Below are 72,089 nucleotides of genomic sequence, written 5' to 3'. Positions count from 1 at the left end.
TCTCTTAACTCCACACAAAAAATACTTCAAATAGTAAATACTCTCTCTTAACCTAATCTGCAGGTGATCTCTCTCTTAACTCCACACAAAAAATACTTCAAATGCAAGGAAAGAAAAAGGTGGTTCACTACATTCCCTCGTAAGGAATAGAAAAAAGGTGGGTGTCATTCAATGGCTAAAGAGGCATAATCATAAAGGAGAATTGTTCAGGTTGATGGGCTTATCACCAAGCCCAGCATGACTTGAAGTCAGGTGAAGATTTAAATCATAACTGACCTCAAATCTTCAAAGGCTAAACCCAAGCTGCCGAGATAATTAGGTTGGCCAGTTTGAGCCTGCACAGTTTGCAGCCTAATCTGCAGGTGATCTCTCTCTTAACTCCACATAAAAAATACTTCAAATAGTAAATACAGCTATATATCAAATATTTCATTGATCCAATGAAGTTCACAACACGAAATAGTATTATCTCTAAACATTGGCATTTTGTTAATATATTAATAAATAAATAAAAAGCAAAAAAATTCAGCAAATGCAACAAATAGAATGTTGTGACACTACTAGTATTCAGGTGGGTAAGCTGGATTTGCATAAGTACTCTCTTCACTTCATAGAAATTGCAATTCTGAACTCCTATACCTTCGAAAGGTTAACTGCACACAACATAAAGATCAACACAAGAAATAAGGACATTACCTTCCAAGGAACCAGGTTAACAAGTTCCACATACTTCCCACCCCTTAATGCTGCTAGGTCAACACGGCAGGGGTTGTAGTCAACCCGAAGAAGAACGGGCCATATATCAAACTTCTGAAACCAAATTCAGTAATATTAGTATATGAAGTTTGACCTACGATACAATTCCTTGAGGGGGAGTGTGAGAGTACCAACTAGGAAAAAAAAATTTGACCTACTACTAAGTGCTCAAGCAAAGAGCTGAAACACAGATTATTTAACAAAATGACATGTCAAGTTTAAGCCAAGCAAAGAGCTGAAACACAGATTATTTAACAAAATGGCATGTCAAGTTTAAGCCAAGCAAAGAGCTGAAACATAGATTAGTTAACAAAATGGCATGTCTATTTTATTCCAAGGATTGAAGTAGAATTATACATTTATCTAGTTAAGCTCAACTAGGCAAGAACATAGACAATGGAGAAGGAAACACAGACAACTCACCAATTAATGGCTCACTGACAAAAGCACATGAATGTCTGTTTGTAGTAGAATTGGAAAGATGCAGGAAGATACAGTTTTTAGTAAAAATGAAGTTAAACCACCAAGGGCTTTAGCTCAAGTGGTGTCTCCTCTTCCTTCCGAAGGGAAGATTGAGGGTTGAAGTCCAACAGGTCAAATAGTGTGTGGCTTACTTACCAAAAAATAATAATAATGAATTTAAACTACTTGCCTGAAAATATGGAAGCAATGCCTCCTCGGTAATTGTATGGCTCCCAAAATTACTATTGTTTCGTAACATCATTGATTCACCTGAATCCTGAGAAGGACATGGAGACTGATCAACTGATGAACACTTTCCCCCAAAGAAATTGATGAGAAAATCAAGTTGAGACTGATGAAGATGCAAACGCATAGGAAGGAATGCAATGCGTAACCTGAAAGGGGAAAAAGTTCAAATATTTAGAACTCAAAAAAGCACTTCAATTTTTGCCTGTCCTTCATTTAAATATGGACCGCTCCTGCCATTTCTTTTTGTAAAAAATCAAGCAAAGAGGAGATAGAATATAGATTAAAGATCTAAGCAGGATGGGAAAAGATAAACTGTAATTTCCACCTCGCGGTTGAACGATTCACGTGCATCAGTGCATAAAATGATTATTTTAATTTTGTGGTGAAAAATGGCAATTTAACACACTCATGGCAGACTCCTAAATGTATTACAGGAAATAATTGGAAAGAATAATTTAGAAAACATAATTTTTCAAGAGTGCATTGTCAAACATATTTATAGAATCCAAAATTTTGATTAGTGCGACACAACTCCCAAACTTCTATTCTTCCCATTACGAAAACAATAAAAAACAGAAATATACTATTATGCATTATTGCATATTCTGTTAAAAAATTGTACATTAACTAATGTTCTTTTAGTTTGACACCTGTGCAGTCTCCCTGACAAGGCTTTACAGAAACAAAATGTTCGTATCAGTCAGGCACAGATCCCCCAAAATTCATAACTCTAAGGAGCAACCACAGTTTAATTTATTTAAACAAATGAATAAATTTTTAAACAAATTAGTTATATGGGCTACTAGATAATGCCCAAAGAAAAGGAGAAACAGAAGAAATAAAATAAAGCAGCAGCCATAGGACCATACCGGTACTCCTCAAGAGGGGTTTGAGGATCTGGTCTGACAGCTTCTAAGTCCAGTTTGAATGCTTTTGATGAGGATTCTCTAGGATGATCTTTTGACTGATAATATCCCAGCACCTACCAAACAAAAGAGTACAAGTGTTCAGAATTTCAGACTTCCAAACAAGAATAAGACAAGAAAAATAGAACTCATAAAGTGTCCCATCTTCAACATTACCAGTTTCCATGGAGCATCATTGCTGTTGTCATTAAGATGAATATCCTGAACCGTGAGAGAATGCCTAGATATACAAATTTCACCATCAGGGTAAATGTCGCACTGGAAGTCAATTCCAGACAATGCAAGCTCTAGGCATGCAGTTTTATCCCTTCCACAAGTAATTCCAGAATGCTGGACATTCTTCTTAAGGTCACACCAGTCAGAACCAGCATACATTCTCCATACAACATTGATGTTCCCAAGAAGTACACGCCCCTTAGCTTTCCTGTAATCTTCAGGTCTAGTACACTTGGTAGGAGTCTTGCCTTCTATAAATCGTTGCTGACCAGTTCGCTCATTGATTTCTGAAACATGGTTGTCTACAATTCTAAATGAGCTGTCCCCATACCATCCATTTCCTCGTACGACAACTCTATTCCCCGCATTCCTGGACTTGCATTTAAGAATCTCATGCGATGATTGGTTGTCAGGAGATAGTTCTGGCAAAGGGTGTTGTAACTCAGATAAGAAATAGCCTTCTATAAACTCTGGAAAACTTTTTTGTAAAAATGAGGTTTGCTTACTTTCCAATCCAATAACAGGCACTGCCCCAGTAAAAGAAAAATTATGCAAGAAGCTTTCAGAGTCTCCGGTACTTAAGTTACTTGCCTCTTTAAGAACAGCATCATCAAGCGATCTATGAAGTTGTGCCTCGTGGATGTCAGATTGGGTATCCAAATTTCCGTCCAAGTGAAATGCATCATCATGTATTTCATCCATCAAGTTGATTGCACCAGGTTTACTCTCTGTATCTACGCTTGATGTATGCACTTGAGAAGTGGATGGGATAGAATTTCTGTCAAAGAACCTGGTTTCATTACTCTCTTGTGCCTGCTGAACATTATTCCACCTAGTCTGCAAGTGCACAACTGATTCCTCTATATCAGGGGCAAAAAGCCGTTGGAGTTGAGCAGCCAGACGAATCAGACCAGAAGTGGTGTCATGGCAAGTGTCAAGAAAGATGTGGCATCCAGAACATTGTACTTCCCAGAGAAGGTCATTCTTACAGTTGAACCTCAGTAGTGCTTCAACATGCGCCTCTCGAGCAACTTTAACATAGCCAAGCCTAGTAAGATATTCTACACTATAGGTGCCGCCAACAATCTCAGCTGTAGACACTGGACAAAGGAGTAGCCCCAAATCTTGCACTCTAATTTTGTAGTCACTTTCAATAGAATCCGCATCCGTCGTATTAGAAAGTTTCAAGGACGATGCTGCTAAGAGACATGTAACACATTTTTCACCTATTTCTTCATAGACATTATCAGGGCTAGACTTGGAATCAAATAATTCACCAGCCACCAAATTCCTCAGGTAGGGCTCGTAACTCAAACCAATATCTACCAAGCTAAGAATAAAAGAAGATCCACAAGGTATGCTTTTTGCAGAATCCTCTTTCTTCAAACTGCTGTCACCTGCTTGTTCAATTTCAGGAGAGGGCATACTGAAAAAGGAGGGAATGCTATCCAACCAATCTAAGCGACCACCTATAGCAACGATAGTGCAGCATCTGACAGTTATGGATGTATAACTATGAGAACTCTCTGGATCACACAGGTACACAATATCAGAACCAGAACACCTGGAAGATAATATATTTGAACCTTCTCCATCACCACGTCCCATAGTAGAGTTGCTACACGATATCAGAAGCAGCTCTTCATTTGGAAATTCAGTAATGGAACCCCACAAATTGCCTTCACCATGGGTCACCCAAAGAAAATCGGCACCCCTGATTCCTCCGATATTTGACACAGACAACAATTCAAACTTATAAACTTCTACTCTTAAACTATTCCAAGAGCCAGGAAGTTCATTGTACATTGAGCCTTTTGTACTCTCTGGTTTTTCCAGGCTAACTGAAATTTCTAAAAGATCACATTCCACAAGAATTGATGTTTGAGATGCAGAAAATTCATCTGTAACTCCGACAGGGTCACTGCGTACACATGACAACCCATCCATCACCTCATGCAAAAGATGATGTAAAGCTTTATACTGAGAACTGCACAGAGTGACGCTTACAGGAGATAAATGGACACGCAGGAAAAATTTAGAGCTCAAAATCATCTCTTGTCGTGAAAGATTATTGATGTCTTCCATATCTTCAACGGTAGTTACAGACGCAAACTCATAATCTTTTCCTATGAATTTATTTCTGCCCTTCGAATCCTCTGATGTAGCTAGAAGTTTGGCTTTCTTTGCTATCCAAGGACCAGTCACGGCACCTTCCTGCCAAACCATACTAAGAACAGAAGGACAGCTTGTTCTGTCAGTGACAGACAGAATCTTTTGAGCAAAACATGTCTGCCTCTGCATGACACAGGAGTTCCTTCCGTCATTCTCTAAGGAAGCAGAGGTTATTAAGTACATGTCAAGGTCTCCCACATTCAGATGCAAGGAACAAGAGGTTGTTGAAGAATACCTCTTCTTAGAACTTCCAAAAGGAACCAGATTCAATGGCGAAGAAACTTCAAGAGCAACAAACTGATCCCAGGAAGAGTAGCTTCTAAAATCTCCAACATTCTCAAAAGGGAAACATAATATAACCCTTGCATTGAGGAGAAAAATATTACCTCTCAGACTTTCTTTTTGTGACAAGTTCATCTGATGAGAGGAAGAGGTACTTTTCACATCCCCGTGGTATGAAGGATTATAATTACCATTGAAGGCCTCGGATGGAATATCTTTCTTTGTGCTAATCATTTCAAAGGAATTTCCAACTTCCTTCAAAAGATCCAATACCATATTTATCAAATGGAAGTTCACCCAGAAAACAAACGGCGGCAACTTTAACGAAAAAGACGTTGGCCCCATGAAACTGCCATCAGAAGAACTTGAATTTATAGTAAATTGGCACTGACTAACACCTGAAGTTCTAAGCAACATAACCTTGACTACATCATCCCTATAAATACTTAGAGAATCTGCTCTGCTAGTGTATCTATCCCTGAAAGAATTTGCACCAACTGATCCACTTGGTTTTCCCAAATCAGCATCTTCTGCAGATGAGGAAAATGGAGGGAGAGCACCTTGGACGGCAGCTTGCATTTGTTGGATTGAAACAATCCGACTTTCGATATCATCATTGCAACCAGGCATACCAAAATTCATGACAGCATTCCCGTTGCTGAAGTGATCAGTGAGCTCAATATGCTCTACCGTCACTTCAAAATTAATTTCTCGAGGACAAACCTGTTGACCTCATCAAATGCTGAAGTTAGCGAAGAGGAAAACTGGACAAGACTGAGTAATAGAAACAACAGGAAAGAAAGGAAAATGGAAAAATAAATGAAGAAAAAATAATAAAAGTTATAACCTTCAAGACAAAAAACATGTCTTGGAATTCTGAACGCAGATAATGAACTTCTGAACCAATATTCATCTGATCACCATTCAGATCACAATGCTTTTGGTCTTCATCAAAAAAGGAGAAAAGAACAGAAATTCCAGCAACAGTTGCCTTAAGATTGGTTTCAACATGCTGCTGTACTGCACCCAAGAGGAAGGAAAAGAAAATTATAGTTGCACAGCAATATGACATTACTTTTTTGTTGGTCCAATCTTGACAATAGGCTGCTATACAAGCTTACTAAGAAAGTAGAACATTAAACAATCATATGAAAAATGGAGCCTAACTGAAGCAAAATAAGCAACAGGCAGTAATTAACTTTCATAAGAACCAAAAGTATCAGGCTGTAAAAAAACTTCCACCGGAACCACAACATAACTCCCATCTGTATTTCATGTATGAGAACTAACATAAACTAATTTAAAAGCACAATCAGATATACTGTTAGCAAAAGATTCATTTACAACAAGAGCAACTAGTCCACCCAAGAACAGGTTCCAAAAGAGACTCAAAATCATATTTTCAAGCTTATGGTTTTTACTGTATAGGCTCATTTCAAAACAGGGCTCCATTATAAAGCTAAGATAAAACTTCAGGAGAGCACCTCAAGGCACTCTTTTTTTATGTTGAAAGAAGCCTTACTGCTCACAATTTAAATAGTACCAATCATATGGATTAGCTTCATGCCTTTAGGCTTATGGTTATAATCCAGATCTAACACGTGCACCTATTTTGCATGTACTCAGGTGTGGGGAACCTTCAAATTTCAAAAACTTAGGACACAAGTTCGCAGCAAAAGAGTCCAAGCGCCAAAAAAAAGTGGATGTGGATGCTTAATTGAAAATACACCCAAAGGGCAAGGATGGAAAAGCAACATGATCAAAATGATACGGGAGTTGTGAAAGCTTCTATTGAAGATACATAAAAGTAAAAATTAAAGGGTTTATGTGCAAAAACAACAAAGAAATAACAGTGTTAGGTTTAATACAATCGCAGCATCATTCTCATCTTTGAACCAGAGTCATGTGAGAAAACCATGAGTGGTGTTTGACGGCTACCACCACATCTGGAAAGCTATTCCGATGAGGTTTCCAGCTCCAAGAATGACAGATGAAAAAATGAGTAGGACTGCACCCTACCGATCTCCCAAACCAGTATCCAGTGTTGTTGAGTGCCAACAGGAGTACCCTATAGTGAACTATCGAGTCCACGTAACACGTGCATCGAACCACCTAATCAAAACAGGGCTACTCCAAAAAGGTCTCTCTCTCTATCTCTCTCTAAATGAGTTAGTTCTAACAGTTGAGACCTTTATCTTCTCAAAATGAGTTATAAAGGTCTCAGGCCTTTTTTGGTAAAGGCAATGCTTTTATTGGCAGAAGATAAGAATCCATGAAAAGACGTAACCATGTCCAAATGAATTAGTTCTAACAGTTGAGACCTTTATCTATCAGTCTCAGCGTGAAGTGAGAAATTATGTTCACTACTGATGGTTTCAAAAGTCAAATCCAGATTCTTTTGTGTGGATTGGGAGAAATGCAGGATTCTTGGAAGCTTAATAGTGTTAAGAATTATCACCCAACTGACAACTTTGGGAAAAACCAAATGGTGCCAAAATCTTCTTTGACTGCTTGGGTCCTTTCGGCACTTGTGTGTTCATGTCTAAGTGATGCGACCTTGAAACTAGATGAGCCTCAAAAAAATTGTTGAATGGGCTAGAATTCAATACAATTGTTACATCATTTGTAGAACTTACAGAAGCACTATCTCCAAACAATTTCAACCATCCAATGAAAAGAATATTAGATAGTTTTGAATCGTATGACAAGAAAAATGAATACCATTAAGATGGGTGGCATCTCTTTCCTTTCAAATGGAAGGTTGAAGGTTGAGCCCTTAATGGGACAAAATGGGTACACGTGTGTGACTTACCTACCCAAAAAATAAAAAATAAATAATGAACTGTGTGTCTGGCTACCTTAAAATTCAGCATCTTCTCCACATAAATTCTAAAGGCTGACAAGAACAAGGACCTAGGTTGTCTGAGAATAGCCACATTTGTGCAAAATAACGCCAAAGGTTAGGACTATCTCTGGTGTAGTCCAGAATAATGCCATTATTATTTTGACAAGTGCCATTCGTACGAATTCTAATGTTAAATTATGCATTCAATTTTCTTTCCTTTGCAACTTCACTATTTTCACATCTCTTAATGAGCATAATAAGTGATTTACAACTATATGGGAACAAATATGTGTTATTGATTTAAATTCTACCCGTTTAACAAGAATCAAATTATGTATATATATATAGATTTTCAAAAAAGTAAGATTGAAAGTATGATTTAGTTGTCTCGCTACACATTATCAGAAGCTACATTATTTCATTAATTTTCATCGTACAAGTGATGGACAACAAAGAGAAAATGCCACAATAATATAGTAATATAAAAAAGCATGTTAAACAACACTAATATGAGAACTTCCTAATTTTCCAGAATATACATGTGATAAAGCATGTACCAGAGGGAATATGCAAAGATCCAGAAGCAAGGCTGGTTGCAGCAGTTATTGCACTGAAAACAGAACACGTCCAGTTCCACATCCCACTCTGTCCTAAAGCCGACTGGGAACTTCTCATTCCATCAAAACATTCGAAAAACTGATGTATGCTGCAGGGCACAATATATTATAGTTATTAGCATAACTCAAAGTTAAAATATATGAGTTGCATTAAACTTTAGATATTATAAAGAAAAATCAATTACAAATCTGGAATGTTTCTGATATCAACAGATGTAGATGCCATCATACCAATGAAAATTTTATGAACTTTGAAGGGCTAAACTTTCAAAAATGAATTATTTATACCTTGGGGAAAAAAAAAAAAAAAACACTACAGGATCAATGAAGTTCTGATAAGATACCATAAAAAAACAAATTCAAATGTGATTCTAAATTTATTCATTACACTTTAAAAGAAAAAAAAAATGAAGATCTGGAGCACAAAAGAAAAGTTATGGTTCCATTTAATTAGAGCATCATCAACCTCAAGAGACGCTGATGGGGGTCCCATAAAAATTTCTCTTTAGAACAACTAAATAAGAACTTTCAGACAAGAAGAAAGAAACACAACCTGGCCCCAAAATCTGGTTCTGCTTCACTTTTGTCTTTCTGATTTTTACTGTGAGACGATGGCACCCAATCTGATATAAGATGGGACCCTGGTAACATAGCATTTGTTACTGTTTCTTTCCCCGTTGGAGAAGAGAAGTCAGCAAAGAAACTTTCGTTGTTTGGTAGCACCTTATCAGTAGCAACCACACAAGAGCCTGAGATTGATGAATGGCAATGAGATGCTGCACTAAAATAAACAGACTCCGAATTCTGATGCACATTATCCTTGCTATTCTTACGCAAACCATTAAAAATTTCAAAAAGATATAAGAACCATTTTATGGAGCAAGGTTGAATTCTTAATACTAAAGGATCTATGTAAGCATCTGCATCCACTTTGCGGATATCTAAAGAACCATTCTTCCAAGGTATACTTAATTTCAGCGTCCCTGAAATTCCACCTTTCTCCCCAGTAACAATAGGAGTCATAGCACTTGATGGACGGCATCCTGAAAACCATTCATCAAAAGCTGCTCCAGAAGCAGATGGAAGGAGTACTTGATTGTTAACACTGTCCATTTGAAGAAATTCAAGTGTTGCTCCATGAAATTTTATGAAGTTTGTTAATCGACTGAATCCAAGAAAGTTATCAACAGTAACATCAGCATTTGAGTTAGCATCTTCAGAAATGCATGTTCCACATTCTGCTTCAGTAATTCGAAGAACCAAGGTTTTGCAAAACTCTGTCTGCTTTTCCTCTCCTAAACAGGGGTCAAAAGCGACAATCACCTTTGTAACTTTTACATGAAAGCTTGAAAGCAACCATTTCACCATCTTAGCAATGGTTTTAACTCCTTCGTGAACATCCACAGAAGCGGATGTCACAGCATTATCCACCATTTCATGCTTTAGTTCTCCCAAATCATGGTTGACAGAGTTGTTATTATCTTGAACCGGTATACAAGTTTCAGATCCAAATTGAGAATTATTACCCCCAAAGGGAGTAAGCACAAGCTCAAGTTCATCAATCTCAATCTGACAACCTTTTCCCTTCCACGGCATTGTGACTAATAAAGAGCCAATTGACCCTTCTTTCACAATCATTGCTGCTGCAGCACCAAACTGAAAAAAAGAAAAAAGAAAAAGGCAGGCAAAATTATATTATTAGTACATGAAAACCTGTGCGAGCATGTGTACATATACACACACACACACACATATATATATATTTAGAGGGAGAGAGATATTTCATTTATAGAAGGCTACTGAAGTCTTATCAATGATAACAGCCTCTTCCCTTGAATGGTGTCCCCTGTTATTCCCAAGCTGGAGTTGTGCATGCCATACTTATGAAAAGTTTAAAAAGGGATACAAATTAAAATATACTCTCTCTTTTTTTTTTCTTTTCTTTTTTTATAAGTAAGAAAATACACTCCCAATTCGACACACCCATTCACTATGCCCCAATAGAGACTTAAATCCTCGACCTCTCTTATAAGTATAAATACATACACATATAACTTAAAAGGTATGCCGTAAACCCACAATTAATAGATGATCATTTCTTATTATCTCATCTCATGTTAATTTTGGTCGTTTGTCTTTTACCTTCTATGCAAACTAATCTTTCTTCTCTCACCGGGGCATCTATAGGCCTGTGTTAAATATATCCATACCAGCTATGGCTATTGGACTCAGATAACACTCAGCCTTTTGGCCCTCGTTCCTGTGAATGCAATAAAGCCCTTTAACCAACTACCTAAGACTACAAGATACTATGAGGGACTCATTCATCATCTTATAAAGAATTCCTCTATCTAGAAAATGGGAACGCTATCTCGGCCGAGTCTAGCGCCTCTTGCCGGTCGAATGGACGACGTCTTATGTGAAGGGGTTCTCTTAATACAGCCCAAGAATTCAAGCAGGTCTCTCTTTTAGTTACTCCTATCATCAACCTCAACATTTGCATTTCTGCTACACGAATTTGTTGTTTTTTTTTTTTAATGCCTAACACTTTGCTCTGTATAAGATAGCCGGTCTAATGATTGTCATATACACTTTCCCTTTCAATTTATTTGGTATTCATTTTGTCTACCCTATGTCAATTCTACTACTTATCCCCTTATTAATCTCTCCGTCCTTTGATATAATTGATCCTAAGTATCTAAAATGATGATTTTGAGTGAGGGTCCTGGTCTTGAATTGTTATCAATATATTATGATTTTCTACATCATTACTAAATTTGCATTACATATTGTTACGATAGACGCAGCGAACCAAGCAACAATTACGATAACACAACAGAAAAATAAGTACACCACACAAAGAACACAGATTTATACGTGGTTCGGTAAAGCCTACGTCTACGTTGGAGATCCGGCGAAAGTCCTCACTATGTGAAAAATCGGAGATTACAAGTTTCAACCCCTCACTCTCTATTCTGTATGAATTTCAGTGTCTCTCTCACAACACACTCAAAACCCTAAACGTCCTTATATATCAGGCTACAAGAGGGCACTAATTAGGGTCCACAACCCATGAGCAAAACGGGTCAAATCTCATCCAACGGGTCGTCGGGTTGAAAGCGGTCTGAAACGTGACCCGGCACCAAATTCGGACCACAACATCACACATATATTCTGTTTTAGTTCAAATAATATTTAAATCTTTTGACTGTAATACATTTCTCTAATTTTCTAATCTTGTTGCTAAGTTTTCTTTGAAATAATCCAATAACACTATGTCATCAGCAAATAACATGCACTGTGGAATATCTCCTTATGGGTCTTTTGTTATTTCATCTAAGATGATTGCGAACTGATATAGACTTAGCGCATATCTTGGTGTAATCCTACTTTTATAACAACATCACCTGCCTTCCCAGTTTTTGTATCCATTTACAAATCCTGAAGAACCATCATCATCATCATCCTTGCCCTTATCCCGTACAAAAGGGGTCAACCACATGAATTCTCTTTTTCCACTCTTTTCTATCATAAGCAATATCTCCAAATAAATTTAACTTTTAAAATCAGTTCGTATCACTTCATTACATGTTATTTTTGGTCGACCTTTTGTTTCTTACCGTCTATGCAAATCAACCTTCATCTCCTTACGAGTACATCTATAGGTTGGCGTTGAATGCCATACCACCTAAGTCTACTCTCTCTTATTTTCTCGCTAATAGGCGCCACACCTAATTTCTCCCTAATTGTTTGATTACTAATTTTATCTTTCCTAGTTATTCCTAACATCCATTTTAACATCCGCATTTCTTTCACATAGATGCATTGTTCGTGTTTCTTTTTTAACGCCCAACATTAAGCTGCATATAAATAGCCGGTCTAATGACAGTCCTATATACTTTCCCTTTTAACGTATTTGCTACTCGTTTATCACGTAAAACCCACTAGTGCTCCTCCACTTTGTCCAACCTATTCCAATTCTACTAATTACATCCTCATCGATCTCTCCATCTTTTTGTACAATCGATCCTAAATTTCAAAAATAATTACTTTGAGTAATGCTTTGGTCTAGAATTTTTATTGCTATATTATCATTTCCTATAGCGCACCTAAATTTACTCCATGTATTCTATTTTAGTTCTACTAAGTTTTAAGCCTTTTGACTCTAGTGACATTCTCCAAGCCTCTAATTTTATTGCTAAGGCTTCCTTAGAACTATCTAATAGCACTACGTCATCCACAAATAACAATCTATTAATGAAATAGGTATTTCTAAAAGGAAGTGATGACAGATTAGCAAATTACTAACTCTATCTGCGGAATTTAAAATATTAGACATCTAAAGAGTCTGTTGATTTTTAATCAAAACTGGAAGCTTCTCGAGCAACCAACTACATTAAAAATGAGTTCTACAACTACAGCATTCACAAACAAAATTCAACAAAAATTTCAGACACACAAAGGTCAAACAACATAGAAACCGTGAATTGAACAAAAATATGTAAAATGGGTGTACCTTTTGGTTGACATAATCGACATTGAGAGCAACATCAGATAGTTGAATCGTACCCGCTGCTAGCTGCACATCGAGCTGGTCAAGATCGATGTCGCCTAGGATAAATTGCCCTAATTTCTTCTTCAGCAAGAATTTGCAAACCCTTTTTATGGCCCACCGGGAGAACATCGCCTCCGCCGATTTGGCGATGTTCCACGGGAACATCTTTACGATTCCTGATTCCTTAAGAGTTAGAATTGTGGTTTTACCTGTGAAATTAGGGTTTCTGGGATGTGTTGGAGAACCAGAACTTGCTTGTGATTGAAGCTCTAATCTCCATCAGCGGACAAAAAGGACAGAGAGAGATGAGAGAGGGAGAGTGATTTGATTGATTACTTAGAAAGAGCCGATGAGAGAAACAAAGAGGACTTTTGAGACTTGTTTGGGCTTACGTGTTCATGCTGTCCCATATTCTATTAACAGTAATTCCAAATTCTAATTAAGCAGTTTTATACGGTACATCTACAATTAAATTGTTAGTATTGTTTAAGAGATAGAGTGATACTATTTAACTCAAAATTCTTTCTTAAATTTAACTTCTCAGATTACACATTATTTTTTATTTTTTTCATGATAAGAAATAGATTCTCACATTGAATCGATCTTTGTAATGACTTGAGCTCACCATTAGGAATGGCAATTAGACGGGTATAATCTATATGGAGTGGATGTGTCTAAATTTTTTATTTCATAATTCATACTCGTGATCTGTTAGAACTTATATGTGTTAGAAGATAAATGTATACGTATCTTGTCTTTTTTATTTTTATCTATATAATAAATAAATTGAACAAATCTATAAATTCTACCCAATATAAATACATTATAAATAATATATATATGTATGTATGTATGTACTTACATCTATAACACATACATCTATATGTTAATAAAATTTTTTGTTTTTTCAAATAAAATAGGGGGGTTTAAAATTATACATGTCCTTATGGTTCTCATATCAATACAATGGGGTGGTACAAATTGTCTTCCCTACCTGCCTCCACTAATTTGAAGGTAAAAAAACTCTACGTAAAATATATATATATAAATAATAATATTTGTTTATGGATTTTAAGTCACTCTAGTTGGTTGGAATAATAATTATTTCCCATTAAAAGATGAGTATTTTAAAAGTTAATTGTAATAGTAGTACGTATTAAATAAACCCTCTGGCTGTTTTCTTGAAAAACTATAATAATGGTGAAGGACAACCATGCTATCACTGCTTGTACGTTTTGTTGTCTTTTTGTGTACCATTGTGCATATAATATTTTGATGTAATGATTGTTGGAAGCATTTTAGAGCCATAGACATGGGTGGCTTAAGATTAGTCAATATGCTATTCTGAATTTTCAATTGGAATATAAATTGCTTTATCTTCTTCTTCTTATTATTATTATTATATACCACATCTTATTATTATTTGGTGAATCATAGATTATATATTTCACGTTGGGCCTCTCTTAATTCAAAAAAAAAAAAAAAAAAAACAAATTCAATCATTCTTCAAATAACAAATTGAGTTCATCTTCTCAGTTCTGATAATTTAGTAATATAAAATAAATTTCAAAGTAAGTGTAATATTGAAAAAAGAAAATTAACAATTGATAATATATTATATAAGGATAGAGTATATAACAATGTTGACTGTCAAAGAAACAACCCTCATTAAGTATTATTACTCCAATTTAAAGGCACTATTAAACTTAGCCAAAGAATAATTGTATATATATATATATATATATTAGTGAGCAAGATTGTAATTTTATAAAGTAAATAAGATTATTTAAACCTTATTAACCTACAAAGACAAAATAGTATAAAAAGATTTATCAAATGATTAGTGATTATAAAGAAAATAAGTTATCAAAACATGGAGCAAAAGGGGAATATAAGAAACAAAGTTCGCGAAGTTCTTTTTTCGTTGTTGTTGTTGTTTTTTTTTTTTTTTTTTCGTCACTTTTAATTCAAAATGTATTATCGCTTAAATGTAGAAAATGGTAAGCACATCTAAAAATAGGATAAAATTTTAAGTGACAGAAACATCATTTACTTAAGGGCAAATTGCAAAAAATCCCCGTAGACTTTCACCCGTTTGCAAAAAACACCACTTATGAATATCTTTAACAATTAACCCCCCTCAACTATCATGAGGGGGTCATTTTAACTAACCTCTGTTTGAGTGATTGTGTGATAAAATTTTCAGACAAAATTACCCTTAAAATCAAAACAATACATTAGTATTACTAAAGTACCCATCACTCATTTTATTATTATTTTTTGTAACCGCATAAAACACTAAAACAATGGCTCTTATTATGAAATGGGGCCTTCGATTTTTTATTTCGAGAGCATTTGAAATATATATAGTAATATGGTAGTTATTTATCAAATGTCAACTTAAATTGATTTTGGTGAAGAAAAAAAAAAAAACTTGTACCATGATTTTTTTTTAAATTTAAAAGTAAAAATTTATAAGATTCTAAAAAATTATGGATATAGCATACAAAAAAAAAAAAAATCCAGTGACGTTCACCCCCCCCCCCCCCCCCCCAAGCATCTTTCACACTTGTTTTTTTTTTTTTTTTTTCTTATAGTCAAAAGATATTTCACTTAAATAACAAATATTTGTTTGGACTATCTTTAATTATTTATTTATTCCGTAGAAAAAGTGTTTATTAACACATAAAATTTGATTTATTTCAAGCTCATAAATCTTAATTCCAGTACTTTTTAATTAAATTGTGATATGCTACTCACACACAGAAAATGAAAAAAGCCATTTTCTCCTAATTATGAGATGATTTTGCCACATAGTTTGATAAATTTCTACTTTTAAATTTAATAAAAAAAATCTTGGTACTGATATTTTTGGATGTCTCATATATATCTCTTTCTTTATATTATTCTATAAAAAATCAATTTAAGTTTTTTTTTTTTTTTCACAAAAATCAATTTAAGTTGACATTTGATAAATAACTACCATATTACTATATACATTCCAAATGTTAGAACATTTCAAAAGAAAAAAATCAAAGGCCACGTTTCAAAATCAAAGGCTTCGTTTTAGTGTTTTATGCAATTAAAAAAATAAATAAATAAATAAAAAGTGAGTGGTGAGTATTTTAGTAATACTAATATATTGTTTTGATTTTAAGGGCAATTTCGTCCCCTTTTTTTTTTATACAATTAAAAAAAAGAAAAAAAAAAAGTGAGTGGTGGGTACTTTAGTAATACTAATGTATTGTTTTGATTTTAAGGGCAATTTCGTTTGAAAATTTTATCACACAATCAATCAAATAGATGTTTCATGTTAAGGGTAATTTTGTCCAAAATTTTTTCTTACACAATCACTCTAACACAGGTTAGTTAAAATGACCCCCTCATTATAGTTGAGAAGGATTAATTGTTAAAGATATCTATAAGGAGGGTTTTTTGCAATTCGTCCTTTACTTAATGTTGAACACTAAAATTTAAAATAGTATTAAAAAAATATTTATTTTTTAATTACACTAAAAAATTTCAACACTTAAAATTCAGTTATTAAAAATTTTATCAAATAACACCTAATGTGAATATAATAAATTTTTTAAATTTTGTTTTGTTTAAACTTATTAATAATAATTGAAAAAACCTTAATAAATAGTAAAGTGAAAAAAACGTGATCATAAACATATTTTAAAGCATAAATAATTGTCTAAATCAGGTGAATGGCCAAATGTCGACTTATCTCATTGGAGATTAACAATGAAAAAATAGATTAAATAATTATTTAAGGAATAAGATACGAGAATAGGTCAAAGTTAGGCATCACTAATCTTTGCTTTTAGTGTAAGAATCCCATATAATAACAAAAATATATAAAACAAAGCCGTGTCCGCGTGTTCTAGCGTAATGTCTATGAAAAACAACAGCCGACTTCAAAAGAGAGCCTAATCACATTTAATCACCCCTTCTTCTTCTTCTTCTTATTTATTTTTATTTTTTTGTCACTTGTCATGAATAACAAGAGCAAAAGTAAATTTAGGAACAAAAGCATTAAAGTGACAAAATTTAAATTACACCGAGTAAAAATAAGAACAAGAGAGCGCACGAAGAGTGAACACAAAAGCGTGCTCAAATATAAAAGCGACTTGAATTATGAAAAGACAAAAAAAAAATAAAAAAAATAAAAAAATTTAAACTTATATTACCTACTCTAAATTAGACTTCATTATACTGAGATATGTGATGCTCAATCATAAAAGAACTTTTAAATAATCAATTGTTAATTTTGCACAGTTATATAAACAAAGAAGCTAAGACACGTTGAGTCCAACATATCCAAGAATATTCTGTATTTATGAACCGTGGTTCAGTCTATTCCAGATGCCGAAAGCAGAACCCTAATAATGCAACGGTTAGAACCTGCAATTTGAATGTGTGGGTCCACAAATTTTTGTCAACATATATTCAAACACATAAAACAGAGGAAATATAAATAGAAAGAAAATAATAAAATAGTCTATTGTAAAAGTTAAAATTTTAATTTGATTAAATTAAGTAAATAATTATAAATACATTAAAAATTATTATAATATTAATTAGATGCAAATTCCAAAAGAGCATATATATATATATATATATATATATATATTCAGTAATTATATATATACAGTAATTATGGGTTCCTAATTTGGTGGAAGTCATTACTAATGCATATGAAAGAGTTTCTAATTCGCTCCCAGAAAACATTAGAGGTTTCACATCACGACCTATTGAACCACACATGCAATGCTAAACATTCACTTAATAATGTACAGTCAGCATATGTGATAAGTGATTAATATAACCAGAGAATGGTACTAACATCATCATTCCGATTCATATTTATCTCTCTTATATGAATAACGCCTGCCACATAAATTCTTTGTATTTAATCTTTTTATTACATGTAATGTTGCTTATTCTATTTAACTTTTTTTTTATGTCACTTTAAATAATTTCATCTCGCATTATTTTTGGTGGACAACTAATTTTCCTCATTTGATTAGCACAGTAGGGGATGAATTGTAAATATAGGTTTAAATGTAAACGCATCAGTAAAGGAAGTGAACCATTTGCATAGGAGACTGGAAAAATGCAAGACATCGTGAAGGGTATTTTGGACCTTAACATTAATTCTTAATACATTTATAATTATTTTGCTGAATTCAATCAAATTAAAAAATAAGGGTTTGCTTGATTTGTAACTATGAAAACAATTTTATCTTCTCAAAAAATCAAAAAACAGAAAATTGTACAAAAAAATTCTACTTCCTTTAGTTTTCTAAAAACTTACCTATAAAAAGACCTGTTTTTTAAAAATAGTTTTTTACGGTTCTTTTAAAACTATTCTTTCTTTTCTAAATTTTTCAGAACTATTTAGAAATTACAAACCAAGCATGTCCTAAACTTTTAAAGTAGAGACATTTTGTTATTTAAGATTTCTAACTCTACTTATGTACGATTTATAAATCAAATAACTTTTAAAGCATCAATTGTAAATTTTGCAAATAGGTAACATAAACAAAGAAGGTAAGACACATTGCTTTCCTAGTTCCTCGTAAGAAAATGTATTGATACACTTGGTACATTTCTTTCCTCAACATGCACACCATCTCCAATTCCGGTAATGGAGTCCAACATATCCAAGAAGATGTTGTATATGAATATATATGAACAGTCATTGATCAAAACAGTCTATTCGAGGATGCCGAAAGCAGAACCCTACTAATCCGGTGGCTAAAACCTGCATTTTGAATGCATGGATCCAACAAAAGCTTCTTTTCTGTAAATTTTGTAAATATATATTCCAACACAGAAAAAGGAGGGAATATAAGAAAGAGAAGATATATATATATCATAATTGGCATTTTTTTGGCATCACGAAATATATCCCAGTTCATCAATTTGGATAATTATATAATTACACAATACATCTTGAAAGGATTACTGTGTAATTAGCCCTCAAATTCCAAAATAGTGAGGATGGATGCCAGAGTGTCATCATCAACTAAGGATTGACACAGAGCAGAGCATATACCCGGGGAAAACGATTCGACACCATAGTTTTTTTTCGGGCATCAAAAGCGAACACACTTGAATCAAGGCCAAAAGCTAGATGCTACTTTTTGCCTGCAAGAACAAAATTACATAAAAGAAGCACTAATTACTTATTAGAAAAAAAATAAAATAAAATAAAATAAAAATGAATTGATTCAAGACAAAATTTTACACACAATATATGTGAAGACAACATTTAAACACATAATTCAGTCAGAAATACCTAATTCTACACATAAAGAAAAGGTTGATACAATTATATTTGGCTACATTAGCGACTAGTTAAACTTTTGGTGGTGCTTGCTTTTATTGCAAAGCACGAAAATTAAGAGTATAATCAGGTTTTTTAGTCATAATGAACCAAGAAAAGAGATACGAATCTTGTCTAACCAAAGTAAAATATTAATTGTGTCATGCAAGTATGCAACCATTCTTTACACTACCAAAAAACAACACACATTTTTTGAATGCAGTCAAAATGGAGCTTAGTTTCAAGACTCCTTAAAACATGTTACTAAGAAATTCAAAAAAATAAAAAAAAATAAAATAAAATCCGAGTTGAATATCCTGTTTCTAGTTAAGCAGAAATGGCAATCTTTATTATTCCAGAACTGATGATAGTTGCATCTAGTCTAACTTCATCTGCAGGTTTATGCAATTCTATAGGCACCATATCACACCAAGAAAGCAACCTTACTCACACGACATTTTTTATTGATACGAGTTCATCGCTTCACTCTTTAGCCCCTTATTCCTATTGCTAAATCAATGCATTTCCTTTTAAAAATCATTTTTTGTGTTGGTGTTTTCTTGTGTGTGAAAGGCCAGGTCGTGTGAAACAGACCAGACAGCTTGCCAAATTATTTACTCATTGTGAAATGTTTAGACCATTAAGTTTACAACATGCTACTAGATTAAGAGGTCAGTGCTTATGTCTACTAGCCAAATCAAGATCCTGGCACTCACAGTTCTTGAGTTCTAGCCGTTGAATTATCATAATAATAAGAACATCATGTATATGATTACAACCTACCAATATCATGTTGAAATTACTGGGATTTTAGCTATGTATAAGTTTGTCACGTCCAAATGTATACTAAATTAGCTTGTGTCCGAATTGTTGGTGGTGATATGGACAGATGCTTTGAATGTTTTACAATGTAAAGGGTGTGGAGAATATATACTTACTTGCTCTGATTCTTTTGGTTGGTTTGGCACTGATGTCGTCAAGGTGTGTAACATCTGAAGCCCCATCACTATCTTCGGCTTGATTCACCCTTATGATGTAAACCTGGAAATTGTTTGAGGTGAGGTAATTAGAAGACTCGATACATGAGAGAAACTATGCAGACGGTCCTTGATGACAAGGTGAACGGCCATTAAATTTTAAGGAACTGAACGACGAATTAAATCTTGAAGGGAGCAAGTTTAGTTTAACGTGAATCATTTATTCATCACAGTAGTGAACTAGTGTCTATAATTTGAACAATATTAAATTCTTTTGATAATGTCCAACTAAAAACAAAATATTTTTGAATTACTTGAAAGCACATCAACAAAAGCTTCAACAGAACAAAAGTGGACCAAGCATGCATAGAGTTAGTCCAAACGATCACCTTAAATTTGTTGGGCCGAATTAATTGGAAAACCAATGCATCCCCATCAACTAATTGATGATCGATAGCAAACCCTCTCCACCCACCGCTAAGTCCTGTTTTCAGACAAAGGTATTTCGTTGCGCTTTCATTTCCATCCTCATCCAACAAAGTGATCATTTCATCACGCTTTGGAAGATGTCTCTTGCAGAACTGTTGAGGAAGACCCTAAGGAAAATAGTGCAACAAATTATCACATATGCATACAATTTCCAACATTACCGAGATGACTATTTTATCCTTGGCAACAATAATCCAACTAACTAAAAGCAGAAAGAACAGCTTAAGTGTCTCTTTAAGTTCTTATTTTTCTCAATGCATGATCAGCTCACAAGAAGGTACTAGAAATTACCAATAAAGTATATCACCTATTACCATCATCTATTGTAAAACTTACCAACCAAAACCCACCAGTCACATGGGATTGAAGCATTGGCTTTACAAAGCTTGGGAAATCAGGTTCCAAACCTGATAGCAGTTCTTCTGCTCTATCTCGAGCATACTCCCTATCTTCATCTGAGGCATATACCCGATTAGACAAATCCCTCCGCTTATAGCCATAAATCCTATGTATGAAAATCATATTGTAAAAGGTACAAGATGAGAAATCAACAGAACATCCAAGACTGCATTGTAGAAAATTCGAAATTGGAAATATTGAGTTATATACACCTTCTAGGCCTCCCCAGAGGTTCAACTGGAACCTGCCAAGATTCAAGAGATTTGAGGGTCAATGATGTATGGTGAGGAACCATTTTAATTGAAGCCACACTCAGTTGAGAGGTGCATTGTACTCGAATAAAGATATAGTAAAATGTTAATATTAATATATAGATAAGCTAACTTCAGACAAACATCAATGGCATACAAATCAAAACCGAAGCAACTCCATTCTTGAATAAAATTATTAGGCATAGTCTAATTTCAAACATAAATTAATTAGATAATAATATAGAAAACCCCAACTCATTAGATTTATCTGTAGCTTTATATCTAAAGGAAGTTCTAATCTGTAAGGAGGACAGAATCAGATTTAATTACATCGCAAAGAACAATTGCAATATGGCCTAATTATTTCAGTTTTCAATTTTCTGATAACTAAAAATAAAAAAACTATAAAATAATCTGCATGGTTGAAAGTTTTCACAAAATGACTGACCGGATAAATAAAATAAAAAGAGACTGTTTTCAGATAACTGTGAGTTATAGTTTTTAAAAAACAGTTTTATGAGTTCTGGAAAACTGTATTAAACCAATGATCACGAAAGTAATACAGTAATGAAACAATACCAATGTGCAGCTATGTAAAGTACCGTAATTTAAATTGACTCGCACACACAGAGGGAAAGGAAAGTTAAGTAGAAAGGAAAATTAAACCGTCTTGATTTCAATCCAAAAGAGAAGAGGGATCATCACATTCTCTTCCTTGAGAGATAATCCCCATATTTTCTTCTTCTCTCTAGAATTCCCAAACAAAGTGTTAATAAATTATAACTAGCTCTGTGCAATTTAACCAAGATAGGAATTTTATTATGCAACAAAAATTAAAGGCACAAAAACATAGAGACAGAGAGATATAAGGAGAGAGCTCACATCCTTGTAATTAGGTGGTGGCTTGTCTGCAACACGATTGGACCTCCTCACTGCAGAGAGGTCCAGTGGCTGCCTAACCCGTGGTTTCACTGGCTTCATCTGTAAACAACGCATCCAAATCAATATACATATATCCATATATATGTGTGTGTCTATATATATATATATATATATGTAGAGAGAGAGAGAGAGAGAGAGATGAGTGAGGAGAACCGGAGAGGGCTTAAGGTTAGTCTTGAGAGAGAGAGCAAGCTTATTAAGATTGAGTTCTTCCATTCTTTTCTTGTTCTCTTCCAATCTCTTCTGACGGCTTTCTTCATATTTTGAATTCGAAATCACCATTTCGCTTTTTGATGATTCTCCCTCTACCCGAACGTACTCGTGAAAAGGGGAGAGAAATGAGGAAGAGGAAGAAGAAGCGTAGAGGACACACAAGTGACAAGACTGTTAAAACCTCTCTCCAAAACCCCTTCTATTCTGTCCCCTCTATTCTGTGTACACTCACTCAATGCAATGCTAGTTTGAGCGCCACTTTGGAGGTTTGAACTTTTGAATTTTCAAATGGTGTCCTTTAGTGGACTACTGTATATTTACTACTATTTTATACTCAGTAGTAATACGATATATATTTATATACTCAAACATAATCTCTCTCATCTAGACCTTCCTAAGAGAAAGAAAGCAAACTAGGGATCCACTACTTGATTCCATATTGCAGTGTCATTCCAGTAACCTGGTGGTGGGTTTCATGACATATACTGATATACACAGTTTTAATCAAGTCTCTAAGTTTTAGGTCTGCAAGGATCAAATTAAGATTTCATTGGTGGTGGATTTAAAATTAAACCAATTGATTTGCGTCGATGCAAATCCATGAGGAAGGCCTTAGCCTGGCTTCTTGAGGCCGAGAAGGTAGTCGGATTTGGGGTTTGTTCCTGAGTTTGATTGATTCCGTCTTGGGTTTGTAGAGACAGAGAGTTACAAATTGGGGGAAGGCACATGGGTTAAAAAATATACTCCTATAATTATTATTATTTTTTTCTTAGTTTAATTAATTTATTATTATATAAAGGTATAATTGATTTTTTACATTTTCTGTGACAGAAAAAGAGAGGTCAAAATAATAAACCTCCCTTTATTTATGTGATATACACTTGAAGTCATTGTAATTTACCCATTATCACCACTCAAAAATGCACCTGGAATGAAAAATATGGGAGCAAGATGTTCTAGTGTGGCAGTCGTTAATTCATCAAAACAAATTTAGCATTTATCATCCTCAATACACTCCTCATTCTCAGCCTCGAAAAGAAAAAAAAAAAAATGACATTACATACCAGAGGAAAGAAAGGGAAAGAAATATAATAGTTTTAACATCCTAAAAGTGTTTGATTAACAAATGAAATTAAATGATAATAATCATGTTTGGAAAAAAAAACTAAAGGAAACCGTTTTAATGAATTTATTATTATACCCATTTATATTTTTAAAAGATAAATTTATAGGTAAAGTTTGTAATTTTTGAGTTTGACAGTCACTGGCAACAAATCATACCTATATTTGATTAATTATTTAACCCAATTAGAGATATTAGCACAAACTATTTATTTTTTCATAGCATTTATTAAAAATTTCTCATATGCACAATGGTATAAATGTAGAGTATGATGATCATCTTATAATATAAATACACTTAATTAGGAAGGCAGTGGTTGTCTTTGTTTGGATCAGTGGTGATGAAGTTTTTCCTGCCCATTATCATCATTTCATTACGATATGATTGCTCTAAAAAAAGCTTGTTCCAAATGTGTCATTTTAGGCCTATTTTTTTCCATGATGTTCAAAAGACCTGAAGACAATATCGAGGGCAGCACAGATGTGTGAAGACAACATATCAAAGGCCTTCAAATGGTCATTCGCCGTCAAGTTACGGTGAATGTGAGCCCAGAACCAGCGGAAATTATAGAAGAAAATAGAGTTTTTACTATGGCTATGTTTGGTAGGGTGGGTTTGAAGGGAGAAAGATTATATTAGTTATAAAGGAAAGGGTTTAATACCTGTTGTGTTTGGTTGATTAATGAAGAAAAAGAAAAAGGAAGGGTAATAAACATGTTTGGGAAAAGAAAGGGAAGGGAGTTATTTTAATAAATAGATTATTATACACTTTTATATTTTTATATATATATATATATATATTGTCTCCTCCTATACCAGGCCATGATAGGCCAAAAAAAAAAAAAATAGGGCAAATCATTTCAGCCTCCCCAATCTCGCCTCCACATATATATATATATTTTTATTTATTTATATAGACTATCTCCTCCTATACCAGGCCATGATGGGCCAAAAAGAAAAAAAAAAAAGGGCAAATCATTTCAGCCTCCCCATTTCTTTTAGTTTATCTATCTGTCTGCAAGAATCAAAAATCAAAACCCATATCTTTCAGTTTCCATCGCCGCTGTTTCAGTTCGGGCTCGCCGTTCACAATCTTTAGCCGCCGGCCCGCCGTATCTCACTCTCTCTGCAGCTGCTAACCTATATGTATATGTAATCTTGAGGGCAAATTAGGCATCACAGATAATAAATCAACCCTCCCCTTCACTTTCCTTCCTTTTCCTCTCATTTTTGGGAGGATAAGCAAAACACTGTTCAGACCTTGTGTTAACCTTCCCTTTCCTTCAAACAATTTTTGCCAAACACAAATTTTTAATCCCCCTCCATCACCTTCCCTTCCCTTTCCTCCCTTTTCCATTGCACCAAACTGACCCTATAAGTCAGATGGTGGATTGCAGTCAACACCACCTCTGCTTTGTTCACTATAGAATTTTCAAGGCTGAAACTTAATTCAATACAGCTCATGGATCATCTCCTCCATCAGAACACTTATTAAGGCTTGTCAAATTGAATGACTGTGAACTATCTCAAAGGCATAATAGATGTCCGGAAGAAGAAAATGAAACAACTATAACTCAATCTCAAGTCATTGTAACCTTTACTAGAGTTTTGAATCATAATAACCAATTTGATTAGTATGCTTTATGTAGATCCTAAAACAAATATGTTAAGGGTAAATTTGGTATTAAAAAATCATATTAGTTTCTCCTTCTTTTTTCTTCCATTTCCTCGATCCCATTTTTAGGAGGAAAACAAAAGTTACTATTTAAACTTTCTCTATCGTTATAAAAACCTCAATTTCCGTTCCTTTCTTTTACATCCAATCATTTATACCAAACACAATTTTTTAATAGCCCTCTATTACATTTCTTTTCTTTTCCTCCCATTTCCATTGTACCAAACTTGGCCTAAGGTTTAAATTTAACAAGCCCTCTTGGTTCGTCAATCGCAATCACTTTGGTTGAAAAATACCCTTTTTCGCCTAAAAATTCTCTTATAATTGCCAAATAGTACGCCACGTCTGAGCTGTAACTATCACTCGGGTCATCCTCTACTTCCTCCGTATCGTAATTGTAATCTAAAAACCCTGACGAGTTCGAGTGACTTCATGGTGGATAAAAACTTGTTTAATTTTTGTTGTTGTTGCTTATGACTTTACCATTTGTGAATGTCAGTCATTGTTCAAACATGTTATTTGATGTGTTTTGTCAAAGCAGAACTATCAATTTCTTTTGTCAATAGTCGGATTTAGTTTTTTATGATTTTTTTATTTCCACTGTGCAGGTGCCATCTGATGCTATTACGTGCAGTGCTACGTTTTCCCCACTTAGTGAAGCTTACTCAAGAATGGACTTGATCGCTGTACATCAAATATTGGAAAACATTGGCTACAGAGATAAAAGAGTGATGACATATGAGGTTTTTTTTGCTAATCAAATAAACTTTTACCATTGCACCAATATACACATTTTGTTTGTAATCTAGCTCAGATTTGCTTTCAACATTGTAGATCTCATTTCAAATACAGGACACATTGAATTCAAAGAAAAAGGGTGATACTGCTTTCCAGGAAAAAGATTTTAAAACTGCAATAGAGTGCTACACACAGGTTATTATCATTTTTAGTTGATTACAACAAGCGCTTTTATATGTATACATCAATGCATGTGTGGTTGTATGTCCACATCTATAGATTTACTTTGGGAACTGATAAAGATTTCATGACATGTTTTCTACTTGATATGGTGGGATACTAAACAGTTAAACAAATAAAGCCTTTACCCAATTGATGGGATAACTGGATCCTTTAAGATGCTTTCATATGTAACCTTAGATCTATTCTTTGACATTAAATGGTTGACTCTTCTTTCACAAATTCAACTTCTTAAGAGTTACTAACAATTTGTTATTTAACTTGTAGTTCATTAATGTTAGAACGCTGGTATCCCTAACGGTTTTTGCTTGTCTTAGTATGTCTTATCTTATGAGCGACATGGCTAAAGAAGCTTTTAATGATGCAATGGTAAATAGAGACATTTCTCCAGCCTGACACATTTCATCTTATCTACAGGCTGCTGCATTTTTTGCTCTCAGAATGGAAAATGAAGCAAGAGTAGTACTTAAGGAGGCCTCAACTTTTAAGGCCAAAAAGAACAACCAATGGACAGTTACCTTTCCACTTTGATTTGACCCTGTTTGTCTGTGTGTTGTTTTGTTTGATATCACTATAAGGAAGGTTAAAACTGCAATATAGTGCTACACGCAGGTTATTATCATTTTTAGTTAGTTACAACAAGTGCTTTTATATGTATGCATCAATGCATGTGTGGTTATATGTCCACACCTACAGATTTAGTTTGGGAACTGATAAAAATTTTCTGACATGTTTTCTACTTGATATGGTGGGATACCAAACACTTAAACAAATAAAGCCTTTTCACAGTTTATGGAATAACTGGACCCTTTAAGATGCTTTCATATGAAACCTTAGATGTATTTTTTGACATCAAATGGTTGACTTTTCTTTCACAGATTCAACTTTTTAAGACTTACTGATAGCTTGTTATTTAACTTGTAGTTCATTGATGTTGGAACACTGGTATCCCCAACGATTTTTGCTCATCGTAGTTGTCTTATCTTATAAGCGATATGGCTAAAGAAGCTTTTAATGACGCAATGCTAGACGGAGACATTTCTCCAGCTTGGCACATTCCATCTTATCTACAAGCTGTTACACTTTTTGCTTTCAGAATGGAAAATGAAGCAAAAGTAGCAGTTAAGGAGGCCTCAACTCTTGCGGCCAAAAATAATAACCAATCGACGGTTACCTTTCCTTTTTGATTTGCCCTTATTTGTTCGTGTGTTGTTTTGTTTGATTTCACTATAGGGAAGGTTAAAACTGCAACAGAGTGCTACACGCAAGTTATTATCATTTTTAATTGGTTACAACAAATGTTTTTATATGTATGCATCAATGCATGTGTGGTTGTATGTCCATATCTACAAATTTAGTTTGGGAATTGATAAAAATTTCATGACATGTTTTCTACCTGATATGGTAGGCTACCAAACACTTAAACAAATAAAGCCTTTTTCCCAGTTGATAGGATAACTAGATCCTTTAAGATGCTTTCATATGTAACCTTAGATGTATTCTTTGACATTAAATGGTTGACTCTTCTTTCACAGATTCAACTTCTTAAGAGTTACTGATAGTTTGTTATTTAACTTGTAATTCATTGAGGTTGGAACGTTGGTATCCCTAACGGTTTTTGCTCATCGTAGTTTGTCTTATCTTATAAGCGACATGGCTAAAGAAGCTTTTAATGATGCAATGCTAAACGAAGACATTTCTCTAGCTTGGCACATTCCATCTAATCTACAGGATGCTATACTTTTTGCTCTCAGAATGGAAAATGAAGCAAGAGTATCACTTAAGAAGGCCTTAGCTCTTGAGGCCAAAAAGAACAACCGATGGACAGTTACCTTTCCTCTTTGATTTCCCCTTGTTTGTCTGTGTGTTGTTTTGTTTAATATCACTATAGGGAAGGTTATGACTAGATAATGCTATATTAACGAGAAATGACGCAAAGAATTGGAAAATATATGTTCTATTCAGAAAAGAACATATCAAAGGCCCTTTAAATGGCCATTGGCCGTCATGTTACGATGAATGTAAGCCCAGAACTAGCTGGTTGGGAAATTATAGAAGAAAATAGAGTTTTTACTATAATCCAGATGGTGGATTGCAGTAAATACCACCTCTCTTTAGGTTTGTTCACTATATAATTTCCGAAACTGAAACTCAATTCAGTACAGCTCATAAATCATCTCCTCAATCAAAACACTTATTAAGGCTCGCCAAATTAAATGACTGTGAACCATCTCAAGGGCATATTGGATATCCGTCAGAAGAAAATGAGGCAACTACAGCTCAGCCTCAAGTCATTTTACCATTTACTGGAGTTTTGACTCATAATAACCAAATTGATTAACAAATATGTTAAGGGTAAATTTGGTATTAAAAAATCATACTAGCTTCTCCTTCCCTTTCTTTCCATTTCCTCCCATTTTTAAGAAGAAAACAAAAGTTATTATTTAAGCCTTCTCTATCTTTCCAAAACCCTCCATTTTCATTCCTTTCCTTTCCTTCCAACCATTTATACCCAACACAATTTTTTAATCACCCTCCATTACCTTTCTTTTATTTTCCTCCCATTTCCATTGTACCAAACTGGGCGAAATGGTTCAACTTTAACAAGCCCTCTTGGTTCGTCAATCGCAACCGCTTTGGTTGAAAAATACCCATTTTCACCCAAAAATTCTCTTCTAATTGCCAAACAGTACGCTGCGTTTGAGCTGTAATTATTACTCGGGTCATCCTCTGCTTTTTCCGTATTGTAATCGTAATCTGAAAACCCCGACGAGTCCGAGTGACTTCATGGTCGATAAAATTTTGTTTAATTTTTACTACTATTGCTTATGACTTTACCATTTGTGAATCTCAGTCATTGTTCAAACATGTTATTGGATGTGTTTTGTAACGACCCAAATCCGGAGGTCCGAATCGTTAACTGGTCCTTACTCGAACCCAAGGTCATCAATGTCAAACCCATCATTTCTAGTGTCAAAACAACATTCTTAAGTCATAAATACTCTTCACGAGGAGTCTATATAGCTTCCCAAAGCGTAAGATGATTCAAACCTAAAGAAGGAATAAAGTGGGTAGGACTGGTGCATTTCAGTCGACTGAAGTGGGGCTTCGGTCGGTCGAAATAACCCCTTGTACCAGTCGATCAAAATACCCAACCGGTCGATTGGTTGTGGCCAAAAGTCTTACAAGGCTACTGGAATATGCTAGTGAATAGTAGCTGGTCGACTGAAACACCCATTTTTCGGTCGGCCGAAATGAGGCTGAAGACTATGGACCTGCTACTGGAAATGCTGAATGGCAAAAATGATGAAGAGAACTTTTAAAAATGCTCTAAACCTGTTCTAAAATTTTTCAAATGATAAAATCACCCACCATAATCATGATCATTAACATTATAATATGTTACAACATCAACAAAACCATTCAAATGAGAAATCATGCCTAATCTTTACAATTTGATCAATTTACATCAAAACAGAGCTAAAGTTCATAATTGGATTTACAAAACCATACTAGTTTGCTTAAAAACATTCCAGAATGAGCTTTTACAAAAGAATGGCTTAGAGATACAAAAGATAACAAAAATGGACTTCTAGCAACCCTCAAGCTTGCGGTGGATTGTCATCCGCTACTTCCTTCTCATGACCTGAAAAATGTTAAATATAAAGGGGTGAGCAAATTGCTCAATAGGTGGTGCCTTAGACACACTTCTTGTAACCTCATGAATCAAAACAAGGAATAAGACAATAAGGAACGGGATCATGCTACGTCAGGAAAATACAACATTTCTTTCAAGCTCAAAATAAACAATGTGGTGCTATGAAATGCAATGTGTGCTATGTCGCTCCCTATTTTCAAAACCATCAATCACTTTTTAAACTGTTAATATAACCCGTCCCTTAGTGACTCCGCGGCGACACGAGAGAAGGATTGGCTACTGTCCCTGACCCTTAGTACCTCCGCGGTGTCATTTAGAACCCAAACAGCTCAACCACGCTAAGGTAATTTCCCTAGTTCCCTCTAGGTTACATTAACTCCACGAACCTTTGGTATCTTCGCAGTGTCCAGGTTTTCTCAAAACTTTTTCCCAAAATTCCTTTTTTCTTTTCAAATTAATTTAATCCCATTTCATTCCCAATGTTTATGCATGGATGCATCATGCCATGTATATAACCATCATTCTTCAACAACTTCAACTTAATTATGCAAGAAAATTATACATGCTCTCACGTAACATTTCTAACAAATTAACAACATAATGAACATAGGAAACTAACACTTAATCATGTTTTCCATCCAAATCAAGTAACACACATAGTTACATACTTCATATACACAATTAAATCATTTAAAAACAAAATCAATACAATCTCGCATATTAAGCAACAAGTAACAAGAATATAACTCACTTAAGCACAAGAATGTATGGATTAGAAACTCCTACCTCTTAGGATGCAAAAACCCCTAAAATGGGTCCCAAAACCGAAATCCCTAGAGAGCAGTAAAGTTGAAATTGCTTATATAGATGTGAAGATCTCGCCGTGCTCTTCGAATTGCCGCAGACGGCTTCCAAAAATTCTAAGTAATGAAGGATGAATCAAGACTTGAAGTTTGTTTAAGAAAATTAAAGAAAAATTGCAAAGAAATGGGTGAAAGAGAGAGCTAGCCGGGGAGAGAGAATGAGAGACCAAATGTGGTCTCTAGGCCACTAAGTATATGAGCGGTAGGTCCTACCACCAACATTTTCAAATTTTGACTTTTATTTTTTCACCACACATGTAAATATGCAACAATTATATACATACCACATACAACACATAATGCACATAAAATAAAATATATGCTATGCAAATGGACCCAACTACAATTCCCATACTTGACAATTCCAGTAGCGGGTCCCACACGGGACCGTCGGGCTCGAAAAATGACCAACCTTACATTTCCAAGAGCCTTGAACTCACTGGAATGCTCCAAACAACTCCCCGACACTCCGGGCACACCCACGGTGTCCGGTACGCAAAACATGAAAAGACTAAAATGCCCTCGCATTAACAAAAAATTTCAAAAAATGAAAAATGGAGAAAAATGGAAACATTACATGTTTTGCCAAAGTAGAACTTCCAATTTCTTTGGTCAATAGTTGGATTTAGTTTTTTATGATTTTTTTATTTCCACTGTGTAGGTGTCATCTGATGCTATTGCGTGAAGTGCTTCGTTCTCCCCACTTAGTAAAGCTTGCTTAAGAATGGACTTAATCGCCGTACATCAAATATTGAAAAACATTGGCTATAAAGATGATGAAGGTGTGATAACAGATGAGGTTTTTTTTGCTAATCACATAAGCTTTTACCATTGCACTAATATACACATTTTGTAGATCTCATTCTAAATGCAGGACACATTGAATTCAAAGAAAAATGATGATACTGTTTTCCATGAAAAAGATATTAAAACTGCAATAGAGTGCTACATGCATGTTATTATCATTTTTTGTTGGTTACAAAAATCACTTTTATATGTATGCATCAATGCATGTGTGGTTATATGTCCACGTCTAAAGATTTATTTTGGGAACTGATAAAAATCTAATGACGTGTTTTCTACTTGATATGGTGGGATACAAAACATTTAAATAAATAAAGCCTTTTCCCAGTTGATGGGATAACTAGATCATTTAAGATGCTTTCATATGAAACCTTTGATGTATTCTTTGACATTAAATGGTTGACTCTTCTTTCACAGATTCAACTTCTTAAGAGTTACTGACAGTTTGTTATTTAACTTATAGTTCATTGATGTTGGAATGTTGGTATCCCAAACGGTTTTTGCTCATCATAGTTTGTCTTATCTTATGAGCGACACGGCTAAAAAAGCTTTTAATGACGCAATGCTAGACGGAGACATTTCTTCAACCTGACACATTCTATCTTATCTACAGGCTGTTGCACTTTTTGCTCTTAGAATGGAAAATGAAGCAAGAGTAGCACCTAAGGATGCCTCAGCTCTTGAGGCCAAAAAGAACAACCAATGGACAGTTACCTTTCCTTTTTGATTTGCTCCTGTTTGTGTGTGTGTTTTTTTTGTTTGATATCACTATAGGAAATGTTTAAACTGCAATAGAGTGCTACACGCAAGTTATTATCATTTTTAGTTGGTTACAACAAACGCTTTTATATGTATGGATCAATGCATGTGTGATTGTATGTCCACGTCTATAGATTTACTTTGCCAACTGATAAAAATTTTATGACATGTTTTCTACCTGATATGGTGGGATACAAACACTTAAACAAATAAAGTCTTTTTCCAGTTGATGGGATAACTGGATCTTTTAAGATGTTTTCATGTGTAACCTTAGATGTATTCTTTGACATTAAATGGTTGACTCTTCTTTCAAAGATTTTACTTCTTAAGAGTTACTGACAATTTGTTATTTAACTTGTAGTTCATTGATGTTGGAACGCTGGTATCCCCAACAATTTTTGCTCATCGAAGTTTGTCATCTTATGAGCGACATGGCTAAAGAAGTTTTAATGAAGCAATGCTAGACAGAGACATTTCTTCAGCCTGGCCCATTCCATCTTATCTACAAGCTGTTGCACTTTTTGCTCTCATAATGGAAAATGAAGCAATAATAGCACTTTGTAACGACCCAAGCCCGAGGGTCTGAATCTATAACCGGGTCTTTACCCGAACCCGAGGTCGTCTAAGGGTATTACCGTCCCATCCAATGTCAATATATCATTAATACGTTATTCTAAGTCTCCTAGCATCCTAATGCATCATCAAATAAGTCAGAAATAATCATAAATGAAGATGGAACAAGTACCAGCAAGAAGCATAAATCGGTCGACCAGAATGACTAATTCGGTCGCCCGAAATGGTTATTTCGGTCGACTGAAATAACTCTACCGGTCTGCCGAATGTGACCTCAAATCAGGGTTGTCTACTAGAATTGACAAAATAGATACCGGTCGACCGAAATGGCTCAGCAAAGTACCCCTGCTGCAGAACTGTTATAAAATAGTTGGAAGATGATGGCCTCACTTGGCCTTAAAAACTAATTCAAACATGTCCCAACATACATTGTAATTAATTTAAAACGCCCCAAAATCATCCTCAAAGACATACTTACAAACGAAACCTTTTTCATTCAATATACATCAACGTGGTTCATTACATAATTTGATATCCATTTACAAAATAATTGAAGTTCTGTCAAATTACAGTCCATGAAACATAGTTATGATCACAAGTTCACTAGTTACAACATTGTACAAGTTATATTAAGGCTTTACAAAAGAACAAGGTTCCATTTACAAAAGATAACAAAATATAGACTTTTAATCCCGTCTAAGCCTGCGGTGGATTGTCGTTCGCCACTTTCTTCCCGTGTCCTGAAGATAGTAAAGAAGGGGTGAACACAACGGCTCAGTAAGAGGTGCCTAAGACACACCTCTTAATGACCCCGTGAGTCTACACAAAGCATAGAGTAAAGATATACGGGATCATGTCATTCGGGAAACACAATAACCACCACAACAACAACAACAACAATGTAGGTCATCCAACCATATGTATACAATACATGCCAATGTAATACAATGACATGGTAATGTCGCTCCCCGTTTTCCAAAACATTTCTGTTTTTCCATTCCAAACCGTTAATGCAATCCGACCCATGGTAACTCCATGGCTTTATGAGAGAAGGGCTGGTTAGCCATTCTCGACCACAAGGAGTCGTTTCTGGCCTAGATAGCTCAACCACGCTATGGTTTCTCCTTGATTCCCTCTAGATCACATTAACGCCATGGACCGCTAGGCAACTCCTAGGTGTCCGGGTTTTCGCAAACCATTTTAAAACATTTCCCCAAAATAATTTTTCATTTCTTTTCAAAATAAATTTTCCTTTTTCTTGCCAAATACAATGCATGAATGCTCCATGCTCTCAATATCATGCCAATAATAAACTTTTATACACTTCATTCAAATTCAACAACATAGCAAGTTTATAACAAACTCACAAGGAAATATATCATGTCTTGACATAATAAAAATTTAGCATTTTAAATATACAAGACAAGCAATAATTTTAATTTAGCATGCTTCATCACATTTAGACAACTAACACATAGAGATTCACTTTGCAAACAAAACATAGAAATTATATGTATACAACATAAGACCCAAAGAATTCCAACACAACCAAAGCATGTTTATATAATAATTTTGAGAAGATAACTCATAAAGCTCAAATAAATGACTATCATAATACCTATACCTCACAATTGAAGAAAATCCCCCAAAGTCCCAAATTTTCAAAAATCTTAAGATGGCCCAAATGCAACTTTGCTCCGATTAATGCGAAACTTTTGTTATGCTCGTCGACTTTGCCTTCAGTGACAAAGTCAAAATCTCAATGGTAAAGCCTAAATCTAAGCTTGAATTGGTGGAGAAAAGAAAAAAAAAATAGAAAACAGAAGAAGAGAGCAATATCGTGACTGAGAGGAGAGGAATAATGGTTCTGTAATGACCATAAGGTCATTGGTAATGACCAAAATAGTGGTGGGTCCCATAGCCTTTAAAATATCTCCTTTAACATTATAATATATATATATATATATATACTAGCAACATTACAACCACATTTGAACATATAGTCATGTAATTAAGCATAAAATAATAATGCATGAAATGCAACAAACCCAAAAAATAATTCCCGTGCGATACAACTCCGGCACGCAAAATGAGACGAAACGAAAATGATCCAAAAAATCGTAAAAATCCCAGAAAATAGAAAATAGGAAAAATCGAAAACATTACACACTTAAAAAGGCCTCAGCTCCTGAGGCAAAAAGAATAACCAATGGACAGTTACCTTTCCTCTTTTGATTTGCCCATGTTTGTTTGTGTGTTGTTTTGTTTGATATCACTACAGGGAAGGTTATAACTGGATAGTGTTGTATCAACGAAAAAAGACATAAAGAATTGGAAAATATATGCTCTATTTTACATTCTAAATGTTACTTAGTTTTGATAATCTTACCTTCTTTGTCGAGGTCTTATTGGCCTAATATCAGACAGTCTATATGTTAGAGAGAGGATATGAAGTTATGAGTATTTGTGAGTTCATTTATGATTACGTATGCCGTGTATATGTTACATTGAAGTGTGTTTTATGTTTTTTCCTGACTGTTGTTGAGTATTTGCCTTGTTAATCTCAGTGAGGATAATGTCTAATAGTTCATATATATATATATATATATATATATATATATATATATATATATATATATGATCTTTTTTTTTAAAAGGGTACATTGTGTGTGTGTGTGTGTATATATATATATGATCTTTTTTTAAAAGGGGACATTGGAGCAATATTATGGGTGTGAGAGTGTTTGCATGAACTTTAAGGTAATAATAATAATGGTAAAGTGCAAAAAACAAAATATTTCAATTATGCCCCTATTTGAAAATAACTCATAGTACAAAAAGTGCAACTAACTCCCTTAAAGTACAAAAAATGTAACAAACTTCCAGATTTTGATCTTTAAATACCTTATGCCTGGCATGTGATCACCCAATTTAATTTAATTTAATTGACCATATAGCCCCTTATAAAACCTAAAAGACCTTACTACTCTTTTTATAACCATTAGACCCAATACCCAACCAAATATGCCATATATCTATGTCCCTTAATCCCTAACTCTATCTTTTTCCTTTGTTCGATCTGATTGAGTAAACCTACTTGATTCTGTCTCTATTTTTCTATCTCTACTGCCTATATAGATACACACACACACACACACATGCACGCACGCAGACACACACAGATATATATATATATCTCGCTTACCCAAAACTTAGAATATACTACACTTCACCGAAAAAGAAACATTGCTCGAAGCAAGACTTTTGTTCAAACCCAAAATACCCAAACCTTCATGGTCAAGCATCCCAAGGAATCTATTGGGTAAAAAGGCAATGCTCATCATATGACTTGGGGAATGACTTTGAAGATATCATAGATAGATCTTGACTTTGCAATTTGGTGTATGACCAAACAAGAGTTTTATATATAGCCGAACATGTAAAACAATCAATTCTCCATAAAAAATCCGAAAATCAAAACATTGAACAAAACATTCCAACTTAACATATCCAGATTGACAATATAGAGAGAATCAAAACAAATAATTTGTTGTCATCTATTAAGTATATCTTACACATATATCATACCCATTAAAGAGATATAGAGAGTAAAGTTAACATTCATATAAGAGTAAACTTGCAAAGCATGAGCTATGATGGCCTTCATGACGCGTTTTAGAAATGTCTGAATCGCCGCAATGAACGTAGGGCCTCCAAATCAACTGTCATCAAAATTAAGAACCGAGTTTGGGTCCGATACTCCCTCTGTGCCATAATAAGTGTTTTGTTTGTGAGTCACGGTTTCTTGAACATAACATTTATTATGGGACGAAGGGAGTATATTTTTGAGTTTTTTTTATTAAAGGGCAAAAATATCTTTATCCTGGGTTTTTTTTGCACTTTATCCTAATAATAATAATCATATATAGTACCAGTTATTTCTTTATATAACTATTGATTTATTTTTGGGCACAGATAAGCAGAATATTAACTGGCCCTCTTTTGACCTGGTATTATCTACCCCTCATCAAACATTCTTTTTAAGCAAATATAAACAAAAACAATAATCATATATACTACCAGTTATTTCTTTATATATATATATATATATATATATATGTATGTATGTATCTTTGACAAAGAATAAGAAGAGAGAAAAAAACAAAATTTTATACCAGAATCCAAATAGTTAACAGATGAATTATAACAAAGGCCATGGCTTTCGATAAGTTGGGCACGTATTCTTACTCCACAACCACTCAAAAATGCATCTGGTATGATAAACATGGGAGCAAGATATTCTAGTAATCACCGCTACACTCGTTAATTCATCAAGACAGATCAAACATTTATTGCCGCCACCACCACTAAACATCTCCTTTTCAGCCTGGAACAACCTCACAGGCTCAACTTCAAGAAGCCCTCTTAGTTCGTGAATCACAACCCCTCTCGTCGGAATATACCCCTTTTTGCCCAAAATTTTTTCTTATAATGGCCAAATAGAACTCCACGTCTATGCTATAACTATCATTCGGGTCATCCTTTACTTCCTCTGTATCGTAATCTATGTGGTGATCTGAAATCGATGATGAGTCGGAGTCGTATCCTTATTAAAGGAGAAAAGAGTCGGAGTCGTATCCCCATTGATGGGGAATAGGAGGTAACGTTTGCGCTATAACTATCATTTGGGTCATCCTCTACTTCCTCTGTATTGTAATCTATGTGGTGAACTAAAATCGATGATGAGTCGGAGTCGTATCCCTATTTAGGGAGAAAAGAGTCGAAGTTGTTTCCCCATTTAGAGAAAAAAGAGTCGGAGTCGTATCCCCATTTAGAGAAAAAAAATCACAAACATCCAACCCACTGAGACACAACAGATCTAAAACATAGTCAAAACAAATCCAGCAACCCCCAGACAACTACCCAAAACCAACACCAAAACACTCAAGGCAACGGCCTTGACAGCAACCCAAATCATCAACTGGTTTCGAAAAATTGTGTAGCAAAAAACTGAGACGGAGACGATTTGGAGTTACACGATTCACCATTTTGAGCACCAGATTTATCAAAGGAGTCTGATTGATGACTTACCACAACACCATAAGATAACTGTTCTTGATGCAAACAGAACTCTGGTGGAACCACCATTGCTTTGCGTTTCTTCCCACTTAGATTACGAGTATCTTGAGAACCACCTAAAGTATTTTGTCATCACTTTCGACCTTTTTGCGCCGGGAAAGATCCCTGACTTTGAGAAGAGGCCGAACTAGCAGATTGTCTCCCTATAGATAACTTTGCTAGCTCCTTACCTTTCAACCAAGCCTTAGTCATTTGATCCCATCGAGTCAAAGGAAAAATCCTTCCCTTAACTTGGGAGCTTATAGGATCATATTATATGGGTCCCTCAATTTGTGCGGATGCCACATGATATTGAGATAAAGAGCCTTGTACCATTCGTCCATCCTGGCCATGGATAGCAGCATCAATCAGAACAAACTCTTCAGCTAGCTCTTTCCCCTTGAACTCTTTCTTAGCCAAACCATGGAGATCCACATTACCAGTAGAACAGTCCTCTCGACCATCACCGGCAACCAACATTATTTGCCAACACACGATAGATAAAGCCACCGTCGCATTATCCAATTTATCCAAATGATTATTTCCTTGACACACATCAAGAGGCCCAAACAGATGGTGAGACTCACGCAGCCACTACGGCAAAACAATGAGGGGAAGAAAAGGACTTAGGTATCATAGTCTTTTCTCCACCATCCGAGTCCCCATCGTCCACATAAAGCCAATTTTTGCCACGACCATTAACAGAAGAGTCAACCTGATCAGTGTCTGGATCTTTGCTAAGAAATCCTTCTACCTTAACCACAACCCATACTCCTTCAAATCCGCATGAGAGAGATTTGTGCCAAACGGGCAACTCTTCTAGTGATGACCAATAATCCCAAAAGCAAAACGGAAGGAAGGAAGTTTCTCATATTACACTTGAGCCCAAAACTTCGAACCCGAAGGGCTTGTTAACAAAATATGACGTTGAAGAGGTTTAGTAATATCCAATTCGATTTTTAAGCGAAGAACCCTACTATCAGCTAGCAATTTCTCTTTGCCTTCAAACATGCCCTTATCTTGTAGCTCCACTTTTAAGCATCGGCCCAAATTATCAGCAATCCGTTGTCCCACTTTTGCGGAAAGAAAATTGGCGTGCACATCAAAAATTTGAAGCCAGAAAGATGAAAGATGAAAAAGGGGAATCAGAGAGAAGCAAACATTCCTCCCATTCCTTAATCATGAGCAGACGACCATTAAACATCCACGTGTAACCATTTATAATTCGTTGGCGAACAGAGCTTTCATTGATGATGCTTTGGAAAAGATTCCCCGCAACCTTAGACACCTTAATGCACTTAGACAGAGTCTCCTATTCGTTCCTTTTTGCCGATAATTTGTTGAACAGTTTGCCAAAGGTATACTTTGCCCCTGCCAAAGTAGTAGTTTTTGAGACCCAGATCTTACCATAACGACACAATTGAACGCTTTGAGCAATATCATCAACCGATAAGAAAATCGACATATGCGACATATGCACTATATCCGAAGGAATATAGTGAAATTGGCTAAAGTAAAACGAAACCAGGAATAACGACATATGCGACATAGCAAATCTAGCATTAAAGACACAGTTCAAACTACAGATAGATCGAAGAAACACTCACCAATAACACCCCCAAGAGCAAGACCTAACACAGAACACTCTGATTGGACAGAGAAACTCTGAAACACAGAGACCCCCTACAATGAGAGGAAACGAAAATTTTGCTAATATTTGTTCCCTATTAAAATATGAGATGAATTTGAGTTATTCATATGATCATAGTCAATCTCCATATTAAAATATTAAAGTGATTTTTAATTAGTTTTATAATAAATTATTTCTAAGCACAATTTTTTTTTTAAAAAAACATAATGAAAATTATAAATAAATTCATAAAAATATAATTCTCTAAACTATTAACATACAGTGAATTAAAATTTTTAAGAAAAAGAAATTGAAATATGAATAAAAGTATTATAATTTGAATATTATATATATAAAAGAACTTAAATTCAGATTATAGTTTATTCTAATTAAATTTGGATTGAAAATTTTCAAACTAAATTCAATCGCAAGTGTAAAAATAATTTGTCCAAAATCCAAATAGATGAAAAGTTAGGCTAAGTTCGGGTTGGGCTGCAGTTCGCCCACCCAATTTGCATCTTAGCTATATCTACTAATATATTTTAGTAGTTTTCTCCTTTTCTTGTTACAATATTTCAAAAATAAAAATGTTCGTGTCTTCAAATGATTGGTTAAACAAAGACATGAGAATTAAGACATACCAGGCGCGCGTTGTTTCCTTATTTTTGCATAATTGGTTTTGTGTTACAGGCTATATAGCACGGACACGAAACACAAATACGTCAACACACAGCTTGGATATGACAATATAAATATGAAATTTTAGTTATATACATGTACTGAGTAATGGTATTATAAAACTTTAATTTATTTCTAATTTTTATACTAAGAGTTATAATGACTTTTATATCATATATACACACACACACACTTATTCCACTTTTATGACATAGTATTTTTATTTTAAATGAACAAATATCATTTAATGTTTTGATTGTAGTCATATGCATATAATGTCAATTTTTCCCAAACAAAAAGTGGAACACTTTAAAATGTGTTAATATTATTTTTCAAGATTGCTGAGTAGGATTGTATTAGAAATGTTTGAAAGTTTCGGTGAAGTGTCTGAAAGTGTATAAAAATAATAAAAATTTATTTTTATTTACAGACGCGTATATGAAATGTCGGACAAGTGTTCGAGGAGTGTTGGTGTCTAACACGAACATGACACGATACGGGTACGATTCCTTCGTAGAAGTGTCCCGTGCTTCATACGTTATAAGTATTCCACATTAGATCTAAATGAGAAAGTAAATGAGTATATATGAGTTAGATGTTAGCCCACCTAATAGTTTAAGGTTTTGGGTCAGATTGTGAAACACTACCTATTATAGTTGATATCAGAGATAGACCCAGTCCATAATCTAGTGTCATAACAAGAGTTCGACCCGAAGGCATTCGGGTCTCCACCGCGGGTAGGCAAGGTGGCCTAACAGTAACAAAAGTGTTGCGAGATCGAGTGGAAGAAAATGTTACAAATGTCCCACATCGAATCTGAATAAAAAAGTGAACGAATATATACATAAATTAAGTTTTAGTTTTGCCCAATAACTTAAACTTTTAGATCTTATGGATAAACACCCACATATTATGCTTGTCCATTCAATGGCTCTTTCCTTTATTTTTTTTCAAAAATAAAATTGTACCTGCTCCTAATTAAATTTCAAGTTTAACCTTCATATTTATATTGGTCCAATTTGATTTTTATATTATTTGACCTAACTTTATCCTCAATTCATTTAGTCCACGTGGGAAGATCTTTCATGTGAATAGGTCGGCCAGAGTCTTCAATTAGTTCTATTACTTGTCATTTGCCTGTGTGACTCTGCCCACTTCAGATTTCAATTGCCTTCCAAGTTCCAACCACAATATCTATATATATATTAAAAAATATTGTTAGAGTGATTAAATAAAATCAATTAGCTAGTCGATTATGGTGACTGGTGACATTGTCGAATGCATTTTTGTAGAGGTTTTTTTGGTTAGTTAAATGCTCACGCACAATAAATGTACTCTTTGGGTTCAAACACATTTAAAGGAGGAATGGTTATTATTCAAGTATTAGCTAATCTAATAATTCCCTGATATTTCGACCACAATATAATAATCTGAATTAATAAAAGGGTATATAAGAAGAGACAGTATAGTATCATAACTGACTTCATTTTTCTTCTCGAAGTAGATAGTTATTATTGATTTTTTTTTTTTAATTTAATTTAATTTATTTATGATCCTTTGGTATTTTAACCATAATATAACAGTCTAAATTAATGATCTAGTGGTATTTCTAAGACGTGCTAACAAGTCAATATTACTCGTGATTGTTTCACCTAAGGCATTGGATGTAATGGGACATCCTTTTCATCAGATGAGATATAAAAATTACATTGTTGTGATTGTTCCTACAATAATTTTTAAATTTATTAAGATTTCATTTGTTTCAATGTAAAATATTTTTCTTTTTTAGATAAAATATTTTTTATTTTTCGATGTTTGACAAAGATATAAGTCAATGTTAAGGTAGAGTGAGACATATAAAATAACTTGTCCATACTTGTCATAATTTAATACTAGTACAATATATTTACAATTGAGGAATGTTAGGTTTGGCGACAACCAACCAATGCACACTCACAGCCTACGTTTGAATTCACCACTCACAACCGTGCTCAGCCCCAAGAAATTGCTCGAGTCACATTGCCTACAAAAACAACACTGTTTGAGATATGGCTGCTATTTGACCCTAATATATATATATATAGAGAGAGAGAGAGAGAACATCTATTAATTTCCTCAAGAACTGTAACTATTACAGACAGATACAAAAGCCCTTCAGTTTATACAATCATGTTGATCCATATGTATTTTTGCAAAAAGACTGTACACTTGCAAGGTTACTGTACTTCACAATACAGTCATTAATTTCTTGGTAAAACAAAAGCTCACATTTTATCCAGTTTTGCATTCAATCTGGAAATCAGCATATCCTCTTCCGCACAAAATATCTTTCTAGTTCAGTGTTTCTATACCTTTAATGTATTCTGACATTGCACAAAGTCTCTTTCTAGTACAGCTTTTATATACCTCTAATATCTTTTGTGATTTAAAAACTAATTCGAGAAATGGTGAACTTGCAGGCGCCAAAAAAATTGCAATTTGATGAACTAAAATATTCTTCCAGCAGCGAACCTACAATTGACGCCCTCCAGAATATGGCCTTGCGGATATGAATTTTGACGCCAGCATAACTCACTGAGTCGGAACCGGTTGGAGATCTCTGAGCAGCCTACAAGTTATACCATTCACAAGAAAATTGTAAATTCTCAGTTCAGTTTATTCAAATAAACAGCAGATCCTAGAAAACTTATACCTTCAAAAACTTCAGAGCCGAAACCATCACTGTTATTTTCAGACTGATCTGCTGCAAGCCCAATATTGGAAGTTGATACATTTGAGTAATTCTTTTGAACATTTTCATTATGAATGTCCAGCAACAGAGGCTCCTTAGACTTCCATGCCTTTTTCCTAGTCTTTATATGTTTAACTGCACCATCTTTTTTCCGAATTCATTAAGGAGATGAAAGAAACTGCCTGCGGGGCCATTTTTAAGCAAGGAGCACTAAGAAGCTTGAAAACTTACCAGCATCTTTTCCTTTTGCATGAGCAACTAAATTCATAAGGCAAAGAGCAGCGTCTACTTCGTCTAAACCATATACTCTCACTATGTTTACCTGGTGTTTGGACGGAGATTCATAATCAAACAATATATAATCAGAAGAATCAACTTTATGGAGCAAACTTATGGGTTTGCCTGAAAATCCTCAATGGAAGGGAAAATGATGTGTTAGTTCAACAAGAACCATTAAAAATGACAACACCTTTTTTCTTTCTTTTTCCCCCCTTCCTATTATTTTCAAAACACTCTGCATGCATGTGTCAGACAAAATAAAAATTAACCAAAGGAATAAATAATATAATAAAAAAGAGAGAGAAAGAAATTAGCCATTTGGTTGTTTCATTGTTTCCTTCTTTAGGGCAAGGACGAGAAGAAACATACATCAAAAGCATTTAATCACTGTGGACATGATTGAGCCACGTCATCAAATATTCAAATCAACCTGACATCACCAAAATGTCAACTTCAAAGGAAGAAACAAAAAGACAACGTGGCCAACACTTGGTCGATACAAGAGCCCCAGCAAAAGCAAACAATCGATCAATGAACCCAGTTTGGGACCTACAATCGGTCGATGGGCCTTGGACCTCGATCCAAGAAAGCCATGAACTGTCAATCGATGGGCCTTGGACCTCGATCCAAGAAAGCCATGAACTGTCGATCGATGGGCCTTGGACCTCGATCCAAGAAAGCCATGAACTGTCGATCGATGGGCCTTGAACCTCGATCCGACCAAGCCATGAACTGTGGATTGATGGACCTTGGACCTCGATCCGACCAAGCCATGAACTGTCAATCGATGGGCCTAGAACCTCGATCCGACCATGAATTGTCAATCGATGGGCCTAGAACCTCGATCCGACCAAGCCATGAACGACAGTCGATCAATGGGCCTTGAACTGCAATTCGACTGAGCCATGAATTGTCGATCGATGGGCCTAGAACCTCGATCCGACCAAGCCATAAACTGTCGATCGATGGGCCTTGAACCTCGATCCGACCAAGCCATGAACCGTCGATCGATGGGTCTGAACCTCGATTCGACCGAGCCACTTCCTAGCAAAAGAAATGAACAGAGAGTAATGGTAGGACTCTTCGAGGCCAGTGGGAATGCAAAAAGGGACTTTGGAATGGAGGACGGAAAATTAGCTAAGTCTTGCTAAGGCAGGACCCAATTTGAGGATAAGGACGAAAAGACAAGCTGGAGTAAGTACATCACCTTTACAGCTACCCTCTATTTGGGTCATTCAAGGATATACGTACACTTGGCAACAAGACCAAAAGAATATGGATTAGGGCCTCATGATCCATAAAGGAACATGGGCCCCGACTCATCTGATCTGGGGGCCCAACATATACCGCCTGAATGACCTAGAACTATAAAAAGGGGAGGTGGCAAAGGCAGAGCAGGATTCGGACCTGGATAGTACTCCAGACTTTGTCTTCTCTACCATCGTCTACAGTCCTCAGACTGGGCTGATTTTCTCTCCTTAATCCACTCTTCTGTATTCCTCATATTGTTTTAGTGATATATCTCAGATACTTTGACCATTTAGCTATCATCGAAAAAGAGGTACATACAATCACAAAGCCAGAAAACAATATTAATACTATCTTATCATTGAAATACACAGGTCACTGGATTCCCCTCATCCCACTTAATTCAGTTTGATCAACTGATATTAATGATTCTTCTACTTTCTTATTTTTCTTATATTCATCCATGGCAGATTTTCATCACCAGATCAGTGTTTTACTAGGATTTTCCTCATCTAAACTTTTTGTACTATACACTAATTCACGCCTCTTCCTTTATGACATTCATTTTGCAGTCCAATCATACATCTTTTCGAGACACAAAATATTTCTTCCAAGTCATTCAATTTTGATATGTGGAATATAACTCAACTCAATTGAACACCACCTTTTCCAAACTAATTGATAATAATTGAATAAAAGCATAACAGGATCTCCAAGTGTAGAGTCATCTATAACAATTACAAAAGAAAAATAAAGGCAGCTACCTTTAATTTGCAAGATCCAACCAATTGGAATACCACATGATCTCCCTTGAGTAATCTGTGAGCCATGGAAAATGCCCTCCATCCACCACTCAGTCCATGCCTGTTCACTAAATAATTTGTTTCGAACTCTTCCCCACATTCATCCACCAAAGTAACTGTGGTATCATGCCTTGGCAAATGTACATAGCAGAATTTTGCAGGAAGAATCTGTCATAAGAAAAGTCAGCACAAAGAACTCTGCCAAGCACTCTAAATTATATCAAATTCTTGACGATATAAGAGAATTGTGGGCTTACAAGCCAAAAGCTATATGCAACATTTGAAGGTAGCATACACTTAGCAAAGCAAGGGAAGTCAGCTGCTAGATTTGTCAAAACCTCTTCTGCCCGGTCCATTACAGAAAACTTAGCTTCCACATTGTCATACAAGTCATCAATCTTTGTCCTCTTCTTTTTACAGCTTTAATCAGATCATACAGGCAGCACATTATTATATAATTCAATGTCCAATAACATTTTTCCACCTTAAAGAAGAAGAGAAATGCCATTCCAAATAACTCACCAACCTTCCAGATTTCCCCAGTTTTTTTGAAATTACCTGCTCAAAATGCAGTAAGCTCATTGTATTAATCAAAAAGAGACAACATCATCCAATTCATTTAAGACATGTTTGTATATCGGATAGATATAAAGTTGCCCAGTTGCATTTTTATAACTAAATATAGATAAGTTTTCATTATAACAAATTTGGCTCAAACATTGAACGGCAAGGATCAAAACATGTAAACAGGCGTCATTCAAACATAAAATCATAAGATACTCAAATTTTTACTGCTCTGCCAAATAATGTGTAAAATGCATTGTAATTCACTGTACAAGGATTTTCTCTGATTGATAAAAGAAAAAAATTGAACTATTAACCAAAACCAGCCCTTTGGATGTCATACCAACACTTTTAATCAAATGTGTCACAATGACTTTGACAACTCTAATGAGAAATAGGCTATTTTGAAGGAAAATGACTTAACAGAGCTTCTCATGGCCGCGGGGGAGGGCGGTGCCTAATGTCCCTCCCCATTGAAAAAGCCTCCTCCCACAATCAAACCAGCCCCCATCACCACCATTGCGCATGTGGAGCACTTATCTTCCTTTTAGTGAGTGTGCACATCGTCTTTATGTTACCCTACCCGTGTGTGTGAGTTCGCACCCCCAAGCCAAACATCTCAAATTTTTTTATTTTGCTGCTTGTGCATTTGGAATGTGTGTTTTTACACTTGCAGATGTGTCTGAGGAAATAGTTGAGAAATCCATTTCAACTTCACCCTCCACCTTCCTTCTTTGGATTATTCCATAAATTTTAGTCCTGTTACTTCCAATTAATGGCTTCCCAATCTCAAGCCACGGTCCCTCTCAATAATCTCACACTGATACCCTTCTTTTAATCAAGAGATCCGTAAAGCAATAATTGGATCAATAAACAAAAATTCATTAATTTAATCAAACGTTTTGCAATCAGGAACGCATCTTATGAAAGAAATAAGGTACCAATATAGCTATTCACTTTGGATGAGCACCTAAAAAAACTGGTAGATTATGACAGCTTAGCTGAATTTGCTCACCGGCAAGATCTGATCCAGCAGCAATAAACTACACTTTGACAAATAAAAAAGATATATATATATATATATATATATATATATATATAGCGACTGAATAATTGATAGGCATATTGTTTATGAGAAATTTCAAGCAGTTGCAAGAGGTTAGGTGTTCAAACTTTAGGGGTTAATTTTCATCTCAGATTTATGGACTGAACAATTGAAAATAAAAATCACAACCATAAATATAGAAAGTAGAAACCAATGCCTGACAAGACCACAATCCAGAAAATGAAAGTAAAAAAATCATCACACAATGCTTCCATATACTCACAGTTAGAAACTTAGAATCTATTATTTATGACAGAAGTCAAGAAAATTTTCATTATCTAGAGGAGGCCTTTGGTGAGCAAAAAATTTTCAGATCAACTCAAATGGTAGTTTCTATAAAAATAATAATAATAAAAAATAAAATCTCACTTGCTTAGCGTTTTTAGATTTGAGAGTTGAACGCTTTTTCCTTTTGATCCTCAAAGGCGGCTTCCGCTTAATCTGAACCAACAGATTCATAATTATTAAACATATATATAAATATAGATCGATATATACACACAAATGGACCTATATATATATATAGAGACCTTTGGAGAAGAATCGACGAGGTTTGGTACAGAGACAGAAGAGTGAGAATAAGCCATGTACTCTTCTTCTTCAATACAAGTTTGAGTTTCGTGGTGTTGTCGCATGACTTCCTCTTTCACCTTCTTCGCTTCCATGAGTTGGTTCAACTTTTTCTCTCCTCTTTTTCAAACTTACTTCGTATAGAAGTGTGCTTATATATATATATATCTATGTTATACACGTATAGGCGTACGTATAGAGAGAAGAGAGAGAGAGAGTTGTAAAGAGACCAACCCTGCAAATGGAGACAGGCGAATTGGGGGCGGACAAAAAACAGCTGTAAATCGACGCTCTTCTTTTGTTTCCTATCGTGGGACCCACTTTTTTTTACCCGCGTTTTGCGGTGCCTGTAATAAGTATATTTATGTTCAGCCATTTTAGATTTTCCACCAACCAACACCAACTATAGTTGTACGTTTTCAGATAAAAAGTAAATAATAAGTAATAACGTTTTATATAAAACATTTAGAAAATAATACCAAATTATATCAATAACTTAATTCTATATGTATATGTAATATTAAGATAAATATAATTCACATAAAGTAAATATATACTTAATTAAAGTTTAAAATTAGACAAATGATCAATATGTGCCTTTTCAATTACTAAAATGAATAGCAGATAGGATGCTTGTTTTCAAGGCAGACGAAGAATTATAACATGGTCCGTCCCTACCAAATATGGGGAAATTAATAATAGACATAAATTTTTTTTTTTTAATTGGTACTCAACATGATTTAACTGTTGTGTAATTAAAAAATTAAATAAAGTTGACGCATTTGGTTAGTAGGACTTTTAATTTTTCGTCTTTCCAATTAAATAATGCTGGCACATTGAATAAAGTTGAGATGTTTGATTAGTGGGTCTCACCAACCAAACACGTTAATTTTATTTGCGTCGATCCCACTAACCAAACACTCCCACTAACCAAACACTCGTTAACTTTATTCAATTTTTTAGTTGCATGACAACTTTCATTGTTGGAACCGTGTTGATGTAACAATTTCTCCATTATAGACTTACTTCAACCCCAAATGATACAATTTTCTGAACTTCAGTTCATTTGTGGCACATTGATCTACCATATATGATTTAATCTCATGTCATGGTTCTATTGTTGAAGAGAGAGAGGTCATCTTCCCATTACAACTCAATATGCAAACAGTATTTTTTTAGGTCAACTTCTGATAAGGGGTAATCATAATTTACAGACTCCAACCTACCACACAAGTACAAAGTCATGAACCATCAGATCACATATTCACATCTATCCCAAACATGCTCACTCTATACACATTATGTTTCTCCATTCTGCCTGTAAGCTTCATGGCCAAAGCTCACATCATGTTAGATATTCTAGTCAGCCGTACACCAACAAAAACAACTCAGTTGTGATTCTTATGCTTCCTTTTTCCATCTTCTTTGGCAGTTTGAGACTATACTTCTGTCGAAAAGTGCAAAGAAGCATATATGATATAGCCCATCCTTGCCAACTGATAGCTAAGAGCTTCTCCATGATCATCTGAGAAGGTCTTATAATCTCGAGCGGCGAATGCATTTGATGGCTTTTAAAGTTGAATGCTTACGCCCACCAGAAAATTTGATATCCCAGCCTTCAATGTTCTTGGGAACACATGCATCAAAGAGGATTTGACCAAGAATGCTGTGTGCATTAATACTGGGAGGATTTGCCAAATTAACTGTTCGTTCTTTTTGCTCCCCTTGTGAAGGCACAATCTCTCCCCCGTGGTTATAATCGGATGAACTTGGCAAGAAGAAGTGATCATCTGGCCCACGTGCAACTCTTCGGAAGCTCTGGTTTGAGTTACCTGCCACATTCTGGAGGTTGCATATTAACTCGGCTATCTCATCATCATGCATGCCCTCCATGCCAGCTCTTTCTCCAAGTTGTTTGATTTTTTGGGAATAAACTGAAACTGCCTGCTCAAGCAGCTCAGTCACAGCAGCCCTGTATTGGATTGGATAATGCTTGTAATGACCTGCAACAGCATGGAACAACATGAGTTTGATTCTAACCTTTCAAGAACACGGTACTAACAAAGTACTTGAAGCCAGAAAGAATCCATAAGCATAAAATCTACAACGAAGCTAGAACACCCGAACTGAGTCTGGGTCCTTAACTTCTGGGTTATAAGGTGAGCTGCAAGACACAAGATGTAATCTGGGTTATAGGCAACCATTAATACCACAAATTTTAAAACTTGCTATGCCCCAGAATTGACCAACAACTCTCCATTGTGATTTTGTGAGTTGGCCCAATACAAATAATAATCCCTTGGAACCCACTAATAGTGCATCTCAGAAACATTCACACTTTTATTGCTTCTGAAAATTTCAAAATACAGGACTTCCAGGGTCTCATCAATATCAGTTGACTGCGTCCTAGACATATGATTGCTTCTTATTATCCCAAGTTTTGGCAAGGAGGAAATTTACTTCGAATATATATGATTTCTCATCAGATAAAAGAATACATACGATCTTGGTTACTACTGGATCTTCTAGTAAGAAGTTTAAAAAAAAATAAAGTTTATTTAATAATAAGAAAAAAAATTTGAATCTCTTTTCTTGAACATCATCCCAACACAATTTGAAAGAATTCATTTTTCCTTGTTGATGTTCAAAATGAGTTTCATCTTCTGAGCAAAGAGACAATCCCACATTGTCCTTGAGATTCTCATCCTGAAAATTTGTACAATCTCAATTTTGATGGATTTTACCCCAGAAAATTTGCGTGGTCCAGCGTTAGGAGCATCTTCGAGAGACCATGCTAAATCATCACCGCAAATCTGTTCATTGCGTTTTGGCATTGAGGGGTGAATAGAGTAATAACTGACAATCTTTCTATGTAAGGAGCCCCCTTCGCTAACTTTTGGCAGAAGGTTGTCTCATTGGAAATTTTGTTCAAAACCTATTCCCTGCATGCCAGGGTGTTCCCTAACCCATTTTGAGTTCAAAAAAAAAAAAAAAAAAAACCCTACAAAGGACATAATCACATGCAAAACACATCCAAAAACTTCATGCAATTGCCCCAAAATTTCTACCGTTTTCTTTGGGTTAGTTTCTTCTCCTATCATTTGCATATAGTTATGCTCTTTGGTCTTCTTAGAAAGCTGCTTGCGCTTGTGTGAGTGTGTCAGTGTGTGGAGGCGTACATGCATGAATTTTTATATTCTATGCCAGTTTATTTTTAACTTCTTAATATAACATTTAAGGGCCATATTGGATTATTAAGGCAGCCAATGTGACACCCAATACTAAATTTAAAATTTAAAATAATACCACGCGGAAAACAAAAAGTTTAAACTAAGACTTACCTACATGAGGAGAGCTATTCCATTTCACAAGTTTTACAACTCCCCCGAGATCTTGTAAACGCTGAGCAAAATTGCAAATGACTGAAATTGGAGCAAGATCGTCACTTTCTGAGCATAGAATGAGAAATGGGGCCCCCAAACTCTACAAGGAAAAAGAAAAGGAAAATTCACATTAACCAAGAAGAAAAAGACTTTCAAAATCTTTTGAGGCACTACAGACCACAGAACTCACAACTGAGGAGTAGAGAGCCTCCCAATCATCAGTACCCTGGGATCCAAAACTTGTGAGAAATAGGGCATCCAGACCAGAAGCAACACCTTTTGCAACCAATGACACTAGTTTGGCTGAACCAGGCATTCTGAAAACAGTGGGGTGTAGAGCAAAACGGGCACCAAAGTCACCGGTAAAATTGACTGGACCAGAATCATATATGTGAGCGGAGATGCAGTTCTTCACCAAACGACTATCATCCTTCAAAAGAAAAGGAAAAAATAAAGGATGGAAAAATGTTGCAAAGCATGGACTATAAAAAAGATCATATGCATTGACCAACAAATAAGATTACAGTATTCTGCATTTACAAATATATATATATTGACTCACTAAATCACAAGCAGCATTCACGAATAACAAAGCATACCAGATTGAGCTGTGCTTCACATGTGCCCTCAATAATCTGCATCAGGTGTAGGCAAATTATGTTATACACACACATATTTGACACAGCTGAAACAGAAGATTTCATGTTCCAGAATCATTAGAACTACACATTTTTTTTTCACAGGAAAACTTTCAATTAACAGCTAACACCATCATGGAGGCAGTTTGTGTCTATCCAAAATTTTAATCAACTCCTTATAAGCTCCATTGGTAGAGCTCGTGCAAATTTAAGCATGATTACTTTGTTTTCTTTTTCTTTACTGAAACCGTTTCTTTTAGCAGCCCCAATTCCCTTTTTTTGCAAATTCCCAAAGATTTTGTTATATAATAGTGATAATATAAGGTATAACATCATAATAAATAAATTTGTGTCCATATATTAAGCAAAATTTTTTTATACGAGCTACAATAATAAAGAAAAATGGCAGCAGAAAATCTATTATTCTTCCATCCACTGAGAAATACAATAAGAAGAAGTACAATAAGAAGAAGTACGGTTCTTTTTAATTATTCCGTGTCTTGAAGAGACATGATTAATTATTTCCAACCATGCAAAATATTGTCACAACTTACACACTAAATAACGAGGCAAATTCAGTTACCCACATTATGAACTAACCTTGCTGGTAATTTTAAGTTTGTAACTCCCCCTAACTCCCCCCCCCCAAAAAAAATCTTTTTTCTCTTCTCTCTCTTTTTGTTACTTTTTAGAAGAGTGAGCCCTAATAATACACAATGGTGAATAACGTCTCAAAAGTAATTCCCTTCTTTTCTACTAGGATGGTAAAGAAAAAAATTGAACCAAGGTGGTGATGCATGTGTGTGTATATATATATTGACTCTGGCGAGTTTGTCTATTATAAGCTTGACGTTAACAAATGTCCAAACAAGAGATAGGGTATACCTGAAAAAACTTGAACATGCAAGCATTTGAACCACCAGAAAAGGCTGCAAGGACTAAAGGACATGGCCTAATCCTTAGCTCCTGCATTTCCAAACAAAAAACATATCTAAAACATGAATCGTGTACAGATGAAATCCAAAGCTACGTCAGAGCCAAATGATCTCATATTATACACAAGACAACATGGAACTGTTTAGCATGTATCCATACAAAAAATAATAATAATTTATTTCACTGGATAACGCTATTGAAACTAATATTGGTTTAATTTAACTTAATTTTACCTATGTCCCACCCACCCAATTGTAAACTCTGTATCAGATTTATGCATTAAAATTCAAGGAAAAGCCAATTGATAAAACTTAAACTGAAGAACCATACATGTAGGAAAACAATAATAACACTAACCTCAACAAGCTCAGTGAGAACAACAAATGCTAGCGACATGGCCCTCTCAGGAAAGAATCTGACCAGAAATCAGCATAAAAAAGTCACAATATATACAAAAATAAAAATGGAAACTAACATGAAACTTCATTGGGCGTTCCTCCTTCAATATGCGGCAGAACAAAAAAGAGAATATTAATCAATTCAAAAGATCAAGAAACAAAATTAAAAGATCCCGAGACTGAATATTTTTCTGTCAAAAATGAAAAGAGAAACGATCCAAAACCTGAATTTTAAATATTTGCGAAGTTGGCCTATCAAATCAGAAAAAGCCATCTCCTAAAATTAATATCGTAACTCTAAACCTACCAATCAGAAGTTATTATTAAATCAACAGACTCACCCATACTTAAACCTTATTTGTCTCTACAACCTCATTTGAATCAACCAATTTATAGACATAGAATTTCTTGGCACCAATAATTCTATAGCATAAAGAATGGTAGGCTTTTCTAGTCAAGTAACAAAGATTTTCCTTCAATCTACATCAATTGATCACACAACACTCCGAAAACATTTTTTTGCTCTATCCATCCCACTAATTGTACAGCAATGTACTCGTCAATCTTCTCTTCTTTACGGATGATCAATCCAAACCAAAAAGAAGTTGCCTCTGCTGTCAATTTTGGGTAACTAAGACACCTGCACACACCCACAATTACCCGTTATTGGAAGTTGCAACCTGAACCTTCCACTTAAAAATCAGATAACACTAGACCTAAGCTCTTGGTGATACCTCTGCTATCATTTGCCCATCAATCTTCACTTCACTAGTTTCGGCTCCCAACGAAAAAATCATTTCACCTTTCTCTCACACTAAGTGTATGCTACCAGTCATTAAGGAATACTTAGGCTTAGAGGGTGGTCCCTCTTTATAGTGTAATGATTGAAATTCAAACATGCTGCCCTTAGCATTTTGCATATGGCGAAGTAACATCCTCCGCGCAATCACAAGACCACCATTGTGCAAACACGATCATTCCATCCGAAGTGTTTTCTGAGAATTCACTAGTTTATGCATGTTCTTAATCCCACCTAAAAGCCATAGATAATCTAAATTTACCAAATTACGCTACCTGAAATCCAACACTCAGTAAATTTGCCTTCTCTCGAGTATATTCTAATATTTCAGAACTCGGACTACTTTGCAAACCAGAAACCACATCACAATTGTTTGCAATATATTTTTTAATTTCAAGATAACTATCAGAGTAGTGACAACGTAATCAAATCACCAAGTCGGTCACATATAGAACATACAGATAAATAGGTACATAAATTTACATATATTTGAAGAAATACAAGAAAGGGCATGGATAATTGCAGAGAAATGAGCTTACGGATTGAGAAAATCGGCTAGACACACGAGCGAGTTCCATCCGAGCGATGAATAAAGATTGACGTAATCCTTCAACTCTCTCTCGTTAATCGAAACCCAAGCGAAGATAACGACGATTCCTTCGACCTTTTCGGCGGTCTCGTTTCGAACCCAATAGAATCGGCCTCCACCGTTGTTCAACATGGATGGTACCTCCTCAACAAGGCGAACTAGATAAGAGTGTTTTCTTGGAAATGCGCAGCAGAGATGCAAACCCAAACAAGCCCTAACCCTAAATGGTGTATGAACCACAAATGATTGAGGAAGAAAGGAGAGAGGTTTTGGTCTCAACAACTCGGTTGTGTTCTTGGTGGTAGATCTCCGAGTGGAGATTGCGCATGTGCCAACTAGGCTCATCCGCACCACGCGCATTTTAGGATATTCTTATCCTGCACCAGGTGGGGGCACACGCATAGTACTTGGACTTGAAAATTGTATATTTAAAAATAGTTTCTTATTTTTTAAAAAAAAATCAACAAATTTAAAGATTATTTTTAATAAAATATCTATTTACAATTATTTTTTTATAATTTAAGCCATAAAACTCAATGATGGCTAAATTAAGAAGGATTTTTATTTTATTTATTTTTTTGTTTATCTCATTTAAAACTTAATATGAAATCCCTAATCAATCTTTTACAAGTTAGGAATTGCATATAACTTGATGGATAAAAATTTTATAACAAAAATATTTTAAATGTATCACATGTTTAAATAAAATATTATAAGTGATAGAAAATGCATCACTAGTATGTTTACAATGCATATTACATTTTTTATGTGTAAAAAAAAATCTTCTAAATTATGATATTTGTGCAAATAAGTTTTACTAAAATAACAATATTTTGTGAAATGACTAAAAAAGGTAGGTAAAAAAAAAAAAAAAACCGCTAAAAAGGGACGACCAGCAGAAAGTTTCACGACGGTGCAACGATCAACAAGGATTTAGGTGGCGAACCAATAAATTCCGGCGAACAATGTACTGAACGGCGGCCAAAGAAGACTGAATCGGTGATGATGGAGGACTGGCACAGTGGCGACAAGGATCTGGCGAGACGAACCGGCAGTGTAGAGAACTTGGAGGATGACAACCTCAGTGATGTGGTGATGGCAGTGAGTAGGCGGTGGAGGAATGGCCCAGCGACGGCGACAGCAACGACTAAAGAAGTCGCTATTCCGGTGATAGGTAGGATGAGCTCGGCTCGGCGATGGATGATCTGACCGGCGATGGAGAGGTCGGCTGTGGAGAGCTCGCTGGTGCAGCGATGGGTGGAGAGGATGTTGTGGAGATCTGACCGGCGAGGACTGAACGGCAGAGACACAACTTCGGCTAACTGACGACCGCCGGCGAGCGGGGATCTGGGCGCGGTGATGGCTACCGTGACTGGTTTGGAGGCTCAGTTATGGGTTTTTCCTCAAATTAGTACTCTCTGGAGGATTTCCATGCTTTTACAGATTCCAATACGTTATATTAACCTCCTCGGTTTTCTTTCACCCACTCAAATTCTCACAGTTAGACCAAAAATCAACAATAACTGGTGGTACCTTTGAACCCTTCTGGAATTTGGACAACCGGACCGTTCCAGACTAAAATACTGAAGTTGAAGTCTCGAGGCTGGTCCATTCCTTTGAAGACTTCCCTACCTTTGCGGCACATATAACTACACATCCAAATCTGAATTCGTTTGAACAAAATCAATCCTGGGATTTCGAGACCCATTTCATCACCAATGCATCAAGACCTGTTATGGTCGCTGACGGTGGTGCGACATTCCACGGCAATGAAGAAGGCTTTGTTAGGTGGTTGCAGTTTTGGGGTGGAGAGTAAGTTTTGGTAGGGATATTTTTGGTAAAAAAGTAAAATGGACATTATATTAATTGAGGGTATTTTTGTACAAATTAAAAAAAATATAAATATTTTTTGCACACCTTTTAAATAGGAAAAAAAAAGAACCTGAACTATTATTTTTACATAAAACTCTCTAAACTATCCTCTGTTTTTTTTTTTTTGCAAAAAAACCCTAAGCGACACTGTTCCGGTTGATTTTGTTCCTAAAATCGGCAAGTGACCAATGCTATAAATTTAAATGGCAATTTTACCCTTTTATTATTATAATATAAATTAATAAAAAGCCACCTATTAGCTTCATTCCCTACCAAATCTCCATCTCTATGGAGGTCTCTGCAAATCTTTCAACCGATTATGGATACATCTATATATATATATATATGTGTACATTTTATATGTTATATCGCATAAAGTTAAAATTCTCAAATTTGCTGCTCAGTAATATATTATATATTATCTGGCTGGAAGACATAGTTATACACAGACAATATATGCAAATCTAGTTTCCCTCTAAGGCTTTCCACAGTTCGCTTAACTTCTTTCAATCACTCTTTTACTCATTTTTAAAAGATAAGAATGGCTGAATTGTTAGTCACTGGAGAAAGAAACTAAAATAATTTAGGCTACCAAGAGTACAATCGACTCCCATTAAAATCAATGAGAGCCCAACCTTAAAACCCCATAACCACAGGCATCATGACCCAATCTCAACGACCAAACCAGTGAGGTCTCATTCCGGTGAACCTCAAACAGACACAACAGACCAAATCTTTCTGGTGAGCATCATACAGACCTAGATGACTAAATCGTGAGCATCTTTGAAGACCCAAACCTTGAACTTCATTGAAGACCTAAGCGGTCGATGAAGTCGGTTGCCGGAGGTGGCGATTGATCGGCGATCTCTTCAACTGCTGGAGAACGAAAGCGCAAGAGGGGGTAAGAGCGCTCTGTATAGTACAATAAGGTAGTGTTTGGCAAGTAGTATTAGGTGGTGGTTGTGATAAGCTGATGTGTTGTGCAATGTTATTAGTTGGTGCTGGAGTTCGTGATCAAGGCGATCTCGTCGGCTGCTGGAGAAAGAGAGCGTAAGAGAGAAGAAGGGCGTGTTTGGCTCATGTAATGTAATGTAAATGTTTAGTTAATAATTGTTATTTTGATCAGTAAGTCTTTGAGAAAAGAGCTCTGGTTCAGCTTGTAACAGAGCAGTGGCATGAGACGGTTAAGTTTAAATTTTGATACAGCTCTAACAAAGGAGGCTGCAAGCCTGCAACTGGTTTAGTCCTCAGGGAATCGAATGGAAAGGTTTTGAAAGTGGTCATTCACTTCTTCCCTAATTTGCAGACTATTGAGGGAGACTGCAAATTAGTGATCCAGCCGAAGAATGTTGCAGTGAGCATTGCATCCATTTATGAGGATATTTGTGCTACTCTACAAATGCATGATCAGTAGAAGCTAGAGTGGGTCAACAGAGAGAAGCTAATGGAATGGCTCACGATGTAGCTCAGTATGCAATGCAGAGAATGGATACAATTTGTTTTTCTGATATATTTTCAGCTTTCATTGAAGAAATGGCTTTCAGAGTGTGTAATCAGCTATGATTTATTTATTTTAATGAAAACTTTTTTGCATTTGGGAAAAAAAAAATAATAATAATAATAAAAAAACCAATACATATATACGTTATTATGGGGCAGAGCCAGGAATGTTTATTTGGGGCGCCAAAATAGTAAACTAAAATCAACATAGATCATCAGGAGATACATCAAATTATCCACCACAACCATGGGCAATACTTCTCCAAATCTCCAACCTCAAGCAGACAAACACAGTACTTTGGAGATAAGGTCTTTATCAATTTCAGTTAAGATATTTGTGTTGCAGAAATTTAGACCTGTGATTTGTCAATACTTTAAGGAGACTCCCACCATATTTGCATAATTAATTTCAAACACACTCCTGTTCTTTCTGGCACACGTCAATAACCCTAAGTCGCACAATCATTTTCAATGGGTGTCACTCTTACATTTCGAGCGCGCTCTCGCTCATATTTTCACTATTTATGACATAATTTTACTTTTTTCATGCTCTTGCTCCCGCTCTTGTTCTTGCTTTATGTGATTTAGCAATGACCCCCGTGTAACAGTCAAAGATGGCCGGTGACACGTTTTTTTGCTAACATCATAAAAAAAATAATAATTTATAATGTCTTCCAATTGTGAGCAGTCTTCCTCCTCACGATAAGATTGAGCTTAACAGTATATATTTAGCGAGTGTTTTCGAATCTTTTGTTGAGTAGACAATGGAAAAGAGATCGGGTAGAGATAGAGATTGTGTGTCTGTATGCGGAACCAATTCAATCACAGAAGATCTTACACTTTTTTTGGTTAGAGAAATTAAGATAGATTTTACACTGTTTTTGGAGTGGAGTGGACTGTTTGGTTAGACAAATATTGTTGAGTGGGGGTGTTTGGATTGAAATTATGCAATTTTGGAGGGGTCACCTTATGCACTTCTTAATGATGAGAGAACTATATTTGGCGCCACCTTTCGGTTTGGAAAGAAAATGTTGCAGCAGAGTAGGAGCAGATTTCTACATAACATCATCATTTATGCCATATTTAATCAGGGGAAAGAACATGATAAACAAAGAATGACAAAGTACCAGAAAAAAAAAAAAAAAAAAACCTCGTATGTTAAAAATATAGGTTCAAAAAGGTCTCGTAATAATAATAATAATAATAATAATAATAATTATTATTATTATTATTATTATTTTTGTGATACAGTAAATTAAATTACGTCACGAATGATATGGTATTGTAAACAGGGACGGAGTCAGGATTTTCAATTGAGGGGCACAATGTACGTGAGAAATATATATATATATATATATATATATATATATTTAATTGCCATCTTAGTTGATATATATATATATATATATATATATATATATAACAAGGTGTTAGTTACACAACAAAATTCAGCCAACAATACTATCATATAATTCATATCAATATAATTTGTATTCCTCTTATTTATTTAAGATTCTAATTTAAGTAATTTAATCACACAAATATTTGAAAAAAAAAATTACTATTAAATTATTGTGATATATTTATTGGGAGACTTAAAAAAAAGTAACTTTAGTCTTTAATATATAATAAAAGGAAGGAAACCATGAAAGAAATTTTTTGAAAAGAAAAATTTTAGGGTTTATATATATATTTTTTTTCGGAAGTTTTTTTATTTTTATTTTTTATTATTATTATTATTTTTTTGTGTATCCGTGATTCCAAATTTCCATAAAAGAAGAAGCATAAAAGAAACTTTATTTTTTTGTGTGGAAACATTCCAGTCCTTATGTAGGGTTTTTTTATTCCAAATTTTATTTTTTTTTGTGTGGAAACATTCCAGTTCTTCTTATGTAGGGTTTTTTTTATTTGAAGAACAGAAGAAGCATAAAAGAAGAAAGAAAAATAGAAGGAAAATATTGAAGAAGATAAATAAGGGAGAAAAATAGAAGGAAAATATTGAAGCAAATATATAAGGGGTACTGTTGAATTGGGTACCTGTGTTGATGACTCCATGAGAAGTTTCCCAAAGAATGTTATTGTTTAATTCAGTCTTCTATAGCAGAGAAGTAAAAAAGGGGTAAATCGATCCCAATAAATATTTTATTTTTTATAAAATTGTTTTGATTGTGTAGGTGAAGGTGCATCAAAACTCTTGCTCCATCAATAATTTAATTGGTAAAAACAAGTTTTAGGAGGGGCACCATATATATATATTTTAAAAAATATATATAATAGTAAAGGGAAAAAGAAAAATTCAGGAGGGGCACGTGCCCGCCCTTCATTCTCTCGTCACTTTTGTAAAAGCAAATTTCTTGTAAAACTACAGTAGAAGATAGGATAGGGAGAAAATATATATATATATATATATATATAAACAAAACAAATTATCATTATAGAATCCAAACTCCAACATAATTCATTCAAATGAATATAATTTATGTTGGTATTTTCGTTTGAAACATGCTTTCAGTTAAATCTTCAAGAAGTGACAATTTTTTCCACAATTTATTTGACCTACGCTTTTGGAGTGACTTCTTTCTATAAAAACAAAATTAGAACCCTAATATTCTCAACCATATATATGTATGAATTATTAGACAAATACATAATTCATTAAAACTTCTCATAAATGTATTTAAGAACACAATTAAAAAAAAAAAAAAAAACCATATGTGTGATTAGAACTCTACAAACTTAAAAAATATTTATTTGCAATAATTAAAAAAATTAATAAATGAAACTGTTCTTTAAATTACAAAGTTGAACTGTTCTCAAAATTCCCTATTGCTTTACAAATTATAATATGGTTCTCTTCACTTTACAGTATTAAATACAAATAATGAAATAATAGTAATAATAATTCTCAGCGCCTGACATAGATCGAAACGAAGGAAGTGGAACAAATCAATCCACACACACCCCACCGTAATTCTTTGCCAGCATCGTAATCAGTTTGGTAAATATATAAACATTCTCTCTCACCTTTTGCTCTCCCCCATTATTTTTTCTTTAAAAAAGCGCATCAGATCCAAAGCAAATTCAATTTACACGGCTTGGGAGACCACCGCTCCACCTCAGCACGTGCAACTCCCGCTCCACCTTGTTAATTTGTTATATACTTTTGTATATATATATACATATATATATATATATATATATATGCATGCACACAGTTAGTGTGTGTATATATTATATGTGTGTGTGTGTAAGGTCACTGTAGAAGCATTTTGTACTTGGAAGGTTGGAACCTGTGAGAGCCCCTGAAAGTGTGACCTTGCATTTGGCACGTACTATCCATCACAATGTGCCTGTATCTGCTTCATTTATTTCTTTGCAATACTTTCCTTATACCTGCTATATATGGCCCAATTTTATTTATTTATTCTTATCATTTAAAAGGTACGAAGGCTAAGTCAAAGTGATAGTACATCGACGTAAGGCAAGCCAAATAAAAACATACAAATCATGAAACAAAATAAAAATAAAGAATAGACTTCAGATTTGTTGAGAAATAGTTACTGCTCTAGAACGGAAACCACCAAAAAAGAACAACAACAACTAGAGGGATCAAAAGTCAAGTCATCATCAAGACAACAGCTTCAAAACTACATCTACAAGGCACCTCCACACACTCAATCCCGCACAAGATCAAATCAAATTAGGAAAAACAAAAATCGACCTAAATCAGATATCTAGCCGAAGGGAAAACAACATATCCAATTATTGTTGAGTCCAATTTTTTAATTTATTTTTGGTTCAGCATAAAAAAAAATAATAAAAAAAATTAATAAAACGTTTTTTTTGGTTCCTAATTAGCTACCATTCAAATTCAATTTTAAGCATATCGATAAGAGCATATAATTAGCCAATAACTATACATGTATGGTCGGTCGCCATTGACTAAATCGGCTTACTCGTCATTAGGGAACATATTGTCACCATTGTCGCAATCACCACACACTGATTAAGTATAACACTTTAGTCAGATGGAATAGACCTCCCTTTGAATGATCAATAATTTAGAATGTGTAGAAAATAAAATGGACTAGTTTCATGCTGATTGAAGCATACATAAAAAAAATAAACAAATAGGACTCCTTTATTCTTCCCTTTAAAAGTCACATTAATACTTTCCTAACTGAGATCAGAGTGGTAAAAATAATAATAAAATCACATTTAATCAGAATTAAAGTTTAAAAAGTGACATCAAGGCAATTAATATAAATTTTTATAAAAATTGTATAAACCTTTGATGCCTTTGAATCATATCCAGTGATAAACCTTTGATGCCTTTGAATCATATCCAGTGATAGGGAAAAATATAAACCTATCATACCCTCGATAAGATTGATTAGATTTCATTATCAAGGATAATGAAATTAAAACTGACCTGATTCAACAGGTAAGAATAATCCTACTATAACGGGAGGAGGTCAAATCCAGTAATAAATCTACTATGATTTCGCACAAGCGGAAGATAAGATCAATCATCGACATCGGCGGAACGATTTTGATTCCAATCGACAGCCATAAATAGGGCACCAAGTCATTAAAAAACGTACGACGTAAAAACTATTATTAATCCCTGCCTTCTTTTTAGACTTTCGGGACACCGGTGCGGTCAAGATTCATCAATCTTTTCGATCTTCTCCTCTCTTCCTTATAGCGGTATCGTACCAGATTGTGCGAATTTCAACCTCAACATCCAGTATAGAATTCTTTTTATTGTGCAAGTCGGTGACTTGAATCTTATCATCTTAGAACTAGTGAGAGTCATCTAACAAAGCTTAAATGTTTTAAAGAAATCTTACCGTTTTAGCACGAATGAGAGTCCAATTTTTTAATTTATTTTTGGTTCAGCATTGGTTCTTAATTAGCTACCATTCAACTTCAATTTTAAGCATATCGATAAGAGCATATAATTTGCCAATAGCCTGACATGGATGGTCAGTCGCCATTGACTAGATAGACTTACTCGTCTTTAGGGAACATCATGTCACAATTGTCACAATCACCATACACTGATTAAGTATAATACTTAGTCAAATGGAATGGACCGCCCTTTGAATGATCAATAATTTTGACTATGTATAATGAAATTTGGTAAAATGGACTAGTTTCATACTGATTGAAGCATACATAGAAAATGGCAAAAAAAAGAAAAAGAAAAAACACAAATAGGACTCCTTTATTCAATTTTTAGTGTTTTCTTCCCTTCAAAAGTCAAATTAATACTTCCTTAACTGAGATCAGAGTGGTAAAAAAAACTAGTAAAATACACACTTAATCAGAATTAAAGTTTAAAAAGTGACATCCAAGGCAATTAATACAAATTTTTATAAAAATTGTATCAACCTTTGATGTCTTTGAATCATATACCATATAGAATTTTTTCTATCATGCAAGTCGATGACTTGAATCTCACCCTCTTAATATGAGTGAAAGTCATCCAACCAAGTTTAAATGTTTTTGGTTTCTAATTAGCTACCATTCAACTTCAATTTTAAGCATATCGAGAAGAGCATATAATTAGCCAATAGCCATACATGTATGGTCGTTCGCCATTGACTAAATGGACTTACTCGTCATTAGGGAACATATTGTCACCATTTTCACAATCACCACACACTGATTAAGTATAATACTTAGTCAAATGGAATGCACCTCCCTTTGAATGATCAATAATTTAGAATGTGTAGTGCTACTCTATGTATACTGAAATTTGGTAAAATGGACTAGTTTCACACTGATTGAAGCATACAAAAAAAACAAATAGTACCCTTTATTCAATTTTTAGTGTTTTCTTCCCTTTAAAAGTCAAATTAATACTTCCCTAACTGAGATCAGAGTGGTAAAAATACTAATAAAATACACACTTAATCAGAATTAAAGTTTAAAAAGTGACATCCAAGGCAATTAATACAAATTTTTATAAAGATTGTATCAACCTTTGATGTCTTTGAATCATATCTAGTATAGAATTTCTTCTATTGTGCAAGTCGGTGACTTGAATCTCACCGCCTTAGTACAAATGAGAGTCATCCAACAAAACTTAAATGTTTTAAAGAAATATACAATATCACCAATTAAATATCCACTACATTTTAAGAGATGAGGGGTGTGTTGATTGATGGGGTATTTAATAACAACTACTCGCATCCTATTTGGGAAAATTTGATTCATTCAGAATTAAAGAATTCGGAATGAAAGGGCGCTCTTTGAGAATCGTCATCAATACCTCAGTGTAGGTGTAAGTTCGGGATAATCTTTTGTTCCGTAACCCAGGGGTGACTTTGTTTGGCTGCATGAAATTTAAAACTTAAAATTAAAAAAAATTTTAGTTCAATTTTGTGAGTTATTTTTCTTCAATTATACAAATTTTAATTTAAAAACTCTAATTCTATACAATCCAACATAGTCTTAAAAGTATTTGGGACTAATTTACACTACCACATGTGAACAGTCCCACTAACTATTGTCCATGGTCCACACAAAGGCACTCTCATACTTTGAAACCCATAGTTCCAATTGAAATCATCTCCCAATATATTGAAGAAAAAACGAATATTGCAAAAATGAGTCGAAGGCCAAACACAAAGTGACAAATATAGAGAAGCAACCAAATGAAGCAAAAACAAAACACACTTTTCAAATTCAACATGTGAAAAAGTAAAAACAATAAATTAAGCACCCCCATAAATTACTCACTGTTTACCACATAGAGATCGAGAAAGAGATAAAAGGGTCGGACATGATTAATTCATATAGTGCTGAAAATGTGTATAATTGAAGATAGGTGATACCCAAAAGGGACATTGTTGCAGAAGAAGCTTCTCTTTCTCTGATTATATCGTACCAAAATGAAAAGAGCTTCTTCAGAGAGAGAGAGAGAGAAATAAAAAGCTGTACATATAACCAAAAGACAACCCCCCATAAAAGAAGGATGAAAAAAAAAAAAAAATAGATGCCTCTTTCTCTCTCGCGTGTCACTTTTCTGCTTTGTCCTCTCTCCTCTTCTCTTCGCTCCTAGCTCTCTCATGGCTTCAGTCGAACCCACTCGTACCGACCCACCAACGGCTCGTCCTTCACCACGTCGTAATTGTACCTGAAATCAACATACAATTAGTTCCAAAACCAAAAAGAAAAAGAGAAATATACATATAAAATTAGTTTTGCTTTTTGAAATTATTGGTTATGATTGATGAATTCTAAAATGAGCGTGTGGTGGGTGATTGTACTGTACTGCTTATCATGCACGCACTTACTTTTGTGCGAATCGTTTTTGCTCGTACTTTTCGGCTACGGAGAAGAACTCTTCGATCTCTGCAGTTGATGGCATCTTTGCCGTCGGCTGCTTACGGCGGCGGTGGCTCGCCGGCGACAGCTTCGACGTTGACGACTCCATTTCTTCGTTTGAGTCTGCGCAAAGCTCGCTTGTCGGTGTGGTCTCTCTACTGCAAACACAAAGGCAAAGGAAATTAGTGCGTGAAGAATATATACTGACAGGATGTAACTGAAAATAAATATAACAAACTGTTAAAATTCCTTTTCGGTTCAATTTCGAAGAATTGAAGAGACTCGGACGTACGTGTGCATAGAAATTAAATCTAAAAATAACAAGAAACGGAAACAAACCTGAATCGTCCGTTGCCGAACGTGGAATTTTTAGAATTTTCAATTTTGAAACCCTCGAACTGCAATAAAACATGCAAATGCGAATTATTACGAGCAATTAAAGCTTGAGAAACGGAAATTATAGTAACAATTGAGTGAAATTGATTGTGTTCGAGTTTGAATTTACCTTCAGATCTACGGATCTCGGACATTTCACGAACTCGTTCGACTCGTTGCTCGAACACTCCGACGCCGGAACGGGATCAGAGGTCTCCGATTCCGCCGGCGAAACAGAATTCTTCGGTGAATTCACGACGCAGCGGTGGTTCACAACTTCCACATTCGACGCTACCTTTCTCCTCTTCGAAAATCCCGAGCTCGTAACCGCCTCCATAGCTCTCGTCGTCACTCCTCCGCCTCCCACCTCCATTACTGCAATTTCTCCAGCTTTCTTGCATTTTCTCACGTAGTCCCCCATTTCTCTCTCTCTTACTTTCTCTCTCCTCCTCTATAGTCTATATATATACGTGAACATATATATATATATTTTCTGAACTTTTCAAACGAGACTCGGAGCTCTGTGTTTCTCTCTCCTCCCCCTCTCTCTACAATTGATATTAACTAGCTGTAGCAGTAACTAATTGGAGGAGAGAGAGGTGTTTTGAGAAGATCGGACGGCTGAGATTTGTTTCTGTGTGTTAAAGTGTGTGTGGTCCTGACTCCGTTAACGGTGACAGGGAATAAGAGAGTCGTCACATGGCATGCTGTTACGAAGATCTGGCCGTTGAGGATCACAAAATCATTACCGATCTGTTATCTAAAGACTGACCGACACGTCATCACCTTCTTCATAGGGAAGTTACCGGCTTTTACCGGTGTAAAAACCGGGAATATTTGCTCTGGTTGTTAACTTTGGCCGTGCATATATAAAACTTACCCATTTTACCTAAAAATAAAATAAATACGGAGTACAAGTTTTTTTTTTTTTTTTTTTCGGAAATTCATAAATAATCATAAGTTACTATTATTATGTATTAAGTGGTATTTAAATAAATAAATAAAAGTTACTATTATGTATTAAGTGTTTATTTTAAAGGGTATTAATCTTATTATTGATCTAAATTTTTGATTAATAATCAGACGGTTCAGATAATTCACAGGACCGTTTAATACAATACGATTATATTTATAATAATTAACGTTTTATAATATATGGTGATCTTAGTTGAAATTTAGGATATAATATTGGGATAATAATGCCGGCAGAGAGGTGTTTGGTTGTATGTATTTGTTTTTCCTAACCAAAACACTTAATTGGCAGGCTCATGGCTTTGAATGTGGTCTGGTCAAGGATTTAAAGTCGGCACTCTATGAATTAAAAACATTAGATGGAGTTTTAAATATTTGGTTTTTATATATTTTTTTTATGACACTTTTTTATACGGTATATATATACATATATATGTATGTGTATGTATATATTAAGAGATGCACCAAGAAGAATCAGACGCCATAAAGTGTGTTAATAAAAATAAGGGCTGCACTTAAATGGAAGGACATATGGTCCATAGAATATAGGGCAGATAGAAATACTGGGGAAGGAAGGGTAGATGAATTTTAGATGCATACAACAATCATATTTACGGCAGTGTACTACTTACCAAAAAACGATAAGTATTTACTGCACTGTTATAACAGTAGGGTTATTTATGGAACGAGTGAAAAGTAACTTCCACACCACACTTGTCTTGGGCCAAAGTTAAGGTACACCCTACGCCATAATGGTCCCATGATCAAAATACCTCCAAGCATGAGGCTGTGTGGTAGGAATCCAAGTGTCTCCGTTTTAAAACTGTTCTTTCATTTTAATTTTAAGTATTATACATACAGGTTATTTTGTGTAAAAATAATAGTAAGTATTAAAAATATAGCTATTAAGAAAGTTTTCTAATGATAAAAATTATGAACTTTATTGTATTTAAACATTAAATATAAAATGTGTATTAGAGAAAAATTACCTCAATTCCGTGGTTAATGTGGCGGAGTCACATTCCGCCACATTGGAGCCGGTGGGGGCAATTGTCTATATTGAAATGTTCTGTTATTTATTTATATTTCATATGCATAAATTTTAACAATCTAAAGTATCAACAAAAACACCTTATAAAAAACTTTCAAAATTAAAAAAAACCCTTTATTTATTTATTAATTTATCTAATAAGATTTACAAAATTCAGAATAGACCCATCCTTTGCTACAAAATTTTCTATTATTTGTATCTTTTGTAAATAAATTTCTATAATTATAAAAGTGCCACTTGAACTCTTAAAAATTCACAAAAGACCTTAAGAAAACCTTCTAAAATTAAAAAAAAAAGACCCCTCATTTCTAAGTCTTTTGCCCAACAAAATTTTCAAAATTCATAAAAGACCCTTGTCTTTTATACCCTCAAAAACTTTTAAGAACCAAAATTCAGAAGAAAATAAAAAAAACCCATAATTTTCTATTTATTATTTTAGTTCAATTTTTTTTTTAAAAAAATTATATTATTGTTAATGGTTGTCCTTCTAAACTAAATTTATATAGCTTCGCCACCACTTGTCATGAAATAACTATCTCCATAACATTATTCAATAATAAATCTAATTTTAGTATTATTATTTTTTTGATGTTTGAAGTATGAAAAAATAATTTGAGTAATTTTCTTCCTACACTAAACATTAGCAACATATGAAATGATATGAAGACATGTTTTAAAGTTGGAGAAGACATGAAGAAGAGAAAAGGAGAGGTGATGGAATGTGAAAGGTAATGTTCACTTTTTACAAGTCATTTGTTTCGAAAAGCTCAATCCATCATCTTCACATGTCAAAACCATACATGTTTCTCGTGCCTAAATGTTTGGAGGCATTCTTTAAAAAGCAAACTTTGCGACTTTAGGTACTTCCAATCTTTTAAAGTACTGTGGGATAACACTTTGATTTGATTGAGAAGAAAAAAATATTTTTTTTTCTTTTTGAGTTATATAGGTTCATGACTTTGGAGAACTGAGTTTCCTTTAATATTTATTTTATTATTATTATTCGGTATTATTTTTTTCCAATCACTAATATTTACTTACTTGGTATGACAAATGGTAATTTCCCACATACGTAATTTAGCAATAATAATGGCACTATTTTGTGTTTCTACCTTTTACAATTTTTAATAACCTCAAATATAAAAAATAGTCTGTTTGATCGACACTCATATTATTGCTCCCGAACACTCAACCTCTCATTTGAAGGGAGAGACCAAATCATATCAACTAATGTCCATTGGTAGGAAACAACTGGTTTTTAGAATTCCTTCACATTGGTAAGCTAAACAAACTTGATTATCCTACGGTAGGACGTGGATTGATCATGATGAGAATGGACTTCTTCATACGTAATGTGATGTGATAGAAAAATCAGAGTCGCTGGACCAAGGAGACATAAATTCTATTGAGGCGGGTAAGGGTTTTGCTTAACCGTGTGTTCTCTCTTGATCGGGACGAAGGCGAAAACTAGCAAAGTTCATCCATCATTTAGTGATGGGGTGTTCATAGAAAAGAAGGCAGAACAATTTTTGTAATTCTTTGAATATTGTTTTTGTATGTTCAATATCAAAGAATGACTCTAATTATCAAATGATTAAACAATTTGGAGTAATTTACGATACTTAGTTGACATTCATAAAAAGATATCTAATGTATTATGAGTTCAATACATTCTGTTTAACAAAAAGACGGATATTAATTCCTTACTCGTTATTAAGCAATCACTTATTCACAAACCACGTGATCGTGGAGGCAATATGGGAGTATCGGAAATCCTTTTTTTGCCCGGACGTTTGGCCAAAGAGTTAGGGTCTTTTAGGAAAAACTAGGAAATTCTCTTGTATACTTAAGAAATTTGTATTTTGATTTTAAGAAGTTGATAGGGGAAGATGATACATTGAAAGAGGTGGGTCAAGAAACTGTTAAAAAGTTGGGTTTCTTGTAAGCAAAAAAAAAAATGTCAAATACATTTATTTATTTTTTCTAATTATGTGTATTGGTGTTTGAAAAAAATAATACTAAAGAAAAACAAAAACATCTAATGAGTAAAAGTTAAATCAAGGTTGTACATGGGCTTAAATGCAAGGGTCTAAAATTGAATAAATAAATTAATAAATAAAGAAAAACAAAAACAACTATTGAGTAAAAGTTAAACCTAAGGTTGTACATGGGCTTAAATGAAAGGGTCCCATTTTAAAGTAACCCAGTAAAGCTAAGAGAAAGACATTGAATGAATTAGCATTCTCATGAATTTTTTTTTTCTTCCATAAAACAAAGTCCATTAAAGAATGAAATGTAAAGCCAAAACTTCATAAACTCATTTGGAAGAGAATCAAGCATAGATCCAAAAAGCACATCATTTATGAATAATAAAAAGAAAGCTTGTGTTCTAAATTGTGTCCTACATTTATATTATCTGAACAAAATTGGCAAGCATCAAAATTCAACTTAGAAAACTTCGTACGAGAACAATGGTCTGGTAGGTAGAAAACTTGGTAGAGAAAAATGGTCTGGTAGGTAGGATGCAATCTGATAACAATGCTAAACGTGAGGTTCTAGTCTCAGTGAGATAAACATCTCAATTTCGATGAAAGATGCTGCCTATTGTATGTGTCCCTAGTCTCCAAACATATCATGTTTGGATCATACTGTGGGTATATCAGGGCATACTATGAAAGTGAAAAATGAATAAACCTATTGCACGAGACTTTCGTTATTACCTGATCTAAAGATTAATTTTAAACTCGTGATCAGATCACAATAGCGCAACTTTATTGTTGTGCCAAGACTTGCCCTCTATGATCAATTTTTGGTGTTGGCATAATAAGTAGTATATTCTCTCTCTCTCTCTCTCTTCAAACAAGAGATTGATGGTTAAATCCAATCAAATTTTTTTGTTCAATAAGGATAAAGAGTGGGGCAATTATTTGACCTTTTTTTGCGCTAAAGTAAGAGAGTTCCTTCCTTCTTTCTTTTCCGTACTACTTTAGGGGCTTGACCGGTTCTTTTTTTGAGAATCGACGAATCAAATGATATTTCTGTTCCAAATTTTGCCTCTTTTTCTCCCTTTGACCTTCTCAATTGAAAAAGCACACACTTATTCAAAAAGAAATTGAGTTTTGCTTGCCGAGTAGAACTATGCACTACCAGCACGAGATAGATGTTGCATCCCAAAGCCTTTTTTTTTTTTTTTTTATCTGATCAAATAAAATAAGGAAAGGAGTTGTTGATGCTTATATGGATTGATCATAGAAGGGATCTCCTTTTCTCAGAGGGAGCCTAACTTTTAACAACGATTTCTAAAAATAGAATTGTTCCTTACTAGCTAAGGTAAAATACTCTCTTCTATCTCTATGGTGCCTGTCCATGTATTTTAAAAACTGACAAGTTTAATTCCAAGGGCAAAATAATAATTTCCAGAAAGATTTGGGTGCCACTGAGCATATCATTAGATAGACAATGAAAAATTAATGAACTTAAACTCAAAAATTGTTTAATTCGGAGTCGAATGAAAGAGAAAAGTCGAATATATAACTTACAATTTATGTGGAATATTGGATATACTTCTCAAAAGTGCTTGGAATATTTTTGTAGAGACTAGTGGGTGTGACAACAATAATAGAGATGTGAAACATATACATGGGATTCCAAGGTTATCAGAATAGAATGGAAAATGATTGGGCTTAGGCTGTGGTCCATTGCACTCTTGTGGAGGAGATGCCGAGTCCCTACAACAACAAACAACACACAAAAAAAAAAAAAAAAAAAAAAACACTGTACATCACTTTCACACTACCTCAAGACAAACTTATTGTTCCCTCCCTGTTGGAAGGTGGTCGAGCAAATGATTTGAGTCGTAAAACCTAGTCAGTCCTTCACTTTTGTCATAGTTTTATCTTCCTCATTTTAATCTCAACTGTTTCACCATTAAAAAGACAAAAATATGATCTGAATCTCTGATCCGAATATGTAAATAGACAGGAGTCTTTCTACTGGAAGAAGTTTTAATACAGAATGGAACTGCAAATATTCTTTTCCCCCCTGGTAAATTTGGATTGCAACAAATTGTCAGACCCATCAATCATGTTCTATATATATATATTTCAACACCCTGCATATATATATATATATTTTTATATATATATAGATATATTGTGCAGGTGAGAAAAAAATTACCACAAAAAAAATGACAATCTGGGATGTTTCACCTGTACTAACAAGTTAATGTTGGGTACATGTAAGGGACTGTCTAAATCAGCTGTGGAGAAATTTTTTTATTAACTTTGAGTGTACCTGTTGTGCTCTCAGATTAATGACTTGTGTCCCATCACCCAAAAGAGTCTCTCTTCACTACATACAATCCATCACTTTTAGGCAGAGGGAAGTAGAGTAGAA

The 72,089-nt window shown here is 34.6% G+C and overlaps 5 protein-coding genes and 1 pseudogene across 11 annotated transcripts in view; 1 reads left to right on the top strand and 5 right to left on the bottom strand.

Moving 5' to 3' along the window:
* The window catches only part of LOC132294071 (autophagy-related protein 2), a 20,241-nt gene extending 6,790 nt beyond the window's left edge, over positions 1 to 13,451 (bottom strand). For 2 of the 3 annotated variants that reach the window (XM_059791796.1, XM_059791797.1), the window contains exons 1-8: positions 13,042 to 13,444; positions 9,079 to 10,181; positions 8,466 to 8,614; positions 5,911 to 6,083; positions 2,550 to 5,786; positions 2,337 to 2,449; positions 1,409 to 1,613; positions 697 to 810 (exon numbers count right to left, since the gene is read on the bottom strand). In XM_059791796.1, coding sequence (XP_059647779.1) covers positions 697 to 810; positions 1,409 to 1,613; positions 2,337 to 2,449; positions 2,550 to 5,786; positions 5,911 to 6,083; positions 8,466 to 8,614; positions 9,079 to 10,181; positions 13,042 to 13,245 — 5,298 coding nt within the window. In that variant the 5' untranslated portion in view covers positions 13,246 to 13,444. Of the gene's footprint in view, positions 1 to 276; positions 357 to 696; positions 811 to 1,408; positions 1,614 to 2,336; positions 2,450 to 2,549; positions 5,787 to 5,910; positions 6,084 to 8,465; positions 8,615 to 9,078; positions 10,182 to 13,041 lie in introns of all 3 variants that reach the window. The other variant, XM_059791798.1, reaches the window with a different exon arrangement.
* Positions 13,452 to 18,937: 5,486 nt separating this feature from the next.
* LOC132294070 (B3 domain-containing protein At3g19184-like) lies at positions 18,938 to 23,382 on the bottom strand. The gene is made up of 7 exons (XM_059791795.1): positions 22,626 to 23,382; positions 22,413 to 22,511; positions 21,492 to 21,523; positions 21,217 to 21,385; positions 20,781 to 20,987; positions 20,353 to 20,455; positions 18,938 to 19,236 (listed from the first exon to the last, which is right to left on the bottom strand). The coding sequence occupies exons 1-7, from the start codon at positions 22,752 to 22,754 to the stop codon at positions 19,226 to 19,228; spliced, it is 750 nt and encodes a 249-aa protein (XP_059647778.1). The 5' UTR covers positions 22,755 to 23,382; the 3' UTR covers positions 18,938 to 19,225.
* A 2,573-nt stretch (positions 23,383 to 25,955) lies between these two features.
* Positions 25,956 to 26,991, top strand: LOC132295771 (serine/threonine-protein kinase BSK8-like; annotated as a pseudogene).
* Positions 26,992 to 42,396: 15,405 nt separating this feature from the next.
* Positions 42,397 to 48,096, bottom strand: LOC132294068 (B3 domain-containing protein Os06g0194400-like). Of its 5 annotated transcripts, none has more exons than XM_059791791.1 (10): positions 47,804 to 48,096; positions 47,643 to 47,714; positions 46,131 to 46,162; positions 45,862 to 46,024; positions 45,566 to 45,772; positions 43,744 to 43,788; positions 43,506 to 43,596; positions 43,236 to 43,409; positions 43,055 to 43,151; positions 42,397 to 42,566 (listed from the first exon to the last, which is right to left on the bottom strand). In XM_059791791.1, exons 1-10 carry the CDS (start codon positions 47,936 to 47,938, stop codon positions 42,497 to 42,499), a joined length of 1,086 nt encoding a protein of 361 aa, XP_059647774.1. In that variant the 5' UTR covers positions 47,939 to 48,096; the 3' UTR covers positions 42,397 to 42,496. The 5 variants fall into 5 exon arrangements, with proteins under 5 accessions (XP_059647774.1, XP_059647773.1, XP_059647776.1 ...); XM_059791790.1 differs by having other exon boundaries at positions 43,236 to 43,418; positions 47,804 to 48,095; XM_059791792.1 differs by having other exon boundaries at positions 42,420 to 42,566; positions 43,059 to 43,151; positions 43,236 to 43,418; positions 47,804 to 48,095.
* An 838-nt stretch (positions 48,097 to 48,934) lies between these two features.
* On the bottom strand, positions 48,935 to 54,962 carry LOC132294067 (uncharacterized). Its single transcript, XM_059791789.1, has 7 exons — positions 54,537 to 54,962; positions 53,158 to 53,215; positions 52,750 to 52,830; positions 51,826 to 51,861; positions 51,417 to 51,656; positions 51,185 to 51,326; positions 48,935 to 49,846 (listed from the first exon to the last, which is right to left on the bottom strand). Exons 1-7 carry the CDS (start codon positions 54,944 to 54,946, stop codon positions 49,380 to 49,382), a joined length of 1,434 nt encoding a protein of 477 aa, XP_059647772.1. The 5' UTR covers positions 54,947 to 54,962; the 3' UTR covers positions 48,935 to 49,379.
* A 9,769-nt stretch (positions 54,963 to 64,731) lies between these two features.
* On the bottom strand, positions 64,732 to 66,251 carry LOC132294066 (cyclin-dependent kinase inhibitor 7). The gene is made up of 4 exons (XM_059791788.1): positions 65,802 to 66,251; positions 65,636 to 65,694; positions 65,266 to 65,454; positions 64,732 to 65,105 (listed from the first exon to the last, which is right to left on the bottom strand). The coding sequence occupies exons 1-4, from the start codon at positions 66,090 to 66,092 to the stop codon at positions 65,036 to 65,038; spliced, it is 609 nt and encodes a 202-aa protein (XP_059647771.1). The 5' UTR covers positions 66,093 to 66,251; the 3' UTR covers positions 64,732 to 65,035.
* Positions 66,252 to 72,089: the final 5,838 nt, after the last annotated feature.

The sequence above is a fragment of the Cornus florida genome, unplaced genomic scaffold (genome assembly GCF_030987335.1).
Source record: "Cornus florida cultivar Cherokee Brave unplaced genomic scaffold, ASM3098733v1 CherokeeBrave_3.0.0_Hap2_Chr02, whole genome shotgun sequence".
Lineage (NCBI taxonomy): Eukaryota > Viridiplantae > Streptophyta > Magnoliopsida > Cornales > Cornaceae > Cornus > Cornus florida.
This window is presented reverse-complemented; position numbering and strand designations above follow the sequence as displayed.

Coding starts and splice junctions, on each gene's coding strand:
- LOC132294070 (XM_059791795.1), bottom strand. CDS start 22,754: ATGGTGATTTCGAATTCAAAATATGAAGAAAGCCGTCAGAAGAGATTG. Junction 21,386..21,491: donor CCTCTGGGGAGGCCTAGAAG/GTGTATATAACT, acceptor TTTCATACATAG/GATTTATGGCTATAAGCGGA. Junction 20,988..21,216: donor TGACTGGTGGGTTTTGGTTG/GTAAGTTTTACA, acceptor TATTTTCCTTAG/GGTCTTCCTCAACAGTTCTG.
- LOC132294068 (XM_059791790.1), bottom strand. CDS start 47,938: ATGGAAGCGAAGAAGGTGAAAGAGGAAGTCATGCGACAACACCACGAA. Junction 47,715..47,803: donor TCGTCGATTCTTCTCCAAAG/GTCTCTATATAT, acceptor CTGTTGGTTCAG/ATTAAGCGGAAGCCGCCTTT. Junction 43,152..43,235: donor CGGCTCTGAAGTTTTTGAAG/GTATAAGTTTTC, acceptor TATAACTTGTAG/GCTGCTCAGAGATCTCCAAC.
- LOC132294067 (XM_059791789.1), bottom strand. CDS start 54,946: ATGCGCGTGGTGCGGATGAGCCTAGTTGGCACATGCGCAATCTCCACT. Junction 53,216..54,536: donor CTAGCCGATTTTCTCAATCC/GTAAGCTCATTT, acceptor ATTTCTGGTCAG/ATTCTTTCCTGAGAGGGCCA. Junction 51,327..51,416: donor AGGCTCTCTACTCCTCAGTT/GTGAGTTCTGTG, acceptor TTTTCCTTGTAG/AGTTTGGGGGCCCCATTTCT.
- LOC132294066 (XM_059791788.1), bottom strand. CDS start 66,092: ATGGGGGACTACGTGAGAAAATGCAAGAAAGCTGGAGAAATTGCAGTA. Junction 65,695..65,801: donor CGAGATCCGTAGATCTGAAG/GTAAATTCAAAC, acceptor GTTTTATTGCAG/TTCGAGGGTTTCAAAATTGA. Junction 65,106..65,265: donor CAAAAACGATTCGCACAAAA/GTAAGTGCGTGC, acceptor TGTTGATTTCAG/GTACAATTACGACGTGGTGA.